The sequence below is a fragment of the Natator depressus genome, chromosome 3 (genome assembly GCF_965152275.1).
Source record: "Natator depressus isolate rNatDep1 chromosome 3, rNatDep2.hap1, whole genome shotgun sequence".
NCBI lineage: Eukaryota > Metazoa > Chordata > Testudines > Cheloniidae > Natator > Natator depressus.
This window is the reverse complement of record NC_134236.1, coordinates 72,692,398-72,764,486: the sequence shown is the minus strand read 5'-3', so window position 1 is coordinate 72,764,486 and position 72,089 is coordinate 72,692,398. Positions and strand designations below refer to the sequence as shown.

Genomic DNA, 72,089 nt, shown 5'->3' with positions numbered 1-72,089 from the left:
CCTGGGTTTTGGTTGCATTCAAGCAACATTCGGTCTTTATCTTTCCATGTTAGCCTCAGGAGAGTGATATCATTCATGGTCACCTGGTTGAAATAGGGGAATTTTTGTAAGGGAACAGTAAAAGGATCCTGTTCATGCTGGGCTGTTTGCTCTTGGCTAAAAGGGATCATCCCATAGCCACGGGGCGGGGGGACGGGTGAAGGGATCATCCCAAATAGCCACGCGGAGGGGTTAGGGGAGGTGTGTGCTGCACATCCACCCGAAAACCGCAGCCCTTCCTTTTAAATGGCAAACCCAACCGGCATTGCTTGCTATGGGAAAGGAGCATGCTGCATTTTGAAAACATTCCCACATGTTATGAAGGCATTAGAAGCCAAACCATGGCTTACCATGGCTTCCTGGAAACCGAATTCTGTTGCCCAGCCGTGTGTGATGTGTCACCATACCGGCAGGTGCTCAATATAAAAGGCAAACTGTGACCTTGTACAGTAACTCCTCACTTAAAGTCATCCCGGTTAACGTTGTTTTGTTGTTACATTGCTGATCAATTAGGGAACATGCTTGTTTAAAGTTGTGCAATGCTCCCTTATAACATCGTTTGGCAGCTGCCTGCTTTGTCCACTACTTGCAGGAAGAGCAGCCCATTGCAGCTAACTGGTGGGGCTTGGAACCAGTGTGGACTGGCAGCCTCCCATCAGCTCCCCACTCACCTAAGTTCCCTGTGCAGCAGCCGCCTAGCAGGCCACCAGTTGCCAGCACTTCAGCTGTCCCTCCCCCCACTGCCATGTGCTGCTCTTGCCCTCTGTCTTGGAGCTTCTCCCCGAGCTTCCTGCTTGCTGGGGGGGAGAAAGAGGGGGGCTAATGTCAGGGTGTCCCCCTCTCCCTTGCTCCTGCACCCCACTTACCCCATTTCCATAGAGCAGGGGACACAGGACAGGGCTCAGGACGGAGGGAGCTTCTTGGCAGCATTTGTGGTCTCAGCTTGCTAATTAACTTAACAAGGCACTGTACTTAAGAGTGGGTCAGCATACTTAAAGGGGAAATGCACATCTCTCTCTCTCTCACACACACACACCATGTGTGTCTCTGTCTGCCATGCTGTCTCCCCTTCCTCCATTCCTGCTGCCTTGTAGAGTGTGAGGCTTCATTAACAATGAGTTAACCTCTTGAGGGCTCAGCCAATTGTTAATTCATCATTTAGCAGTAAGGCATTCTCTGGGAAATATCCCACCCTCTGACTTCACCATCTCAACCAACCTTCAAAATCATCATTGCTGTGTACAGTATTAAATTGTTTGTTTAAAGCTTTTAGTGTGTGTGTGTGTGTGTGTGTGTGTGTATATATATTCTTTTGTCTGGCAAAAAAAAATTCCCTGGAAACAATCCCCCCCATTTACATTAATTCTTATGGGGAAATTGGATTCGCTTAACATCGTTTCACTTAAAACGATTTGCATTTTGCATTTTGCAGGAACATAACTACAACATTAAGTGAGGAGTTACTGTACAAAAAGCACATGTGCTGTCTGCTGTAAATTGCTTGATTCACTGTGAAAGAGTCTCCCTTTTGTTCTCAGAAATGTATCTTCTTAAATTCTACTCTCCCTTTTTATCCCCCCGCAAGTGCAAATGTTTCTATGCTCCCCCTATCATCTCCGTCCCTGAGGTTATCGCAGATTAGAAGGCGAAAAAAATGTACTCGCGATTACGTTTTCCGAGCTCATGCAGTCCTCCCACACTGATAGGGCACAGCTGAATGCATGGAGGCATTCAGTGGCAGAGTCCAGGAAAGCATTAAGTGAGCATGATGAGAAGAGGCAGTATGCAATGCTGAGGCTAATGGGGAAGCAAACGGACATGCTCAGGCATCTGGTGGAGCTGCAGGAAAGCAGACAAGAGCACAGACTGCCACTGCATCCACTGTACAACCACCTGCCCTCCTCCCCAAGTTCCATAGCCTCCTCACCCAGACACCCAAGAATGTAGGATGGGGGGAGGCTCCAGGCACCCAGCCACTCCACTTGAGAGGATAGCCCAAGCAACAGAAGGCTGTCATTCAAACAGTTTTGATTTGTAGTGTGACTACAATAAGCAATGTGTCCTTGTCCTTCTCTCCTCCCCTCCTCCCCCACCCCACCCAGGCTACCTTATCAGTTATCTCCCTTTTTTTAAATTCATAAAAAAAGAATGCATGGTTTCAAAACAATAGTGACTTTATTTCCTTTGCCAGCAGTGATCGAAGGGAGGAGGGTGGTTGACTTACAGGGAATTAAAATCAACAAAGGGGGCAGGTTTGCATCAAGGAGAAACACACACAACTGTCACACCGTAGCGCGGCCAGTCATGAAACTGGTTTTCAAAGCCTCTCTGATGCGCAGCGCACATACCTGTGCTCTTCTAATCGCCCTGATGTCTGGCTGTTCAAAATTGGCAGCCAGGTGATTTGCCTCAACCTCCCATCCCACCATAAACATCTCCCCCTTACTCTCACAGATATTATGGAGCACACAACAAGCAGTAATAACCATGGGAATATTGGTTGTGCTGAGGTCTAACCTAGTCAGCAAACAGCACCAGAGAGCTTTTAAACATCCAAAGGCACATTCTACCACCATTCTGCACTTGCTCAGCCTATAGTGAACTGCTCCTTACTACTCTCCAGGCTGCCTGTGTACGGCTTTATGAGCCATGGGAGAAAGGGGTAGGCTGGGTCTCAAAGGATAACTATTGGCATTTCAAAATCCCCATCAGTAATTTTCTGGTCTGGGAAGTAAGTCCCTTCTTGCAGCTGCTCAAACAGCCCAAGTTCCTAAAGATGCGAGCGTCATGCACCTTTCCCGGCCATCCCACGTTGATGTCGGTGAAACGTCCCTTGTGATCCACCAGTGCTTGCAGCATCATTGATAAGTACCCTTTGTGGTTTATGTACTGGTTGGCAAGGTGCTTCAGTGCCAAGATAGGGATATGCGTTCTGTCTATCGCCCCGCCACAGTTAGGGAAACCCTTTGCAGCAAAGCCATCCACTATGACCTGCACATTTCCCAGAGTCACTACCCTTGGTAACAGAACATTAGTGATTGCACTAGCTACTTGAATCACAGCAGTCCCCACAATAGATTTGCCCCCTCCAAATTTATTCCCAACTGACCAGCAGCAGTCAGGCGTTGCAAGCTTCCACAGGGCTATCACCACTCGCTTCTCAACTGTCAGGGCAGCTCTCATCTTGGTATTCCTGAGCTTCAGGGCGGGCAAAAGCAAGTCACAGAGTTCTAGGAAAGTGGCCTTACACATGCGAAAGTTTCGCAGCCGCTGGGAATCATCCCATACCTGCAAGACTATACAGTCCCACCAGTCTGTGCTTGTTTGCCGGGCCCAGAAGCATCATTCCACTGTATTAACCAGCCCCACTGCCACCATGATGTCCCAATTGCCACATCCCGTGCTTTCAGGAATGTTTGTGTCCCTGTCCTCCTCACAATCGTCCTCGTGCTGCGTCTCTTAGCCAGGTTCTGCACATACTGCAGTGTAATGTGTGAGGTGTTTACAATGCTCGCAACAGCAGCGGTGAGCTGAGCAGGCTCCATGCTTGCTGTGCTATGGCGTCAGCATGGGTAACCCAGGAAAAAAGGTGTGAAATGATTGTCTGCAGTTGCTTTCATGGAGGAAGGGAGGGGAGACTGACGACATGTACCCAAAACCACCCACGACAACGTTTTTGCCCCATCAGGCATTGGGAGCTTAATCCAGTATTCCAATGGGCAGCGGAGACTGCGGGAACTGTGGGATAGCTTTCCACAGTGCACAGCTCCGTAAGTCGATGCTAGCCACGGTAGTGAGGACGCACTCACTGACTTAATGCACTTAGTGGGGACATACACAATCGACTGTTTAAAATCGATTTCTAAAAATCAACTTCGATAAAATCGACCTAATTTCGTAGCGTAGACATACCCTGACAAGGACATGTTCCTCACATTGGCACCTAATTAGTGGAACAACCCTGCTTGTGCCACATATGATACAGCTAAATGCACATTAGCTGGAATGGTATACATGCTATGTATGTATTGCTGTGGAACATCTTTGTATGTGTGCATCTGAGGGCAAGCACTTTATTGGAAATCATAGAAGTATTTAATGGTCTTTCCCTCATCTGGAGGCCTAGAAATGGTTCGTCAGAATTGCTGCTACTACAACTAACAGCTAATGGAGATTCTATTTTAGCTCAATTGGTAGAATCACTGCTTTTGGATCAAAGGGTCTTCAGTTAAACTTCCAATGGAGACAGATTCCTCTCACAGCATGGCACTCATGATAACATATTCATGAGCATTTTAAAAAGACAAAGCATCTCTGACAACTAAAGAGATTGTTTCTAAGTGTTTGTCACCAGACAATTCATGTCAATCACAAATCCTTGGGAAAATATCTTTCACTACCAAGGATGCTCAATACCCTTACAAATACAGGTACACGAAACATAACAGAGATACCATCCATGCAGCTGGGAATCGTAAGCAAAGCAAACACAGATAGGCGTTTCTGAAATATGGGAAAGACCAAATGTGAGAAGGGCTAAACACTGAATATAGTAAAACTATTTGTTAAATATCACCCACTGGAACAGGGATCTTTGAATAATTACAATGGGAGTTTTAGAAGTTTAGAGCCACATTTGAATCAATACAAACTATAATATAATCTATTGCTTTCTCATCTGATGCATCTATGATACATTGGCAAGGTGTGCATTAATTCCCCCATCTAGCAGTTGGTCCACTAGAGCAGTGGTTCTCAAAGCCGGTCCGCCGCTTGTTCAGGGAAAGTCCCTGGCGCGCCAGACTGGTTTGTTTACCTGCCATGTCCGCAGGTTCGGCCGATCGCGGCTCCCACTGGTCGCGATTCACCGCTCCAGGCCAATGGGGTCTGTGGAAAGGGCGGTCAGCACGTCCGTTGGCCCGCACCGCTTCCCACGGCCCCATTGGCCTGGAGTGGCGAACCACAGCCAGTGGGAGCTGCGATCGGCTGAACCTGTGGACGCAGCAGGTAAACAAACTGCTCCGGTGCACCAGGGGCTTTCCCTGAACAAGCAGCGGACTGGCCTCGAGAACCACTGCACTAGAGGAAAATAGCCTACTACTGCTGTCACTTGATGGAGTTATTACTTTAACGCAAGGCCTAGATGTCTGTGCTGCCATGATGAAGATCCAGAATTCAAACCTACTGATGAGTAATGTAATAGGGATGGGGGAAAATGGCCACTGCACATGTACTCATGGTTATGAAGTTGTTTATGCAACTGAAGAAGACTATAGAAGTTAAATTCTGCTCTCAGAATGTATATGTGTAACTGTAGCTATATAGTTGTATGTCCATGTCTAACTATAAACATTTATATGTATAATTATATAAAATTAGAAGAGCCACTGGAATGATTAAAGGATTAGAAAACATGCTATGATAAAAGAAGGGGGCAGGGGTAGCTTCCTTTTATGGTCACCCAGCCAGCCAATAGCTATAAAATCCCTCTTAGTAGCTGTTCTCTAATTGCTCTACCTGTAGAGGGTTAAAGGGTCTCACTGCTATGCATAGGTAAAAGGAAGTGAGTGGGCACCTGGCCAAAAAAGCTAATGGAAAGGCTAGAACTTTTTAAAAATTGAAACAAGACTCCCCTTTTGTCTGACTGTTGTTCTCCTGGGGAGAAGCAGACAGGACAGCAGTGATGCTGTAAGAAGCTTGGGCCAGGTATACAAAAATCATCAGTATCATACCTAGAAACTACTCATTTAAAACCCCAGATATGTTAGTAGATCAGGAAATATCTAGGAAGACACAATTAGGTTTATTCCTTTTATTTCATTATGGCTTGTCGATTCCTCTGTGCTAAACCCAGGTGCTTTTGTTTTGCTTGTAACCTTTAAGCTGGACCTCAAGAAAGCTATTCTTGATGCTTAATCCTTATAGTTGCTCTTTTAAAATCCAGCAATAGCCTGAGTTCCCAGATGTATTTTCTTTCTTTTTTTTATTAATTGTTCTTTTTTTAGAACAGAATTGGATTTTTTTGTTTTAAGAGGTTTGTGCACATGTTGTTTAATTAGCTGGCGGCAACAGCTGATTTCCTTTGTTTTTCTTCCTTCTCAGCTCTTCCCTGGAGGGGATGTGAAAGGGCTTGAGGGTACCCCACAGGAAGGAATTCCCAAGTGCATCTTCCTGGGCTCTCAAAGGGGTTCTGCACTTGGGTGGTGGCAGCGTCTACCAATCCGAAGTCAGAGAAAAGCTGTAACCTTGGAAGTTTAATACAAGCCTGGAGTGGCCAGGATTAATTTTTAGAATCCTTGTGGGCCCGCACCTTCTGCATTTGAAGTGCCAGAGTGGGAATTAGACTTGACACATGCCTTATAGTGAAAGGTTTGAGGAGCTCAATATATTTAGCTTATCTAAGAGAAGGTGAAGGAATGCTTGATTAGTCTGTAAGTACCTACATGGGAACAAATATTTAATAATGGGCTCTTCAATCTAGCAAAGAAAGGTATAACACGATCCAATGGCTGGAAGTTGAAGCTAGACGAATTCAGATTCGAAATAAGGTAAACATATTTAACAGTGAGAGTAATTAACCATTAGAACACCTTATCAAGGGTTGTGGTGGATTCTCCATCATTGACCATTTTTAAATCAAGATTAGATGTTCTTCTAAAAGATATGTTCTCGGAATTATTTTAGGGAAGTTTTATGGGCTGTATTATACAGACCAGATGCAGCACTACTGTGTTATACAGACTACTACAGCACATCAAACTAGATGAGCATGATGATCCCTAAGGTTTGTCCCTACTTACAATAAAGAGAGTTTTATTTTTCATAGAATAATTATTTCTTTAATCGAACAGAATCAATCTCTGTATCTTAATGCTCAAAATATAGCTGCTGATTCCACATCCTAGTTGACTTATTGAAATAAATTAACCAGTTTCCACCCATTCCTGGCCACATACTTATCAGTTGCATCAAAACACCCATATTATTTGCAGGTACTCTCCACAACACTGGGACCAGTCTCTGCTCTGCCACATATGGGGCAGTGTGTGGAGATACCAATTTCAGTTCCAAGGAAGAATGAAGGCTTTGCTGGCAGTGCAACCACTGCAGATAAGGGAATAGTTCTTCACATGGGATTCCCTTTCCTCTCTGCATCCATGGCCAAAGAGAGAGAATGCCAAACTAAAACAATATCACATAACTACAGGTAAATCCGTTTGTACTCCTGCATGACCTTTTAGAATTTGTACTTAATCAAATGCATTAGAAAAAAACGAGATATTTATGAAAATTCGTTAAAATTATTTTATTATTTCAACTACTGAACTATGCCACACTAAAAATAGGTTTCTTTTAAGTAAATTCCTACATTAAATAGGTGACTGATTGCAATAACATAATGGCATCCCTCACAAATCTCCTTTCGAGAACCCCATCCAGAGAACTCCTAGTTTAGTTGGTGATTTGTGAGTTATGATGCAGAAAGTGTACTGCAGTTAAATTCAACTGAACAGTAAACTTGGAGAAACAGGCATAAAGTATTCTTGTGTAATTTTTGCCCCATAGCTATGTTCAATTTGAGCCACCATAAGAAAGTTTCTGTGATTCAGCCCCAAAGCACAAAAATACCAATTAATTATGATGATTAAATATGTCTTCATTAGCAGCCTATAAATAAGTCATGCATAGCACTGTGCAGCTGGTATTCTCCTTCACTGAAATAAAAATTCCTTTAGTAGGGTATGAAAACAGTTTAATTATAAATGTTCTCATAACTTGGCATTTGTGCTATATTATGAAATTTTGAATATCTATATCTAGAGAGAGAGAGAGAGAGAGAGAGATTTGCTTATACATTTGCCAAGATATTTAATATAACTATTTCTACCAGGTAGCAAAGCAGCAGATTTCCTAGATCAAGGCTGAAACAATATGTCAAAACTTTTATTTCTTATTGCTATAAATGTTTGCTTGGAATAGACATTGTTGTAAGTATGATATGTTTATAACTATTGTACAAAGATTCTCATCTCAGTGTCTGATTCTTGTAAATAAGATATTATAGTTATATTGTAATATTCTTAGAATAACCACCTTTGGAAAGCCTTATCTGGAAAGACCTTAGAACAAAGCATGTGACACAAAATGGATGGTTGGCTGTCATATAGTAAAGAACACAGTCACCAAGAATCCTTGGTATTTTGAATGATAGTTCATCCATCTCTATCCATTTATTGCCAGTATTTGTAATGTGCCCCTCACCACAGTATCTGGGCATCATTAATCCCCATGACATCTCTAAATATAATCCTTAATTATTTTTAAAAAATTAAGTGAAACCTACAGGAGACCATCCTTATATAACAAGCACCTGTCTAAACAAATTACATTTAGGGATATTCAGAGTCAATGATTACTTTTCTTCTCCACTTCTTTTAAAAGATCACCTCTGTTAAGCAATCATTTTTGTCATTCACTTGCATTGTTGATTAAGACTGATTTTGTTGTATATAACCAGATGTCGACCAATCTGTCCATTAAAAAATCCCTAACAGGATCATCTCTTACTTCATGACAAAAGTGATATTTCCTGTTTGGCCAAAATGTGGTGCTCAGACATTGACATCTTTCCTCTCCAACAGACTATCTGAAAAATATCTTATATTGTTAGCCCTGGTCATATTGGCCAAACCTACATTCTCCTCCTATTCAACCTCCACTTACCCTTCTTTAAAAACCTTCTCCCTCTACTATCCTTCACAATGAAATTGACCAAGCTTACTTTTCCATTAGACTTTCCTCCTCTAATCTCATAATAATTTAAAGCATCTGTCACTGATCTCTTTGACTACCTTATCATTTACTTCCTTTCTACTCTGAATGTTAAACTTTGGGAGAATTTAAGAACTTATGATAAAGTTCTCGATCTTTTAAAATATAAGACTGGCCATACTGGGTCAGACCATTGGTCCCTCTAGCCCAGTATCCTGTCTTTTAACAGTGGCCAAGGCCAGGTGCTTCAGAGGGAACGAACAGAACAGGTAATCAACAAGTGATTCATTACCCTATTCCCAGCTTCTGGCAAACAGAGGGTAGGGACACTTCAGAGCATGGTTTTGCATCCCTGTCTATCCAGGCTAACAGCCATTGATGGACCTATCCTCCATGAACTTATCCAGTTTTTTTAGAACGTTGTTATAGTCTTGGTCTTCACAACATCCTCTGGCAAAGAGTTCTACAGGATGACTGTGCACTGTGTGAAGAAATACTTCCTTTTGTTGTTTTAAACCTGCTGCCTATTAATATGGTTTATTTCTAAATGATTGTTCTGAAGATTGAGATCTTTTGATGTCCAATCAAGAACTAGAAGTATACTGTGAAAGAGTTCCTCCTCTACCTTGGTGGGTCTTACGCTTATTGGTGGATTTGCTCACCTTGGAGCTTCACGGCAGCCCTCAGCTTGGCAGTTTTTGTGACCCCACAGTCCAGGTCAACTCCTCCTGTGTCTGACCAGGAGTTGGGAGGTTTGGGGGGAATCCAGGCCCGCCCTTTACTCTGGGTTCCAGCCCAGGGCCCTGTGGAATGCAGCTGTCTAGAGTGCCTCCTGGAACAGCTGTGCGACAGCTACAACTCCCTGGGCTACTTCCCCATGACCTCCTGGACCCAATATCTTCTTTATCCTCACTAGAGGACGTTCCTCCTGGTGTCTGATAATGCCTGTACTTCTCAGTCCTCCAACAGTATGCGTTCTCTCTCAGCTCCGAGCACCTCTTGCTCCCAGCTCCTTACACACACACCACAATCTGAAATGAGCTCCTTTTTAAACCCAGGTGCCCTGATTAGCCTGCCTTAATTGATTCTAGCAGCTTCTTGATTGGCTGCAGGTGTTCTAATCAGCCTGTCTGTCTTATTTGTCTCCAGAAGTTTACCTGTTACCTTACCCAGGGAAAAGGGACCTACTTAGCCTGCTCTCCTGCTGCTGCCCTCTGGCCTGGGCTTTCCTTGCTTTTTGCCCCTGCTTTCGGCTTCCCCACCGACCGGGCCAGACACTCTCCCCCCTTTCTTTTCTTTTTGTTGTTTTTTTTTTTCTTTCTCTGCTGTTGCTAGAGTTCTGGCTGGCTGCCAGCTGGCTGTTAGACCCCCCCCCCACCCCTCTCGCCCGCTCACCCTCAGACGCTGCTGCCGCTCCAGCTGAAAACCCCCCCGAGAGAGGGGGGGCCTGCCAGCCCGCTTCCCCGGAGGGGGGGAGTGGAAAGACCCAGCCCCCAGACCCAGCCGCTGCTGTTTGTCTGTGGACCCATCTCCGGTTGAGAGGGATCTTATCACTTGCTCCAGCATTTCTGGAATGCAAAAAAGAAAACCCGAAACAGACAGAGAAAAAGCCATCCACCGGAGGAACACTGCCTGGGGAATCTACAAATCGCCGTGGAGGGGGCCTAAGACTGAGTAACTTTCGAACTGAGCTCTCGTGTGGGGGGAGGCCTTGACTGTGTCTTAACTGTGTTTGTAGGGACCGAGGGGGTGTGGCACAGAGCTGCCCCCCGATCCATCTGTGTCCTCCCAACCGCCACACTATGATCTTTACCCCCCCCACTCCACCATCTTTGCTGGCTGTCTAACATCTGCCTCTGGACTCAGCTGCTCGCCCTGATTCCACCGCGTGGGCCAGAAGCACCACCCAACCAAACAGGACTCTCTGGACAAGCATACGGTGGTTCCTTTTCGCCCCCTCCCCCCTGAATTGTCCACCCCACAGCTTGTCCCTTTCTACCTGACCCCAACTCCTGTTAATCACCTGCCACCGCCCCCGCTGGGGCATCGGCAATGGAGGGCACCAGGGTGACCTCCGCCGCTGCCATGCCCATCACCTCCCCAGACTCTAGGGAAGCCCCCCCAGCCGGCGGGAAAGGCCAGGGCAAGAAGAAGGGGAAGGGCCCCACTAAAATCACTGGGCCCTCCATGGCAGGGGCCACCCCCACTGCTGCAGCCCCGCCACTGACCACAGCGTCCTCCCCCCTCCACCAGCTCTGCGGATATCCCTCCCTCAGCCCCCAGGATGTATGCCTGGGCAGTGGCAGTCCCCCCACCTGACGCCTCGTCATCTCTCCCGCCCACCACCTCTGCCACCATCAATAGAAGCCGGGGCCCCTTTCCCACGATGACAAGGAAGCACGGTGTCCGATGCCTCCTGGTGCCCGCCTCGCTCCATGTGGAGACCTATGTGTGGGCATTGGCGAGGGTGGTGGGGCCCTTGGCCATTGTGGCGGCCTCCAAAATGTACAGGAAGGTTGTTTTCTTCTTAGCATTGGAGGCTGCTGCCCAGGAAGCGGTGGAGAGGGGCCTGGCGGGGGGGGTGGGTGTTTGTCCCCCTAGAGCCACTAGAGGACCTGGACGTTCACCTGGTCCTGACCTCTGTCCCTTGTTTTCTCCCCAGTGCTGCCCTGCTACCCGCCCTTTCCACCCTGGGGAAACTTGTTTCTGTTATCAGCCCTCTCTCGTTGGGTTGCAAGGACCCACTCTCCGTCACATTTTTTCCTTCCGCCGGCAAGTGCAACTTTTACCGCCATCGGCGGCATGTGACGGAGAAGCGCTCGAAGGGTCCTTCCTAGTCCCCCACCAGGGGGCCCGTTACCAGGTGTACTTTTCCACGGGGGAAGCCCGGTGCTACCTCTGCCGGGTGTCGGGGATGTCCGGAGGGACTGCCCCTTAGCCTGGCAAGGAGGGGCATCTGGGATCCCCGAGACCGGGCAGGACATCGGCCCCGTCATTGCCAACACCCCTGGCTGCCCGGTACCGAACCCGCCCCCCCTCCTCTTCGGACCAATGCTACTCCCACTCAGGCCCAAGGGGCACCTCCCCTACAATGCCCAGATGAGCGGGAGAGCCCTGCCCTCGCTTCTGACAATCTAGCGGGGCCTATGGAGGAGAGTGTGGCAGAGATACCACCAGGCATGGGAGAGAACCTGCCCCAGGGTTCCTCCCTTATGCTGCCCCACCGTTCCCCCCGCAAGTCCCTGAGCCATCGCCTTTATCCCCTGACACGACCCCTGCTAACCAGCCCCCAGATGATGCCGTGGAGGGCTGGGCCCTAGTCCGGGGAAGTGAGGCAAGTGGAAGGCTCAAGCTCTGCCTCATCTACCCGAGGCGGAGGCCCCCTGGAAGACCAGGAAGGGGGGCAGTGATGCCGAGCCTTCCGCTTTGCCCACGAGTGCGTCCCATCCACCGGTGTCAGCCGGGAAAGACGTGGCAGCACCGGAAGGTAGTGTCTCCCCTCCACGGGAGACCCTCCCTTCCGAGATACTTGAGGAAGCCCCTTCTGTCCTGACGCTACCCGAAGCCCCCGTGAACCCCGAGGCAACCGTTGTGGCGGGTGCCGGCGGGGAGAACCCCGGGGTGGCGGAAAGTGTCCTCTCCTCCATGTTCGAGGAGATCAAGGCCTTAGATCTGACCCCGGTCGCCCAGGGGGAGGACAACCTTTTGCCAGCAAATCTCAATCTGGGTGACCTCACTCCACCCCTCTTTTCCCCATGCTCCCTCCCCTTAACTGCTGCTTCCACTCCCACCTCCGAGGAGCCCCTGGACTCCTCCACCAAGCCAGCAGCTGATGGCACCCCGCTAACGACCACCGAGCCTGCTCAGGTGACAGCCAGCGCCACGTGGTGTAGAGCAATCGACTTCCTTCCTGGGCGGGGGTCCTACAGAAGATAATCCACCTCCTGATGCTGTGGCCGCTAAATCCACCACAGAGCGTGCGCCCAGTGTCACCGAGAGCTCCCTCCCCACCCCCTTAACCCTTGAGCCTGATTGGGAGGCGCCACCATCCAGCTGCTTGCCTCCTGAAACCCAGAACCTTGCCTCTGCTCCTGCCCCTGCCCCTGCCCCTATCCAATTTACGTCCTGCAATGTCATTGCCGCCCCTGGGGCTGTCTCCTTCCCTTTCCAACTGATGACCCCCAGGGAGTGGCCTTTGTGTTCTCCTGTCCCGACTCATTAGGAGCTGCTATTTTCCCTCCACCGCCCCCTATCACCCCAGAGCTTGAGGCGGGCCTAGAAGCTCCAGCCCATCAGGCACCCCGTTGGGGGTCCGCACCCTGCTTGTCCATTTTAGTGGACCACAGGGCTGCACCAATGGCCCCGCCGGGGAACAACTGGGAAACCGTAACCCCACCCCGGCATGAGCTGCGAGGAGAGCTGCGGAATTTTTTAGAGGATGTCCGTGGCTCCCGCAACAAGGTACACCTTGCTCTCCAGCGATGGGGGGACTTTTCTCAAATCCTCCGGGCCACAAGGGCTCTCATGGGGGAAGGTAAAGGGATGGGGAAGCAGGATGCCGTGGCCTACTGGCGGGTCCGTGTCTTCCATGAACAATTACTCACCTACGGGATGGGTCACGGACTGCTGCGCGCCCGCTGGGAGATGCGAGCGTCCCTGCCAGTGAGGACCCACCTGACCCTCCCCATGACACCTCTCGCCATCGCAACGTTGAGCACCCGGGGTTGTAGGATGGCTCTCCGCAGGTCCCAGGTGCTCTCCTTCCTTTGGGAGGGAGAATACTCTGTGGTTTTCCTGCAGGAGACCCATACAGACCCGACCGCCGAAGACAGTTGGCGGCTGGAGTGGGGGGACGGGTCTACTTTAGCCATGCCACGGTTCGACAGGCTGGAGTAGCGACCCTGTTCTCCCCCGACCTATGGCCTGAGGTGCTAGGGGTCGCCGAGGCCGTCCTGGGTCGCCTGCTGCATCTCCGGGTCCGTATGGAGGGGCTCGTGGTTAACCTCGTTAACGTCTATGCCCCAACATCGGGCCTGGAGCGGCTGCAATTCTACCAGCAGGCGTCCGCCTTCCTCGGCACCTTAGATTCTCACGAGTGCCTGGTCTTGGGAGGGGACTTTAATACCACCCTCGAGGAACAGGACCGCTTGGGGACCGAGTAGAGCCCAGCCACCGCAGACACCCTTCAGGAGATAGTCGAACATCACTCCCTATTGGACATCTGGAGCGACCACAACCCGGATAACACTTCCACGTTCACCTTTCTCCGAGTGGAATCCCATCGGTCAAGCCACTCCCGGTTGGACCGCATTTATTTATTACGCTTCCATCTCTCACGAGTCCATTCCTCCAGCATTCGGCTGGCCCCATTTTGTGACCATCATCTAGCCACCGTGACAGCCTCCCTCTGTGCGGAGAGGCCGGGGCCGGCCTACTGGCATTTTAACAACAGCCTGTTGGAGGATGAGGGCTTCGTGTTGTCCTTCCGGGAATTCTGGCTGGCCTGGCGAGGGCAGCGGCATGCCTTTCCCTCGGCACGGTGATGGTGGGACCTGGGGAAGATGCGCGCCAGGCTTTTCTGCTGCGACTATACCCGGGGCACCATACGACGGAGAAATGAGGCGATAGAGCAGTTGGAACGGGGGGTCTTAGAGCTGGAGAGGTATCTGGCCGCCAGCCCCGAGGACCCGCTCCTCTGCGGAGTGTGCCGGGGGAAGCGGGAGGAGCTCCGGGCCCTCGAGAACCATCGGGCACGGGGCGCCTTTGCTCGATCCCGCATCCGCCTCCTTCGGGAGATGGATCGCGGCTCCCACTTCTTCTATGTCCTAGAGAAAATGAGGGGGGCCAAGAAACACGTCACCTGCCTCCTGGCAGAAGACGGCACCCCCCTCACGGAACCGGCGGAGATGTGCAGGAGGGCCTGAGCCTTCTACGCAAGTCTTTTCGCCCCGGATCCGACCGACCCTGGTGCTTGCAGAGTGCTCTGGGAGGAGCTCCCTACGGTCAGCGCGAGTGACCGAGACCAGCTAGAGTTGCCTCTCTCTCTGGCCGAGTTCTCGGAAGCCCTCTGTCGTATGCCCACTAATAAGTCTCCAAGCATGGACGCGCTGACCGTGAAGTTCTACTGCGTGTTTTGGGACATCCTCGGCCCAGACCTAGTCACCGTCTGGGCCGAGTCTCTGCAGAGTGGGGTCCTCCCTCTTTCGTGCAGTCGAGCTGTGCTCACCTTACTGCCGAAGAAGGGGGACCTCCATGATTTATGAAATTGGCGTCCCGTCTCGCTCCTCAGCACGGACTACAAAATCGTAGCAAAAGCAATCTCGCTGCGGCTAGGGTCTGTGCTGGCGGACGTGATCCACCCGGACCAGACCTACACCATCCCGGACTGCAGTATCTTTGATAACCTATTTATGGTTTGGGACCTTTTGGAACTCGGGCGTAGAGACGGTCTGTCATTCGCCCTCCTGTCCCTAGATCAGGAGAAGGCATTCGATAGGGTGGACCACGGGTACCTCCTGAGCACTCTGCGGGCGTTTGGCTTCGGACCCCAGTTTGTGGGTTTTCTCTGGGTGCTGTACGCTTCCGCAGAGTGTCTGGTTAAGCTCAACTGGACCCTGACCGAACCGGTCAGCTTCGGGCGAGGAGTACGACAGGGGTGCCCCCTCTCGGGCCAACTGTACACTCTGGCGATCGAACCCTTCCTCTGTCTCCTCTGCAGGAGGTTGACAGGGTTGGTGCTGCGGGAACCGGAGCTGCGGCTGGTCCTGTTGGCGTACACCAATGACGTGCTCCTCGTGGTCCAGGACCTGGGCGACTTGGCGCGGGTGGAGGCTTGCCAGGCCATCTATTTGGCAGCCTCCTCTACCTGGGTCAACTGGGTCAAGAGCTCTGGCTTGGCGGTAGGAGACTGGCGGCAGGCGAGCTCCTCCCACCCACGCTTTAGACTGCCCGGTGGATTGCGGGTCCACTGCTCTACCACGGCGTTTACCTTTCTGCCACGCATCCCTCTCCTCCGGAGAACTGGGAAAACTTATAGGGCGGGGTGATAGAGCGGCTCTGGAAATGGACGGGACTACTCCGATGTCTCTCCCTCAGAGGGAGAGAGCTGGTGCTTAATCAACTAGTCCTGTCCATGCTCTGGTACCGGCTCAACACCCTGGTCCTGGCCCCGGGTTTCCTGACCAACCTCCAGACATCGATTCTGGGGTTCTTTTGGTCAGGAATGCACTGGGCCCCTGTAGGGGTTCTTCATCTACCCCTGAAGGAAGGAGGACTGGGCCTGAAGTGTCTGCACACTCAGGTCCGCGTCTTCTGCCTCCAGGCCCTACAGAGGCTCCTTTATGGTGCAGGCAGTTCGGCGTAGAGCATACTGGCACACGCCATCCTGAGCCGCATCCGAGGGCTCCAATATGACTGGCAGCTCTTTTATCTCTGTCCGGGAGGTTTTCCGTGAGACCTCTCCGGGCTGCCGGTCTTCTACTAGGACCTCCTCCGGACTTGGAAACTGTTTTTAACGGCCAGGTCCATGGCGGCCACTGAGGGGGCAGATCTCCTCGCAGAGCCCCTGCTACACAACCCCCAGCTCCGTATGCAGGTGGCGGAGTCCTGCTCGGTGTGCTAGAGCTCGATCCTGGCAGAAGTCACAAGAGTCGGAGACTTCCTGGACTACGACCGGGGAGACTGGCTGGATCCCCTGATGCTCGCTCGGTGCATGGGGCTCTCCAGACCTCGTACCCCCCAGCGCGTACTTCAGGAGGTGAAGGTCGCTTTGCCGCCCGCTGCTAGAGCTTACCTCGATTGGGTCCTGCTCGAGGGCACGCCCCGCCCACCCTCTACCCCAGGCCTGCTGGACCTTTTAATTGGACTCCTGCCCCGTAGACCCAATCGACCCCCTCACCCATTTACGGTGAGCCGGCTGCATGAACTGCAGCCAGTATGCTTCCAAACTGCACCAAGGAAACATCTATACACACTTGTGCTCCACACCCTTCATGCCCTCACCCTAGTGTCCTGCCCTGACACAAAGTGGCGAGACCTTCTGCCACCTTTGGAGGGTGAGCAGCCCTGGTGGGCCAGCCTATATTCCACCTTGGTTGTGAGGCCCATCGGGGACATTAGTTGGCAGCTCCTTCACGGAGCTGTGAGCACAGGCACGTACTTGGCGCGGTTCAACCCCATCCCAGATACCTGTCCCTTTTGCGGTGTGAGGGAAACCCTGGCACACATATATTTGGAGTGCGCCAGGCTGCAGCCCCTGTTCTGGCTCCTCACAAATCTTTTATTACGTTTTTGGTTGCATTTTTCCCCTCACCTTTTTATTTATGCACTCCCCATCCACGGCCTCACAAAGTCGCGGGATCTCCTAGTTTACCTCTTCCTAGCCCTGGCTAAAACGACCATTTATAAAACCAGAGAGAGGAGGTTGGCCGATGGAGTTTCCTGTGACTGTGGGGCTGTTTTCCGATCCTCAGTCCATTCACGTATCTGGGCGGAGTTCCTCTGGGCGGTGTCCACCGACTCCCTTGATGCTTTTGAGGAGCAGTGGGTGCTGTCCGAGGCTCTCTGCTCGGTGTCCCCGTCTGGCTCCCTTTGTTTTGACCCTTTGATTGGGGGAGAGAGTAAGGGACCCCAGCCATCGCTGCTGCGGACACCACCACCTTAGACGGGTCCTTTCACACGTGGGTGCACGTGCCCTCCCCCCCAGGTTGTCCACCCCACAGCCTGCCCCTCTTGTTGCGTGCTTTCAGAGGAGGGAATTGTTGGTGACACTCGGGCGGGGCACCAGGTAACTCGAGGGGGTGGCAGACCTTTAGAGTCGATGAAGCCCCCTCGCTCTGGACCACCAGGTAACTCGGAAGGGTGGAAGACCACGAGAGTCAAGGAAGCCCCCCGCTCTGGGCCCAGGCAAGCTTGAATACTTCTCTCCCCTGAAGCTAATGAGAAAACAATTGTGATTGGTTGCTGTGTTACACATTGCATATGCTGTTGTTTTGTTTTGTAAGTGTGTTATGCAAATAAAATACCTTTTTTGCTTCAAAAAATTACTCTCCTGTAACCATCTGGCCCAACCCTGTCACAATACCTTCTTACTTCTCAGGATGAATGACACTTTCAAGGCCAACCAGCCTAAGAGGCATTCATCTCCATCTAAGTTATTAGCTTAGATGTTTGACTCACGTCAACATTATTGACAAGTTAGTGGAACAAGCTGGGGATCAACTGCCCCAGTGTTACAAACATCAGCCTTGGTCTTGGTGTACTCAGCTGCAGAATACAGTGCACTGGTGTGGGCAAAAGGTTGCCATACCCAACTTGTGGGCAGGTAGCTGAATCAGACCATGACAATCATAGGAATTTTAAAATCAACACCAATACCATGGCTTTTAGTATTAGCTACCCATTGAGATATGGCCACAGCACAAGAACTTAAACGTGCTGACGACTATGGAGAACTTCCCATCCAGCAGGCTATGGATAACATACTCCAGTAACACCAGAAATTTCAAAAACCAGTATGGACCACACATGACCAGCTCATGCCTCTGAATCTGGCCAGGGAATGTCAAAGTGTCTGGACCTCATCTGCCATTCCAAACACACATTATTTCTGACACAATAAGCAGTTCTCCAGGTTTCGACCTGCCATGCAGACTTTGGACCATATTGAACCTCATCCAAAGAAATCACGGAAAATGAGGCTACTTGATGTACAAGTGGAAAATCAAAGACTCCTCTTCGTGCAACTGTGGTGAAACCATCCAAACCATCGAACATATCATAACACTGTGCCTCAAATACAGAGTCAAAGCTGAATTGGATGATATCACAACATCACAAAGGAGGCCTTGAAATGGCTTATGCACCTACAACTGTATCTGTAGAATGTTACTCTGCAGATGCCATGTGCGAGAGAGATCTTCAGCTAAAATAGATCTTTGTCATCTTTGATACAAGAGATTTTTCAGCTGCTCTGTTCTGGGTAAAACTACATCACTAAGAGCGCTGCACTGCCACCACTAGCTCAAGTGGAGAGAGATTGAAATTAAACTTGTTTACAATAATAAAAAAATATAGTGGTGATAGTGAATCATAATGTTAGGGTGTATTTAGATATGGCTAGTTGTTTATAATTATAGAGGTTTAATAATTAATAAAGATAGGCTTACATGGTTACAGCTAGTGATAACAAGGTGGCGGTCGCAAGCAGTCACAGTCACATAAATTCAAAATGGAGGTCTGGGAGAGATTCTGCAAATAGCAAGCAGGAAGGCTGAGGTGAAATAAAGGTCACTCCAAAATCTGAAGGGAGAGGTCAGTTAAGCATAACACAGGTCTTCAAACAGGTCCAGCATCTAAGGTTCAGGCCTTCAATCAGCTCTTGCTTTGATTGACAGGTAAAGGCCTTGAAGCTAATTGGCTGATAATAATAGGGATTGAAGGAACCAATCAGGATAGGCTAAAATCTGTATATAAGGCAGAAAGCTAACAAGCTTGAGTCAGAGTGAGTGGAAGGTACCGGTGTGTGTGAGCAGCAGGAGAATCAAGAAGAGGAGAAGAGCTAAAAGAGCTAAAATCACTTAAGAGGCAAGCAGTAACAACGTAGCAATGGCAACACCGAAACAGAGACAGAGCAGAAGGACTTCTCAGAAGGAAAAGAAGACAGCAGAGAAAGTAAGCAGGATAACCCTTCTATAAAGGATAATTAAACTGCATGTATATGTATCCATGGGATAATAAAGCTGGATGTTTGTGTATGTTTGTTAAAATTTTAATGTTTAAAATCTTGCTGTCAGCATCCTGTATGTGACTGGCCATCGCATATAGAACGTAACCACTTGAAGCTATTTCCAGTTGTGTATTAAAGTACTCAATATTATGATACCATACATCTGTGCTAATAACATTTGTGTTATCTTATGATATGTGTTTTATGTACTGTGAAAATGTTTGTTCTTCTAAATATATGCTTTAGATTTACTGTATTAGGGTGTGTTGTGTTAAATAAAGGTTACTTTTGTTTTCAGAGAATTACTGCCTGAGTGTCAATCCTTTGAGTGAAATGTTGCATCCATGTCCTTCTAATGGTCAATAGAGCTAGTCTGTTTTAAGGAGTCCTCAAAAAGGTCGGAGAGAAACCCTCTGGTAAAACCCTGGCAAATCCTGTAGCACAGGCCTCCCCCTTTTACCTATTAATTTTGCTATTTTGGTAGATTCAGTTATTGGGGTAGACAGGCCATTGCGGAATGCCTGAAGTCTAATTTTGGAGTGTCATGTGGTAGGTACACTCCATCCCAGGTCAGGTATGGTGAGAAGAAGGGGGAAAAACTACTGCTATATTAGTTTTTTTCCTTCTTCTCACCATATGTGACCTGGTTAGGTCCTGTGTTTGTGACCCTGACTATAAAACGTGGTAGTATGGCCTAGTGACCATAGTCAATAAAGCAGCTCTTCCACTCAGGGCAGCATGGCCTACTGGTTAGAGTCAATAAAACAGCCCTTCCCCTCAGGACAGCGTGTCCTAATGGCCAGAGTCAATGAGGGTGGCCCTTCTACTCAGGGCAGCGGGGCCCAATGACCGGAGTCAATAAGCAGCCCTTCCACCAAGGCAGCATGGCCTAATGACCCAAGTCAACAAAGTAAGCCACCTTTGTGGGATTGCATGGCCAATTGGGGAAGTTGGGCACCACTTAGGGGTGTGTGGCGCCTATGGTAGCAGGACTCAGGCCCTCCCTGTTCCTCCAAGTTCCAGCCAAGAGCCCTGGTGGTAGTGGGGGTGCTCACCACTGAGTCAGTGGGGATCCTCCTGAAACAGGCTGACTGGTTCCCCGGTTCACTAACCCAGAGAAAAGTCTAAGTCCCTCGGTGATGCTCCATGGTTTCCCCGGGTCCTCATGTGGTATAGCTCCTTCTGGCATGGTCTCTTCTCCAGGCTTATTAGGCAGCCTGTAATCGGCACCTGTAGCACCTAGCTGGAGAGAGCCCGCAGTCTGCATCCTCCTCCTTCAGCAGCCTGCCAAGAGTGAGCTGGGCTGCTTCCTTTTATACTCTGCCTCCAGGCTCAGCATGCGCAGCAGAGTGGGAGGGTAGGGGCTTCCTCAGTCTGCAAAGCACAATTAACCCTTTTGAGGCTAGTGTGGGATAGGTACACCCCATCACACGGGAGTAACATCTATAGGGACCAATACCAAGAAATTCCAAACAGAACCTCCTCTTCATTGCAACTTAAAATCTACACAAAAATGAATTTCTAAGTTCTCCAGCTAGACAGCATAACCTATTTATGAACACCAATTATTATAGTTGATTTTATTCACTCAGCACTTTAATTCTATTTTTTCTTTATACCCCATCCCTCCCAAAAGATTAGTATTCCATCAGACAACTTCCTTTATTATGTTGCATGGATGACCACCTGGTTAATAAACCTACAGACAAATGGATTTCACAGGCCCCCACAGTATTTAAATTAGCCAACTGTTACTAGTAATAATTCTGAAACCTTCCTTAACTAACACTGACTTTCAACCAGATACTGAAAGAACTTTGCTCCCAGTAGGGCTTGAATCATGCTGAACACTCCAAAACACTGCACCAGTACCTTTTTGAGGAGACAGAAGGGCATTCCGGTACTATCACTTATGACTGAGTTCTGCAAGCGCATTCTGGAACTTATATTTATTTATTTTTAGGACTCCTTCTCTGGCTCTCAGAACTCCCACTGAATTCAATGGTGGCTATAGAATCAAAAAATGTAGTATCAGGTTGTTTGATTGAATGAACAGTTTTGACATTCCATTTCTAAATGAACTGCTGCGATCAACCATGAAATGTCTGTCCCAATGAAGACATTAATAAAGTTATAAGCTAGTTAAAACTGTCTTGCAACCTTAATGATAGTATTAGTTTCTATTTGCTACAATGGACCAAATTCTCTACTGGTGTCAAATGGCACAGCTCCATTAATGTCAATGGAGTTGCATCAATTTACACCAGCAGAAACTGTGGCCCTATAAGTATAATATTTAGTTTTCCTTTGTATCCAGAGATCCCAGTTTATCTTTATTATATAGAATATGAGTTAGATGGAAAAAAGAAGATAATGACACTGTCAGCGTCACACAGAACAAATATATTGTATTTATACTATACTATATGTCTCTCCTCCAATTTCTCCAATCAATTTTCATTAGAACTTCCTTGGCTGATTTTTTTCTCCTATTTTCTACAATAAATGTAGAGTTCATGAGAATGTATCATTGTTTATTACCAGTATCATGTCAGAGATGCATAGGATTTAGAATGCCTCCCAACACTTTGTAATGCTCTGTGACCATACATTAGTGTAAAGACACAACCATCATTGATAAAGTAGAATCGAAGTCATGACCCTGTGGTCCAGTAACACTGGCCTTTACTGCTTGAGCTAAAAGAGTACTATTAGTATGTAGTATTGGGAATTATATAACTTCTATTATAGGTCAAACACTAGGGGATGAGGCAAATCCCATAGCACATCTCATTCCATCTACCAGTAGGAAGTAGCATATAAGCATACCTACACTAAGTGTCTTTTAAACCTTTCCATTTACCACATTTAGGTTTATTTATGGTATTTATGGCTTTCCCTCTATTTATAGGGAGGAATTTTTGCAAATATTGTGGTAAATCTTTAAGCACTTAAATGTGGTCAATTCCATTTGAAGGGTGTTCTTACAAGTAGCAGTCACATGCTTTTGTTTGGTTACTATATATGGCTAATCAAAGTTTAGGATGGATAACCTAGTCAATAAATCATCAGAAAATGATTGGGTGGAGCTGGAACTAGCCTAGATGAACGGGCAGCACCTTCTGACATTTTAGTTTTTTAACTCTAATATTTCTTACTCTCAGCATCATGAATCATCCCTGGTTAAGATTACATAGTTCCCAGAAAAGATGTGTGAAAAATAGTACATGTAAAACAGCTAAATTTACCTCAATGCTGCTGCGGCCACAACAAAAATGAAAGATGTGCATTTCGCACAGTGCCATGTCATGACTTATGCGGAGCAAAATTGCAAGATTAGTGAATAATAGGAGAAGGAGGAGAATTTCCAAGTTCAAATTCAGCTTGTGTATGCTCAATTAGTCTTGAGTCCATTGCACCTCAATGTCCATTATTAATTTTACTAATGTTAAGCAATATTGATGTATGCAGTTTTCTTATAGGTGTATTGGATAATACAGAGAGACAAGGTCGGTGAGGTAATATCTTTTATTGTACCAACTTCTGTTAGTGAGAGAGACAAGCTTTCAAGCTTACATAGAGCTCTTCTGTGTAAGCTCAAAAGTGTGTCTCTCTCACAAACAGAAGTTGGCCCAATAAAAGATATTACCTCACCCACTGTGACTAATCAATATTGACATACATGCATCCTGAAGAAAAAAATAAACCCTTTAGTCTTGAAAACTTATCCACATGATAAATAGAACTGACAACAACAGGATAAATTTTATAACGATAGGTGTGTGCTAAGTTTTTAAGAGCAAAATCAATAGGCAACTACTCTCCAAACTTCAAATAATATCACTGAAAGTCATCTGTGTGCTTTTAAATTTTGCTGTAGTATGGACTTACAAAGGATATCTCTTTAGTTCAAAGTGAAAAAAAGTTACTGTGTAAAAGTGACTGGTTGTTATGCAACAGACCTGATCCCTCTGTATTCAGAGTCAACACAACTATGGGAAACTGAAGTGGATTACTCATTTGATTTACATATTATTGATAGGACCAAATTCTGCCTTCAGTTGCCCCAGTGTTATTCCACTGAAGACAACACTCAAATGTACATGAGGGTTCAAAGAGACCTGTAGAATCTTTATTACAGTTGATTACTGACAGGATGAACAATGCTGATCTGGAAGTCAGTGAAACATAATAAACCGGGAATCCCATGGTGTTATTTTTACCAGAATTCCGCAAACCTGTCCCTTTAATGGGTATATATTTTAAGAAGGCTTTGTGGTTATACAAAATATATTTTTGGTATACTAGCTTTACAGAAAAAAATGTCTCAATTTACACATCTATATTTTATCAGGTAAGTTAGCTATTGCATTTTACTCTTTAAACATCTGGGAGTTACCTCTTATTCCCTTAACAGGTATTAATTTTGGCCCCAATTCAGGAAAGCACTGAATCATGTGCCTAAGTCTCAATAAAGTCACTTTACCAAATCATGTGATTACAGTTAAGTGACTTTAATGAGACTTAGGCACAGGGTTCATTACTTTCCTGAATTAGAATCTTCAGGCACAGTTCTGTAATCCATAGACTTCCATAGGACTACTTGTGTGAGTAAGTATTATTCAACTAGTCAACATGAGGGTCACAGAATCTGGCCTTGTAATAACATTCATCATACTCCATTTCAATGTGTAATAAAACAAACATGCTTGCATGTACAGTGGGGAAGGGGTGACACAGGATGGGAAATGAATAAAAATTAATCCTCTATCCCAGGGGTGGCCAACCTGAGCCTGAGAAGGAGCCAGAATTTACCAATGTACATTGCCAAAGAGCCACAGTAATTCATCAGCAACCCCTGTCAGCTCCCCCCAGCGCCCCCCTGCCCCCGCTCCCAGTGCCTCCCACCCACTGGCAGCCCTCCCCACACCTCCTGATCAGCTGTTTTGTGTCATGCAGGAGGCTCTGGGGGGCGGGAGGAGGAGCGAGGGCATGGCAGGCTCAGGGGAGGGGGCAAAAAGGGGTGGAATGGGGGTAGGGCCTGTGGCAGAGCCAGCCCTGGCATTGGTGCCCATACAAGGAGCCGCATATTAACTTCGGAGGAGCCGCAAGTTGGCCACCCCTGCTCTATCCCATATCTTACCATTCAAAGTCCCCAAAGTTACACAACCAAAGACAAGTTCCAACATGGGAATACTATTTCTTCAACACACCTGTATATCTATATCAATAAAGCATGGTATCAAGAGGTGGATTATGTTGTGGTCAAATGGATTGACCATGATAGCCCCGGTATTCCCATTTGCTGCATAAGGGTGTCAAGGTTCCTTCCCCACTCTGAACTCTAGGGTACAGATGTGGGGACCTGCATGAAAGACCCCCTAAGCTTATTCTTACCAGCTTAGGTTAAAAGCTGCCACCACCAAAGTGTTACACAAAGAACAGGGGAAGTACCCACTTGGAAACATCTCCCCCCCAAAATATCCCCCCAAGCACTACATCCCCTTTCCTGGGGAAGGCTTCATAAAAATCCTCATCAATTTGCATACGTGAACACAGACCCAAACCCTTGGATCTTAAGAACAATGAAAAAAGCAATCAGGTTCTTAAAAGAAGAATTTTAATTGAGGAAAAAGTAAAAGAATCACCTCTGTAAAATCAGGATGGTAAATACCTTACAAGGTAATCATATTCAAAACACAGAGAATCCCTCTAGGCAAAACCTTAAGTTACAAAAAGACGCAAAAACAGGAATATACATTCCATTCAGCACAACTTATTTTATCAGCCATTTAAACAAAACAGAATCTAACGCATATCTAACTAGATTGCTTACTAACTCTTTACAGGAGTTCTGACCTGCATTCCTGCTCTAGTCCCAGCAAAAGCATCACACAGACAGAGAGGACCCTTTGTTTCCCCCTCCCTCCAGCTTTGAAAGTATCTTGTCTCCTCATTGGTCATTTTGGTCAGGTGCTATTGAGGTTATCTTAGCTTCTTAACCCTTTACAGGTGAAAGAGTTTTTCCTCTGGCCAGGAGGGATTTAAAGGTGTTTACCCTTCCCTTTATATTTATGACAAAGGATCACATTTAAGAAATTGGTTCATTGATTCCCTTCTTTCCCTGTGTCATCTCCATGCCCTCCCAGCTGACAGCAATTTGAAGTCTTCACAGCTATATTTAGCCTTAATCCAGTTTTAGTTCCATTCTCCCCCTCACTTCCTTCATCTTTCTACCTCTCCAGTAGCGTTACTGCTAGTGCCTGGTTTTACACAGCAGCAAAAACAAAGAAAGAAGATGATGCTGTGGACAGCCTGCCATTGCTGGAAAGGAGAATAGAGGAGAGTTCTAATCCATCTAGAAGACAGAACTGAAAACTAGTATTTTTAATAGTCAATGTAAATATCCTTACTTAAAAATTTTGTCACTGGCACCACTACATTCATCACCTACCTGCTTTCGAGTGGCCAAAGCAGTGAGTGTGCCTGTTGGTCCCCTAGTAATCTCAAGCCCCAATACTGCATTGAGAAGGAGCAGATTCACCTGCACGATGTCCCACTGTCATCAGTGGGCTGCACCTCAGCACACACAGCTCATTACCACATCGGGGGGGCTTTGTTTATTTTATTCCATTTCGGTGGCTTGAGTCCCTTTACTCATTTATTCCACTTAAAAATGCAATACCCCTAAAATAACAGTGGGACTTTGGCTCCTTAGCACCTAAAGAACTTTTGAAAATGAGACTTAGTTATTGTAATGCTGAGCCTAGCAATGCCTAATTACCATTGGGCTTTTGCTTCTTATACATCTGTGTTTGGTCTTTTTACTTTGTTAAATAAGTTCCTAGCAGTCCACTGGGTGTGGCCTATCCTCTAGCAGACAGACACTCCTAGCTGTAGTGGTCATGTCCTTTATTTTATTGCTATTATTGCTCCTTTCCCTTATGTTCTCTTCCACAAACAAGGCAACATTATGTATTGTATGTATAGTAATATATATTTTATGGGTAGGAGAGTTGAACATGACCTAGTTTGTATTCTTCTTCGGGTCTTTTTTCAGAAAGGTTCTGATGTATTCCTATTAAGGACAATAAGAGCAAATGTTGGAGGTTTCCCTATCCACAGTATCAAGGAAAAACTGGTATAGCTGAGCCTTACTGCACATACAGATACTGAAAACAATAATTCTCAAAGTCCCCTTCCTCCCTACCCTTTCCTCTCTCCATTTTTAAATTTAATTATTCCCAAACCACTTTATGTCCATTACTACAGATGTTAGCTGGGGTTACTTTTTCATATACTGCTGCACTATTAGGTAGCCAATAGTGAGCTGTGTAGCTGAATTTTACACACATTTTAGCTAAATTAAAGATCCAAGCACTAATTCTAGCAGCTGTGGCTATCATGTGAATTTGACATTTCCCTGAAGATTTTTGGTTCCCAGCTAACGACTACACTGCATTTATCCATAATGCCTAAGTGGTTTTCATCTGAGGTATTTAAATGATTAATATGATACAAAATTATAATTGCACATTTATAGTACCTTTCACCCAAGCACCTCAAAATACTTTACAAATGTTATTGAAGTAACCTTCACAAAACTACCATGAAGTAAATAGTATTACTCCTGTTTTACACAAGGGGAAACTGAGGAACAGCAATTCAGTCACTAGCATGAAATCCCACAGGATGTTTGTGACAGTCCTAGCAATAGACTCCCCCATCACCCTGACTCCCCCACCCCTGCTTCAATCCAACAGAAGAAACTCTCTCCCAAGCTAAAGGGAAACTTGATACAAGTTACAGGTATAAGAGAAATATTTTCACTTTAGCATACTTAGAACCCTACAACCTGGACACTGCTGATGTGAAGTATGTTACAATGCAAATTGGTCAGCTAGATTCTACTGCCAGGCTATATTATGTTTTGGGGGTTTTTTGTTTGTTTTTTTACAAATAGAACAATTATGAACAGAACATGAAAAATAGAGGAAGTTCTTATAAATTACATATAGTTGGGACAGATCTGGTAAACTCAGGCCAAACCCAATCTCAGACACTAAGGTTTAGATGTTCTGTCAAATGAATGCAAGCAAAAGGGTTTCTTATAGCCAGAGTTCAAAACACTGAATCTTTATCTAACCACTACGAGAATGAGCCACTGAGACTCTCCCTTTTTGTAATATCTGGACCGGAATGGTCTCTAATGGAGCAATTAGCTCCAGCTGAGCCTAGTCCTGTTCCTTCATGATTGGGTTCCCTATCTATCTCTGCAATGAGAGCAGACAGCTGTTGAAGATACTTAGCTCAGAGAGAGTTTTAACCCCCTCCTTGCCAACTACATGGCAGGCTCTATACACTGTCACATTAGTTGATGATACATATTGAGGATAACAACATTTTCAGCCAATTCTGGCTTATTCTAAGTATGGGCTGAAATTTTCCTGTGAAGGAAACGAGTGGGAAGACCTCCCCATTGTGTGTGGATCTGAGCACAAGCAGGGAAGTGGATCTAACAAGGAGCATGGGTGCAGATATCTGTGTTTTTGCACAAGACGTGTGGCAGCAAGAATACATTTTTCATAAATTGCCAGGATGTCTTAAAAAAATGTGTCCCTCAGAAAGTGTCCACGTCCAAGCTGCTCTACTAGGTTGCTGTGTGCTTTGTTACTATTACAGTAGGGGGTCGAGCATACATAGATACATACAGATGCTCCCCTACTGGCCTGCTTTCTCCGCGTGTGGTGGCTGTTGTATATCAGTTGCTCCACCTGAGGAATGGAATATCTTTCACCTGATATGGCCTTCATCTCAACAAATTTTCAGTCATAATTTTGAAACAGCAGAATCAATATTTGTGATGAAGAAAAGTAAAACTTCCCCTCCATATTTCTTTCCTCTGGAGCTAATGTAGAGAAGGTTTGAAAGCTTCATAAATCCTTCACTTAGGCATATGCAGAGGCCACATTTCTGCTTTGCAACAGAGATGTCATCAGTTCTGCAGTATTGTCAAGTCAAGAGCTGCACAACTATTTATATCTTCACGTTATAAGGAATAATATAGACCCATGTATTCTAAGCCTTACAGCCAAACACACCCCCAGTATAAGTGGGGGCAACTCTCCTGAATTTAGGTTACCACCATGTCGTTCTAAACTGAGAGCTCCAGCACTGAATCCATTGCAGCACAGTGCTCACTTACCAAGAATGTGAATTTAGCCCATAGTGGTTCTCAGCCTGTTGGTGACAGTCTAAATCATCCGAATATTCAGTCACCAAAACACACTGATTTCTACGCTTACACTGCATGGTCAAGGCTACATTTACACACAGAGACACGTGAACACACACACACACACACACACACACTTCAGTCACTTAAAAATCTACAGGACAGATCACAAGATTGGAAGTTAGGAGCCTAGGTATTCTGAAGATCTGGACCTTTGCCTCTCTCCTTGTTACACCATTTGTGATGTGAGGATAATACTACTTACCCGTGCTTTGAACATGTAAGTTATCAGTATTATTACTTGTTCTACTGATATTCCCCATTAGAGTAAAGGAGATATTTCTCTAACTGGTAAAAACTTTCAAATCAGTAGAAACATTACAAGTTCAAACATTTTGTGTGCCTTTATGACTATCACATTCTTTTAATTTCTTTATTGTATTAATATACATAGGGTGACCAGACAGCAAGTGTGAAAAATCGGGGCGGGGGGTAATAGTCTTCTGTATAAGAAAAAGCCTCAAATATTGGGACTATCCCTATAAAATCAGGACATCTGGTCACCCTAAATATACAGGAATATATGTTTAAGCAAGAAGAATTAGTGCAAAAACTTGATAAAGGAAGCTTTGAGCAATAATCATGGTAATCTGGAGATTAAAAGACACTGTGTCTTTTAAAAGACATTGGGCCTTGGTGTATTTCTGAAGTCAACTAAATTACATCAGAGATAATTTTGGCATGTGTATTAACAATGTATGAACAAGACTCTTCCTATTGAGACAGTTTCCTATGGTTGGTTCCTGGGGGATATCTTTAAGGCAGTGGTTTTATATGTATTCAAACAGATCAATATCTTGAATGCCGAAAGTTGAGACAAAGATTCTATCTCAAATTGAGGTGCAAAGGAACTCCTTTGTCAATTAAATTGGCAGTTTGTGACAGGCAGAGAAATGTCTGATGCTAAATGGATCACATTTCACAAATCCTTTCCACTTAACCTAATATATTGTGCTTCACAAAATAACAGGAGATCCTGTGTAACCCGAGAGAGCCTGTTGTCAAACCAATTGTTGACTTCTGCTTCTTTAGTCAATGTGACTAAGGAAGTTTAATTGGATATCGTATTACAGTGCTGGAAAAAACACAATGAAATATATATTGTTTGTCGATTCTATTTCACAGTAACTTATTAGGCTAACCTGCGTATTTGCTAACACAAGAGAGCACAAAAAAAGTCTGGTCACATTCTGGGGAAACAACCAACCAAAGCCCAATCATGAATTAATTTCCTACACAGATTTTGAAATATGTATGAAAAAAAAGTTGTGAAACTGAGTTTCAAATTTAATGGTAAAAAGAAGTGACCATTTTAATGTTTCATCAGCTAAATCTACACTGTAACCCCTTGGAGTTAACATTGAAATAGATACTGACGAGCTATAATTTAAGTTACAGGTTTATCATCTTCCATTTAATGCTCTGAGATGGTTTCATATTATTCAAGATGGGCAGTTCTTTTGCTATTTTATTTATTGTTCTTACTGGTGGATTTTTTAATATTGTTTTTGTTTTACACAAAGCTTCTTTACTAGTCAATAGAATTTATATTAGTGATTGCCATTATATTAGATTTTTCTCTTGGCGAGCATTATGTAACGCCAATAAATACCAGTAGGAGATATGTTAAAACAGTAGAAACTAATTTCACTTCAAGATTAATTGATAAATAAAATGTGACTGTGTGCTGGCTACACTTAGCATGGCAGCAAAAGGTGTCACACTGTCACAGCAAACTCACTATTAAATATAAAAATTATGTTAATGCAATATAAAATTTTGACTTTAAGCTTGCAGAAGTGAGGCAACTCAAGTTAGGTTCCCCCAGCAACTGAAACTCTGCCACCATGTTTAACTTCATTACTAATGGTCTTTCATTATATGCTCACATAAAGCTGGCTAATGTGCCACTCTATTTGACAAATAAAGAAAAGTCATTTAATGGCTAGGAACTGCATCTTTTTGTAACTCTAGCTCCGTAGATGCAGCATTTTTGTGGCTACCTGTGCTTTCCAATGAATGTCAATATTTTTACTGTAGAGAGGATATGAGCAGACACTGTCCACTGCTTTAAGCAGAAAAATGGAATCCAGGAGACCCGGGGTGAGATTCTCTGCTGCGTCATGTTAAGGCGCAGAACAAAACTTGTAGCTCAGTCAGAGAGGGTGCTAAAGTGGCTTTAAACTACACTTGCAGCCTCCCATCTGTATGCTGCTCTACAGCCCCTGGCTTAATTTAGACAATCCTTGAGCCCAGTCTAAATTAGGAAAGCTTCTCCAGGCTTCCCTATGGATTTCAGCACTGCCTGGAATTTCTGCATCACTGCATACTGAGGCTCCATTCCCCAGCCCTGCCTTTGAGACACACCCTATGTCAGGGCATGAGAAAGAGGTCTTGGGAGACTGCCTTACAGCTGTCACTAGGGCCTACACCAGAGGGATTCTTCCCCAGGTGAATCTAGGATTCTTAGGACTCTATTATGCCACTCAAGACCTTTGACTTAGGCTATGTCTACACAGGCAACTGAATGACAAACTTTTGTCTTTCAGAAGTGTTAAAAAAAACCACACACCCCTGAAAGACAAAAGTTTTGCCAATGACAAGCGCTGGTGTGAACAGTGCTTTGTTGGTAGAAGCGCTCTCCTGCCAACAAAGCTAACCCTGCTCATTGGGGGTGGAAGTTTTTTGTTGGCAGGAGAGCTGACAAATAGCAGCTACACTTCATGCCTTTTAGCAACACAACTGTGTAGACATAGCCTCAGTGAAAATGAGCCAGACCAGTGTGAGTGAGGATCTCACATGTGGGTGCTATTCTTGACTGTGCCACTGACTGACTTGCTGTATGACCTTGGTTGAGTCATGCGTTTCTCTTGGCACCTGTTTTCCCATCTCTAAGGTTGGGCTAATAATACTTACCTTCAAAAAGAGCTCTGCAATCTAAAGATTAAAAAATTGTAATACTGCAAAAGTTATGAAGCTGACTTTTGTATTTGTGATTTAAGCTTAACCACAGACATACATGTGTAGCATTCTTTAGTAATGCACACATTATTTAAGCATGTAAGGAATAAGATTATTGTGTAACATATATGCAAAAAAGGAAGAATGTAAAGTTTACCTTATCTTGATTTTCCTGACTTGTGTATGAAAATAACTTCAAACTTTGTAGTCACATGTTTTGTATAGAATCAAGTGTTTAGTTTTATAAAGAGTAAAATATTGAAAATAAAAAAAGTGGATGAGTGCAGAAAGATGTGCAAGATGAAATAGTACTAGCAGTTGTGTACAAAATATTAACAAGCTCTGCAGGCTTCTTTTCCCCTTGAAGTTCTTGCAATCAAGCACTGAACAGGGCCAGCCTTGCTTTGCTTATGAAAACTGACATGATCACAGCCCATGGCAATTTAGTAATTTTTTGTTGTTACATTCAGTGAAGCTGCAGGAAGAAAACTAGCAAGAATCCATCTTTTACCACAAATACAAAATACTGTAATATGACCACTAAGTCACCAAGTTAGTTATCAAATGTATAAAAGCTTATCAACAGCCACACACCTAAACCTATCTCTGTCTCTCTCTACATAGATATTGATGCATATGTGGATATACACATGAATACCATGGGTGAGAGTCTGTACTATGCTTCACGCTCAGGATGAGGGGGGCTATTTGGGTTACCACAAAATACCACAAATATAGCAGGTGTGATGGAATGTGATCTTGGAATGCTCAGGGGTCTGGAGTGGACTCTAACATAACTTAGATAGCCCAAATCCATCTAAGTTATGGCAGCCTGTGACAGAGTTAGGACTCACCACCGCTGGCGCCTCCCGCTTGTTACTCTGGGAATTAGCTCTGTCCAGTCATGGAGCACCTTTTTCGCATGGTGCCTTGCCCCTCATCTGCTCTGCTGCTTTGGGGACCCTCGTTGCTCTCCGCTCGGCAGCATCCTCTTCAGGACACTGCCCTCCGGCAGTGCCCACTGCTCCTGTCTCACCCCCTTCCGGAGATTTGGTGTTATCAGCAGTCCACGATCTGCACCTGTTGTGGTGGCCGGCTGCAGCCTCTCAGTCTAGCCCCTTATCGCAGGGACCAGCCACAGCCCGGATCAGGCCATGCTCCTCTTCAGCCCGGTGTAGCACAAGGGGAAGGGGGGGACCCAGGCCCACCCACTACTCTGGATCCTGGCCCAGGGACCCTCTAGCAGCAGCCTCTCTGCCCTCCTTCTCTCCCCTTGCCCTGCTATTGTCCCTGGGCCACTTCCCCTTCGGCCCTATGCACCTGCCTGGCCTAGGCCGGCAGCCTGGGGTTTTCTTTGGCCAGAGCTCCCCAGCTCCTTCTGCCCTTCCCCAGCACTGGTCTGTCCAAGGTGCTACCTTCCAGCTCAGGAGTCCGAGTCCTCGTCCTCGTCCTCGTCCTCGTCCTCGTCCTCCTCCTCTTGACTCCCAAGGAGAGACTGCCCAATCCCTTCCTGGGCAGCCTTTATATATGGCTAAGTCTGGCTCTGATTGGCTGTCTCTAACTCAGCCTCTGATTGGCTCCCTAACAGGCCTTCTCTGATTGGCCACACACTTGTACCACCTCCCTGGCCTGCTGAAGCCCCATCTAGGATAGGAGTTGGGCAGCCACCCCACTACACAGCCCAAAATCTCTGTATGCTGTGTCTCTGCCACGGACACACACTTCTACACCTAGTCATACCCCTTCCAGGGGGTTCCTTATTCCACAGTGCTTGCACCAGGGAAAACATTTCCCAACTGGAACTTGGGCTCTTAGGGTCCTTGTATGCATCTCCAGTCCTTTTTCTCAGTGTAAAGTGACTGGAATAAGGATGTACAAGATGAAATAGCAGTGGTATGCAATATAGAGAGACAGACAAGTCTGTCAAAAATAACTAGCTGTTTTGAGTGCCTAAGTTAGAGTGCCCTACCTGAGATAACTATATATAAAATAAATATAACATTAAGGACAGCCATTGTTACCTTTGGGTCAGATTGTGCCAAGATGTTCTGTGGGTATTGAAGAAAGGGTGAAGTAGGTACTCTTCCCTACAACCCTACATAGCAGCTGAGTAGAATTGCCTTCTCTGAGATCCACAGACAGCTCCACCTTAGTGGCCCTGAGGTTACAACAGTGGTTCTCAAACTAGGGGCGTCGCTTGTTCAGGGCCTTTGGAGCAGTGAACGGTGGCCAGTGGGAGCCGCAATCGGCTGAACCTGTGGACGCGGCAGGTAAACAAACGGGCCTGGCCCTCCAGGGGCTTTCCCTGAACAAGCAGGTCCCCTAGTTTGAGAACCACTAGGTTACAATATACTTCAGAGGTAGCATAAAGACATGGAGGAGAAGGTGGGGCCATGGCCCCACCCAGAGAGCCAACTGGGTGTACAGAGTATAGTAGGCTGTGCCCCCAAAGGACTTGTACCAGCAGGAACACCCACCCTGTGTACTAGGAGTTTTGGGAGGAATAATTCCTCCTGGAGTTCCCCAGTAACCACAAAATACCTTAGAGGCATAATTTAACTCCATGGAGAAAAACCAAGCCTGGATTACAAAGTAGTCTCACATGATTGCCCATGCAGGAGTTCAGCAGACTCCCATGTGTTTATCTTTGAAAATTAGACAAGATTAGAGAGAAACGAGGTCATCTGCTTGCAACCAACCAACCACTGCTCCTTCAGCTGCCATGTGCTAGCAACACAGATAGTCCCAGTACAGTATAGCATTCTCAACATTGCAGTTTCTACATTACACATCCACTATATGTGTTCTCTACTTCATGCTCCTGAGGCAACCTCTTACCTCTGTGGAGAGAAAAGATTGTGGTGTGGTTCAGGCACAACATTAGAATACTGGAGCCCTAGGTTATATTCATATCTTGTCCAAAGGAGCACAAGAAATAGTGGCAAAGTCCATTAAATCTCTCTTTATCACTGCATATGTATCCATAAAATGGAGCTGTTGTGAGGCTAAGTTAATTGAGATCTTAAATTGGAAGATCCGAGAATCCTAAGTGCAAGATATCACACTTCTTACACTTATCACGCTTTGTATCAAATTCCCATCTGTCTGACTCTCTGAATAATTCCTTCCAGCCAAGCACTGGACATTTTCCCATTTTAACCTTATACTATCCAAAAGCTCCATGAAGCCACATTCATATTAAACCCAAGACATATATATGATTATTAAATTACATATACTTTGCACTGCATCAGGGACATAGATTAAGATGTCTGAAGTTGTCCTGGCTTCCTAGCAAAACCATCATGGTACCTAATATTTAACCTGTCAACGCACTGCAACATAGTTATTCTTACTGTATCTGCCTTGAATGAAGGATACAACCAATAGTAGGTCTAGGAGGTTAAAATTCAGGCTTTCTCTGGCACTTTAATATGAATTTCTATATTTTATAATATTTGTGTCTTTTTAGTTGTAAACTTAACTTCGAATTCCTGGGTTTCAGACAGTTATGATGTTTGTTAATTACATCCATTATCATAGAATCATAAAAACAACAAGGAGACCGGTGGCACCTTAAAGACTAACAGATTTATTTGGGCATAAGCTTTCGTGGGTAAAAACCCACTTCTTCAGGTGTATCTGAAGAAGTGGATTTTTTACCCATGAAAGCTTATGCCCAAATAAATCTGTTAGGCTTTAAGGTGCCACCAGACTCCTTGTTGTTTCTGTGGATACAGACTAACACGACTACCCCCTGATACATAGTATCATAGAAGATTAGGGTTGGAAGAGACCTCACGAGATCATCTAGTCCAACGCCCTGCTCAAAGCAGGACCAACACCAACTAAATCATCCCAGCCAGGGCTTTGTCAAGCTGGGCCTTAAAAACCTCTAAGGATGGAGATTCCACCACCTCCCTAGGTAACCCATTCCAGTGCTTCACCACCCTCCGAGTGTGTTTCCTAATATCTAACCTAGATCTCCCCCACGGCAACTTGAGACCATTTCTCCTTGTTCTGTCATCTGCCACCACTGAGAACAGCCGAGCTCCATCCTCTTTGGAACCCCCCTTCAGGTAGTTGAAGGCTGCTATCAAATCCCCCCTCACTCTTCACTTCTGCATACTAAATAAGCCCAGTTCCCTTATCCTCTCTTTGTAAGTCATGTGCCCCAGCCCCTTAATCATTTCTGTTGTCCTCCTCTGGACTGTCTCCAATTTTTCCACATCCTTTCTGTAGTGGGAGGCCCAAAACTGGACGCAATACTCCAGTTGTGGCCTCACCAGTGCCAAATAGAGGGGAATAATCACTTCCCTCGATCTGCTGGCAATGCTCCAACTAATGCAGCCTAATATGCTGTTAGCCTTCTTGGCAACAAGGGCACTGTTGACTCCTATCCAGCTTCTTGTCCCCTGTAATCCCCAGGTCCTTTTATGCAGAACTGCTGCTTAGCCAGTCAGTCCCCAGCCTGTAGCAGTGCATGGGATTCATTCATCCTAAGTGCAGGACTATGCACTTGTCCTTGTTGAACCTCATCAGAATACCTTTGGCCCAATCCTCCAATATGTCTAGGTCATTCTGGATCCTATCCCTATCCTCTAGTGTATCTACCTCTCCCCCCAGCTTAGTGTCATCCGCGAACTTGCTGAGGGTGCAATCCATCCCATCATCCAGATCATTCATGAAGATGTTGAACAAAACCAGTCCCAGGACCAATCCCTGGGGTGCTCCAATTCATACCAGCTGCCAACTACATCTCAAGCTGCTGATCACTACCCACTGAGCCCAGCGATCTAGCCAGCTTTCTATCCACCCTATAGTCCATTCATCCAGTCCATACTTTTTTTACTTGCTGGCAAGAAAACTGTGGGATACTGTATCAAACTCTTTGCTAAAGTGAAGATATATCATGTCCACTGCTTTCCCCATACCCACCGCGCCAGTTATCTCATAATAGAAGGCAATCAGGTTGGTCAGGCATGACTTACCCTTGGTGAATCCATGTTGACTGTTTCTGATCACCTTCCTCTCCTCCAAGTGCTTCAGAATGGATTCTTTGAGGACCTGCTTCATGATTTTTCCAGGGACTGAGGTGAACCTGGCTGGTCTGTAGTTTCCCAGATTCTCCTTCTTCCCTTTTTTTAAAAACGGGCGCTATATTGGCAAACTTTAGAATAATAACTTTATTATGCTAAATTTCTTCCTTCTATAAGCTACTGATACTTATTTATGCAAGTAATTCCAGTTTCATGAAGTATTTATTCTGAAAATTAATAATTATATTATACCTACTATAATTTGCTTCACAATTGAAACCATTTAAAAATTATATAGGCACAAAAGGCTCAAACTGTTAAATTAATCATTTAGCTGTATTCCTGCACAACTGAAAACTTGCCAGACTGATTTTAAAGTTCAATTTATTGGCTGAGACCTTCAAGTAAGAATCAAGAATCATGGATGAATGGACTATAGGGTGGATAGAAAGCTGGCTAGATTGCTGGGCTCAATGGGTTGTGATCAACAGCTCGATATCTAGTTGGCAGCTGGTATCAACTGGAGCACCCCAGGGGTTGGTCCTGGGACCAGTTTTGTTCAACATCTTCATGAATGATCTGGATGATGGGATGGATTGCACCCTCAGCAAGTTCGCAGATGACACTAAGCTGCGGGGAGAGGTAGATACACTAGAGGGTAGGGATAGGATCCAGAGTGACCTAGACAAATTGGAGGTTTGGGCCAAAAGTATTCTGATGAGGTTCAACAAAGAATAGTCTTATTCCTATTCTTACAATTGTGTGAACAACATGACACACTGTTGCACTTGAAAGAGCGGTCCCTAGACATTTTAGGTTCTGATAGGTTTTGTTAAACTGTTTCCCAATATCTTTTCCTAATATGAACTGAAATATTTTCATCTTTTAAAAAATATTTTAAGTGAATACTTCAACATTCCCCTTTCAGCACAGGTATCCCAAACACAACTAGTACATCACTATTAGATTGGGGAGGGGAGGCAAGAGTTCACTATTAAATTGTATATTCTTTGGATCAGGGGCTGTAATTTTGTTCTGTTTTAGCACAATGGTTCATTACTAAAGCTCATTGATACAACCACAGCACTAATAATAATTTAAACAAAGGTCAAACTGATTAGATTCATGTTCAGTCAGATTGAAAACAGTAAGAAACAGCACAAATTGAGGAAAGTAAGATCTATTTATTCATTGCGGTCTGAATGATCTAAGATGTTATTGGTTTCACAGATAAGGAATTGCTTTAAATCTCAGGAACCAAGGTCTGATCCATGAGTCTTTTGACGTTCAAGCACTTGAGACCATTGATGTTCAGTTGACAGTCACACCGATAAAATGAAATTCTGAGGAATGAGCACTCATCAGCAGCCACTATGTAGCTGATGGAAATGACTGAGAAATGAATGTGTTCTGGAAAAAATCAAATGGAATTTAAAAAATTGTTTCATTCAAAATTTTTCTGCAAATTTCAGTCATTGATCACAAAAAAAAAAATCTTTCCTCAAACACAGTTTTTGTTCACCACCTTTCTCCTCCTTTTCCACAAGAAATATAAGGATTTGTTTGATTTTTTAAAAAACCAGCAAGTCCTGATAAAAACAAAAAAAAATTACTACTACATTTTCATTTTGGTCACAAAAGCAATTTTTGGGGGGAAAAATATTTTGATGAAAGTGTTTTGACCAGCTCAAACAGCTTCTCTACAGCCTCCAAGCCTTCCCCCATCTCCAACAGATGGAGACAAAGCCCAGTGAAGTCAGTGGAAATCTTTGGAATCATAGAAAGGTTTTCATTGCCTTCAGTGGGCGTTGGGTCAGGCACTAAAGGCCCAGCATACTGAATGAGGCTGTGCTGCTGTGGAAAAAGTAGAATATGATTATATAATTAAAATGTCAATCATAATGCAGATGTACAAGGGGGCTAAATTCAAGTTACAAAGGTAACCTTAACTCTGGCATTTCCTGACTTTTGAGTGCTTGATTTTGCACCTTTAATAATGCTCTTTTAAGATAGTATTTTGTGTATAATACGCTATGGCAATGGGGTACTGGAGAGTGAAGTGACAACTGGAGAGAAGAAAGGTTCTGAGTAGGACGAGGCAGAAAACAAGAATTCCATTGTGTGAAAATTGGAGGTCTTCACATTTGTTTCCATTCTGATACGGAACAAAACCAAGACCTTTTGAATTTGAGAGAGCTAGACACCCCAAAATCACCAATTTCCCAGTGGTTAGAACACTCAACTGGTATGCGAGAGACCCAGATTCAAGTTGCTGCTTTTCCTAATTTGAAGCAGAAACTTGAACTTGGTCTCCCACAAATCAGAGGAATGCCCTAACCAATGGGGCATTGGCGATTCTAGGGTGCTTATCTCTCTCTCTCTCTCTCTCTCTCTCTCTCTCTCTCTCTCTCTCTCTGGTTTTAACGGAAGTTCCATCCTGGACCAAACTTTCCTGACAAAAGTTTAGTGGAAACCAATATGTTTCCACCAAAGGATTTCATTTAGACGAATGGACATTTTTCGTCAAAAGTCCCCAACCAGCTTGAATGCTGAGTGACCCTCATCTTGCAGCCATAACAAACAGCTTCAAAGTGGATTTATCAGACAGTAACAATGTACCCATTGGGTCCAAAGATTTCCCTGCCAGTGCTTAGGAGCAGTGATGAGCAGCCAAAATCTTAACAACCGGTTCCCTATAAAAAGTTCTGATTTAAGGGATGTGCCCCAGTATGTATTTTTTGTACCAGTAGGGTTACCATACATCTGTATTTTCCTGGGAGGAATTTTTAAAATTTAAATTTTAAAATGTTTAAAAATCCCGGATGGCGATTTAAGAACCAAAAAGCCTGACCTGTCCGGGAAAATACGGATGTATGTTAACCCTGCCTACAGTTCTTTTTTAAAAAGATGGGCCTGAACCAGAAATGAGCTCCGTTTCACATGTGTGGGTCCCCACCACTCCCTGGGGGTGTGCTAAGGTGACCAGATGTCCCGATTTTATAGGGACAGTCCCAATTTTGGGGTCTTTTTCTTATATAGGCTCCTATTACCCCCCACCCCCTGTCCTGATTTTTCACACTTGCTGTCTGGTCACCATAGGGTGTTCACATGTGTGGGTCCCAGCTGCTCCCTGCCCCCCTATCGAAGCAGGTGTGCAGGGTTACTGCCCTGGGAACTGCAGGGCACCAGTGGACGTGGGGCCAGCTGCAGACAGGGGCGTGGGGCAGGGCTAGCTGGAGGCAGGGGGTGCAGGGCTGGCTGCAGGCAGGGCAGGGGGTGCGGAGCTGGCTGGAGGCAGGAGGGTGCGGGGTTGGCTGGAGGCAAAGGGGTGTGGGGCTGGCTGGAGACAGGGCAGGGGCTGACTGGAGGTAGGGACTGGCTGCAGGCAGGGCAGGGGAGTGCAAGGGTGGCTGTGGGCAGGACAGGGGTGCAGCAGGGACTGGTGCAGGCAGGGCAGGGAGTGCAGCAGAGGCTGGCTGTGGGCAGAGGGTGCGGGGGTGGCTGGAGACAGGGGCTCACTGCGGGCAGGGCACGGAGTGCGGCAGGGGCTGGTGTGGGCAGGGCAGAGGGTGCGGGCTGGCTGGAGACAGGGGCTGGCTGTGGGCAGGGCAGGGGGTGCGGCAGGAGCTGGCTGCGGGCAGGGCAGGGGGTGCGTGCGGCAGGGGTTGGCTGGATACAGGGCAGGGGGTGCGGCAGGGGCTGGCTGCAGGCAGGGGGTGCAGGGCTGGCTGGAGACGGCAGGGGGTGCGTGCAGCAGGGGCTGGCTGCGGGCAAGGCAGGGGGTGTGGAGCTGGCTGCAGGCAGGGGGTGCAGGGGGTGGCTGGAGACAGGGGCTGGCTGCGGACAGGGCAGGGGGTGCGGCAGGGGCTGGCTGCAGGTAGGGGGTGCAGGGGTGGCTGGAGACAGGGGCTGGCTGCGGACAGGGCAGGGGGTGCGGCAGGGGCTGGCTGCGGGCAGGGGGTGCAGGGGTGGCTGGAGGCAGGGCAGGGGGTGCTGGAGACGGGGGCTGGCTGCAGGCAGGGATGTGGGGGTGGCTGGAGACAGGGGCTGGCTGCGAGCAGGGCAGGGGGTGCAGCAGGGGCTGGCTGCAGGTAGCGGGTGCGGGGGTGGCTGGAGGCAGGGCAGGGGGTGGCTGGAGACGGGGGCTGGCTGCAGGCAGGAGGTGCAGGGGTAGCTGGAGGCAGGGCAGGGGGTGGCTGGAGACGGGGGCTGGCTGCAGGCAGGAGGTGCAGGGGTAGCTGGAGGCAGGGCAGGGGGTGGCTGGAGGCAGGGGCTGGCTGCGGGCAGGGTGGTGGGTGCTCACAGGGAGAGCAGCAGGACGCAGCCCAGGCCCAGCAGAGCAGCAGGGGACCCACCAGGCAGCATTGGGAGCCCCAGGGCCAGGGGTCGGGGGAGCAGCAGCAGCAACAGGGCTCGTGCCCAGGGCCAGGCGGCAGCCCACATGGCTCCTGCAGCGCAGTGCCCCCGACGGCCAGAGGAGGAATTACATCACTTCCCAGCCGGAGCCCATCAAAGCCTCAGCACCCCCTGAAGGGAAGCGGGTTAACAACCGGTTCTAAAACTGCTTCAAAATTTAACAACCGGTTCGCGCGAACCGGTGCGAACCAGCTCCAGCTCACCTCTGCTTAGGAGGGACAGCACAAACCCTCAAGAATGCCTATCCATGAGGGCAGCTTTATTCCTACTTCCAGTCCCTTTCCCCTGAAGCTGCTACAGTGGTATTACTCAGCCACAGAGCCATGAGGGCTCTGCATTTGTGAGAGAGGAGTGGGATATACAGGAAGCCAGCTGGTGTCAGCATGGGCATTCCCACCATTAAGTAGTTCTCCAGGATCATACTTGGAACCTCTGTCGAGCTCTGCTACACCCTATGCTGATTATGGTCAGTACCCATCAGGCTGATATAGAACTCCACATATTACATGGGATTAAATGGCTTTCATGCCCCTTGTTTCCATGTAGACAAGATCAGGATTTGTTGCAGGCCGTATCCTTTTAATAGCAATAGGAAGATATATTTGTGAACATCTTCAAGAGGAAGCCAAAGAAAATAAACAATGAATCTCCACAGAAGCTTTTTATATGGCAGAGATACAGGATACATCAATTATATTCTATAATTTGGACAAATGGGAAATAATTTCTTCAAGAAATCCCTGCATGCATAAACTAACAAATTTACATACCAAAGTATTATGGCAAGCATTGCAAAATCTCTAGAAGATATATTACTTTCTGTGTGCAACATCATTATCAAAACTGATCTGATCAAAACTGATCTGTACCACAATCCCAGAGAGGCACAGTGCTATTTGAACTGGACAGCCTGTTGACCCAGACACTAGGTTTTTAGGTTTCACTCAATACACCAGAGGCATGTGTTAGGATATAGATATTCAGGACTGTCTGTAAAGGCCTATACTCTTAGAATTTAGGTGTATTCTTATCACTTAGCTAGATATAGAGGTATAAAAGAAAGAATCAAAATCACTGTCTGCCGGTGTAAGGTCCTTCTCTTACTGTGACAGTCTGAGGCCCTGTGCTTAGGCTAAGATCTTTGGCTAAGCTGCAAAGGCAGCCATAAGCTGGGAAGCGAACGGTCACATCCTCACATTCCAAACTAGTCACATTGAAATAAGGTGCGATTGGGCTTTTAGGAATACAATCCTGTCCTGAAAATGCCTATCACCTCCAGAGAAAGGGAAGTGCCTAGAAGATGTAAAAGGAAACTTAGTTTGATAGCATCCTTATCAATAGCTGGGATGTGAAATCCTCCTTTCTGTGTTTGTTCTATCATTGTGGTCCCCATTTCCCTATTGTTTGTCTGCATAATCTCTGTCTGGTTCTGTGATTGTTCCTGTCTGCTGTATAATTAATTTTGCTGGGTGCAAACTAATTAAAGTGGTGGGATATAACTGGTTAAATAATCATGTTACAATATGTTAGGATTGGTTAGTTAAATTTCAGGAAAATGATTGGTTAAGGTATAGCAAAGCAGAACTCAAGTTTTATTATATAGTCTGCAGTCAATCAGGAAGTGAGTGGGTGTGGGAGGGGAAATGGGAACAGGGAATGGGGGTTGGGAATTGGAATCATGTTTTGCTAAGGGAGGGAATGGGAACAGGGACACAGGTAAGGCTCTGTGGTGTCAGAGCTAGGAAGGGGGACACTAAGGAAGGAAACTGGAATCATGCTTGCTGGAAGTTCACCCCAATAAACATCGAATTGTTTGCACCTTTGGACTTCGCATATTGTTGCTCTCTGTTCATGCGAGAAGGACCAGGGAAGTAAGTGGGTGAAGGAATAAGCCCCCTAACAGCATGGAAATAACACCTCTAAAGAAATATAGAGATGAATCACTTTATTGCCTTCTCATTGTACACAGACAAATTAAAAAATAATCTATTAAATCAATCAGATTTTCTTTGTCATTCATTTTTATCTGGTGTAATCCAATTTTTCCTCAGATTTACCCAAGAAAGCTACCCATTACAAAATACGTAGAAAGGAATTAATAAAAGTGTCCCTAATACTCCCTTGACATGTTTTTGATAACCTCCTTGTCTCATTGAGTTGCTAAGAGTTATTTATATATTTATAAACTAGCCAGTCATTTCTTCTGACCTTTTCTATTATAATGCAACAACACTTCAATAGTGAGTTTATTTGTTGTGATTTATTTTGATGTATACTATCTTCACTGCACAAGAAAAGCAATCTCATTTGCAGACACACTGCACTGCTTCTGTCATGTGTGTCACTCACTGTCGGACCGTTTACAACATACAACATGAATGTAAAGCAGCAATCATCTGCATGCATTCAGAAACATCTGTGAACATTACAAAAAAGTTGAAGCAATGTGAGTCTGCATAGTTCAGTGCTTCAGGCTACTTCCTTCTTAATCTCTGACTATTCACAAGAGACACTGTATCAAAATCTGAAGATCTGGTTGAACGATTAAAAGCAACCTAGATATGCAGACTTCATATTCTATCTCCCAGAAGTTTTAACCTCCAAGAGAATACACTTATTCAACATCATGCAGTTTTCGAAACTCTCACTGATTGTTTTTAATATTTTATTTTTAGACATAATGTTCCAGGGAACAGTCTTTATTTCGTCTTCCTCAAACTCTTTTAAATGTTAATAACCCAAAGTATTTTCCATGCATTTTTTTACCCATTATATGACAAGAGTGAAAGTCAAAGCTTAGCTCAAGATTCTTTTACAATGATCTTCCAAACAGTTATGCATGTGATTAATTTCACTCATGCAAATATTCCCATTGGCTTCTATCTGACTGCTTTCATGAGGAAGAGCTCAACCTGAGTAAAGATTGCATAGTGTATACATCTGTAGGCATCTGTAGGAACTCTTTCAGACTGTCAGTGGCAAATGCTCCAGAGGACAAACAATCATGCAATAAATCATTAAATACTAGGGGCAATTTTTCATAAACAATATCCAAATTTGCACACTCACCGAAACTTGCTTAATTGGGGTATTTAGGATTTAGTGTGCAACAAAAATCTGACTTGTATATGCACACAAACCTCCACAGACAACTTGGAAAGGGATACTGTCCTTTCCTTCCCAGGACATGTAACCCACTGGTGAGTGTGCATTACAAGTTCTCCTCCCTGCCATTCTACAGAGGATATGAATTGTTAACAGCCCCCCTATACCCCAACTACAGAGCCTTGGTACTTTAGCTCAAGCTATAGGTGCCTCAGCTTTTTAGCTCTGGAAGCCCTTGGTTCATTCTTTAGTGTGGCAATCAAGAGGGTGACCATTCCACATACAATGTATGTAAAAGTTTCACCATTCTTTAGAATGCTGCAGTCTATACCTCTATGTGACCTACCAGCTTCACAGGATTGAAGAAGGGTTGCGGGTGGGGGAAGGGGGAATGACAGACCTTTCTCCTTTTCAGATCCCTGTGTTCTCTTGATGCAGAGACAGTAATTAACATTGCCCCTTGTACAGGCTGTAGAAGGAGCAGGGAGGTGCCATGGGATTTAACCTCCTTCCCTGTTGTATGAGGACGGAGAACAATCTGGATAAAAGGTTGATGCCATGCAAATCTGTATGTTATAGGACCCCAGAAATGTGACAATTTAGGGCATGCAGATATACAGTCCCAGTGGGCCCCCCTTTTGAACATTTGGCCCTGCATGTGTAAACCATGATACCTATAGCAACATAATCTACAATAAACAGATGGTGTGCCATGGGATCCACACCATCCTTGTTTGCTACTGAAATATGGAGCACAATTAAAATGAAATAAAATAAATATATCTTTATAAACAGACAATTAAATGCAGCTACAGGAACCACTATTTAAAGAGAAGAAACAAATGCAGAGCATAATTCTCATTTGATGACTAAGAATCTGAAATATCTTTCTCCAGAAGCATTACAAGAGACTTTTATTGCTGAATGCTGCATATAGTCTGCTAGATAAGGAGCTATTGTAAACGTTATCACAAACTCACCGTCTTGCTAAAACTCAATGGATAGAAAGAAAGTAACCAGAAATGCTTCTAACCTCAAACAGCTTCCCACAGAAGATCAACAACCACAAATTTATATGGCTCACATAATATCGGGGATCACTGAAACATGTAAAAGAATATTTGGAGAGCACAATATAAAATCTATCAAAAAGAGAGGGCAAGAGCTGAGAAACTGCCTTAGCAAATCCAAAATCCAATCTTCCAAGCCTGGCATCTGTGGTCATGTGACTATTTGTAACGTTGCTTGCCAGGGATTTGAAATGGCAAACAAATTCTATCCAGCCAGGAGACTTAAAACAAAGTGTGCTTAAAAGAAAATCAGTCAGAATATAGTTCATTAAAAAAAAAAGTAAAACTAGACAAAATGTAACCTTAAGTTGCATCATCTGACCTAAAATCAAACTCTAGCTGTTTAAATGTTGGTGAAACCAGAACACCTGACAGTGAAAGTTAATGTTTAGAATAAATCTGTGCATTACGATCTCATTCTAAATGTGATTACTTTGGGATAATTTTGGGGTGTGTGATCTGAGGTTTAAACACCAGAGAGATTGACGATGGGAGAGAGGCGAGGGAGAAAAAGATTCAGCTCTACAAGTCAGTTTTCCTCCTGTGGAGCGATTAAATGCAGTGTTTATCACTGACCAGTCAATGCTAGCAAGGGAACTATTTTGAGACGAAGGAAAACAACAGCACTTTAAAAAAAAAAAAGATTTTACTATTCTTTTTCAAAAGATAAAAATGGACAGATATATAATTTTAAAAAAAGGAAATTTATATTTTCAGGTGAACAAACACATATATTATACATTACAGAGACCATCCTTTGTACTCAAAAAATATTGTGCTGTAAAGCAGAGCTTATATATACACACACATAGTTTTGCATTCTTTCTCTCTAGCTTTCTCTCATATATTTATCTCTTTAATATATAGAAAGCTGTCTACATAAAGCTCTCTCTTTGTTTGTATTTACATATACAAATGTAAGCATGTGTGCATGAAGGAACACACTGGCTAAAAGTGCCAGTCCCAATGGTTTAAATGTGAGAAGTCAGACCCATCCATGGGATTGGCCCAAAAATTCATGATTTTTTTTCGAGATTATATTTTTTTCTCTCTTGATTTCTTTTAAACTTTTCCCAGCCACTGCACACCCCACCCTCATGGTAATGAGTAACAGTTAGTGTTGTCAACACTCCTAAATTCATTGGATAAAGTGATTTTGGCCTCTGCTGCAGGAGATCTCACCCCCAGATAGCCTCCTATCCAGCAATTAACCCCTTAATCCCCAAATCAATTCTGTCCCCTTAGTACCCACATCAGTTCTGCTCCCACATATCGCCCATCTCCCAGCCCGCTAATCAGTTCTATTACTACATCTCCACAGCTTCATCTTTTGCCCCTCCTGCAGCTCTAGGGGTTTTTTTGTCCTCCTTCCAGGCCTGAGGGGCAGCTGCAGTAGAGTCTCCCTCGCCCTCTAACTGTGGTTTTAATGGCTGTGCCTTTAACTGCTGAGCTTCCCAGACAGAGTTTGGGTAAGGCACTGTGAAGCTCTTGTTATACACAGCATGTTGGAACCAGACACAAAATAAACCAGATCCCTTACAAGCACTTTGAACACTGAGCAATTGCTAAACACCACATTTCCCAGGCTGAGTGTTGTAGGGAAGGAGAGGGGACAAACAGATGAACAGTCTCATTGCTCACAGCAGGGGAGGCAGGAGCAGAACCGCATTGAGTGGCTGAGCGCTTTCTGCTCCTCTCTGCCCTCCTGTGAGAATGGTGTCCACTCCTGAGCGGAGGAGGGAGTGCCCCGATTGGCTGCTGTACCACAGGAGGGAGGCAAGTGGGACAGGCAGCCAATCAAAGGGGGATTCCTCCAGGCAGAGTAGAAATTTGGAAGGGGGTGGAGTTTTCTGCCATATCACAAAACCAGCTGTAGCTGAAATCCCTTGACTTGCAAAAAATAAAAAATCACTGGAGTTGGTAACAATGCACTGTTGTCCCCCTCTTTAGTGGCTGGTCCAAATTAAGATAAGAGCTTACTACTGCTACAAGCTAAAAGAAGAATTCCATTAGTTTTGAACAAGCAGAGCCCCTGGGTGACATACTGCTCTGCTCCTCAGATACATAGCATAGAGTTTACAGCCCAGTGAAGGGGTTACTTAAGAAACCTTTCTGCCCTCAAAAGGCAGAGCTCTCTAGCATAAAATAATCATCCCTGGTAGACTGTCTAAATTACAGCAATCCCCCAGGATGCCCTGTAGGCCCCAGTGATGATTGGATTCTCTGTAGTGGTGCGCTCCCTCCCACCCCCCATGCCACCTGTATGCCAGGGGGTCCTTGGAGGGCAGTTTTATGGTTGTTTCCATAGTACCCACAACATGGGAATCCTCTCCTAAGAAGATACAGGGTGTTTAGCACCCCTTTATGCTTTAATGTGGCCTAAAAGAGCCAGACCCAGGGTGAACATCTCATCTCCTTTGCTTTGCAACTAGGAATCCCAGATTAAGCAACTGGTAATGGGAGGTGGTTTTATCTATAATATGCATATACACATATGGTAAGGAGCCACATGTTGCAACAGTATTGTATGCTAATCCTTTCCAGTTTGACACAGACACAGCCTATTTGATGATTCAGCCCTGACAATTCCGTTTGTACAAGAGCCCTTTTTAAGCATTTTGGAGGTTTGTTTATTTCTTTTATTAATTACGATACAAAGCAGATGGATGAAAAAGAAAGTATAACAGCATTTTTAATCCTGTTTCTTTCCTTGGAGATATTTCATTTACTTTCTTTATCAGTAGAAGTGGTTTCAAAATTGCAAGGGCTGTTTGATGGGTGGTGCGGGGGTGGGGAGGGTGTTATTTCTGCTGTCCTAATTTTTTCCGTCCTTCAAAAGTGATGTTCAGTCTAATTAAGCCATCCCCAGACACAGAAGCTTCGTAACATATGTTTGCCAGGTGGGTTCTCCCAAACTCTCATAGCTCTACTTCCAAATGATTGCAAACAATGAACACTCCGACAGAAACAAAGAATGATCAGAATCAGAGATTTGACAGGCAAGAATTAGATTTAAGAATACAACTTCCACGCTTGGAAAATAATCATTAGCAATCAGTGACAAAATAAAGGCTCTTTCAAGCTACAGCAGTTACCATGGGGAAGAGAAGAAAAGTGTATGAAAGAAAATTCCCTTTCTCCCACACCTAAATCACTTAAGCAATTTAAAACAATGTTACTTCTAAGCTCTATCTGAAATTTCCTGAGGGTACTCTGTACCTTAAATGGCTGTGCTCAGCATCTCACAGGATCAGGGCTCTTAGAGTGGTATCTCCCCTTCACAAGATATTTAGAGTGACTAGGCAACCTTTGTTGGCCCTGCCTTACATGGTGGTCACATCCTGTGTTGTGGGTGCCCAGCAGACATGAGGAGATGCAGGAAGATAAACAACTGACCCGCTGTGTCAGATTAAGTGGCTATCATATAAAGGACACTGAGGATATGATACTTCTGAAGGGCTACATTATGCTGAGCATAATCTCTCACTGAATTTCTCTGTGCTTCAGGAGGGTGTAACCTCCTTCCCTTAGTTGGCCAGGGCAGGTCTCTGAGCAAGTGCAGATAGAGACAGCCTCCTTTTCTTCTTCCTGCTTCACTACCTGCATCCCTTTCGGGTATGGGGAACCCCAGGAGGCTCTTGGAGGAAGCAAACTCTTACACTGCAGCAATGTGCAAGGCAGGGACTGCAAGTGTGAGTAGCCTTTGCATGGCTGTGCAACCAGTGAGTTCCTTGTGCCCCACTCCCCATCCAGCCTGACCCTCCCCAGCACGTACTCCTGTGTGTCCCCATAAGGGCTAGTGACAGTCTGGGAACTCAGAATGTTTAGGTTACCACTGGCAATATGGGAATGTGTGTTTATCACAACAAGAAGAGAACTTCTCTCCTGTAAAAGACCTCCAGGAATACTTAAATATGTGCAGGCAGAGCACATTATTGGTGCAGGGTTCTGCTGACCACTGGCCATTCCCTAATTGATAGCATCTCAGGAGGAAGTTATGAGTAATATATAACCACAGTAATTAACAACCTATATGATTGAGGACAATGAATGGTAATGACGGCTACATGAGAAAATTAAATGGGATGGGGGAAAATCCATCATCCCAGAGCAGTACAGTATGATACTGCACTGTTTTGTGGACTATCCTTTATCCTTGGGCTATATTGTGGTTTTAAAGCCAAAGTCCAGTAGGGGAGATAAGGCGGCAAACTGAATTTCCAGGGTTATCACATCCATTGAGCTACCACATGTGCTACAAAAAAGGGTAAAGGTTATACTTCCCTAGTCATTTCAGACCAATACACTGGTATTGTGGGTGGCCCCTGCATAGAGACCTGATCCATCTCTCCATGATGGAAAGGGACCCTTTGACTCTAGTCGGTTTGGGATCAGGGTCCAACACTCCAATCCAGAAAGGCACTAAAGTGTGTGCTGAACTTTAACCATGTCTTTAAGATCCACTGAACTTTAAAGGGAGTTTCATAAGTTTCTGTAAAGGCAGAAAAGACCTTGTAACTTTAAAATAATCCAAACTAGGACAAGGACAGCAAAGGTTACCTAAACCCTGAGCTATAATAAAGAGATTATTCTGCTCTGATGCTGAATTCATTATCGGCATGGTTTTCAAAACAGCTCAGCTCCCATTTAAGCACTAACTAAGAGTCTGATTTTCAAAAAAGCTAAGTGCATTGAGTGCGGCAATCTGACCATACACACCTACTCCCTTTTAAAGTCTTGCAAGCAAATTGACATTCTTGTACACTGTGAGGATTCATGGTGGTAGAAGAATTGCCTGGTATCTCAGGCATTTGTGCCTCATCTGACAATTCCTTTATAAAAAATAGTTTTAGATTTTCTTTGGTTCTCTCCTCAGTTAAACATAACTGATGGAACGGCATTTTGAGGCAGAACAAAAATATTAATCTATCTAACCTTCTTCAGCTGTTAACAGATTATTCACATTCAGCCCAGTCTTCTGAAATTCTGATTATACAAAGAACTTAATCTCACAGCTAGTCAAAGTAGCGTTTTCAGGGAATCTCTCTTACCTACCTGGTGTTGTACATTTGTTTTCCATATGCATGCCCAGCTAATGTGCTTAATCTCTTGGCATTTGTGACATTTTGCCTTTTTATAATTCCACAGAGAGATTCTATTTACCACAGTGAAAGCATTCTAGCTGCGTTGAGTTTATCTTGTTAACTAGGGCATTGCATATTTCATACTCATTTCCCTGTTCCTCCGCAGGCTCACAGCTGACAGTAATGTCCAAGGGCATTTGCTCATAGGCATACCCACAACCATTGAAGGGGATATGGGGACCCTGGACTTCAGGAAAGCAGACTTTGACTCCCTCAGGGAGCAGATGGGTAAGATCCCCTGGGGGACTAACATGAAGGGGAAAGGAGTCCAGGAGAGCTGGCTGTATTTCAAGGAATCCCTGTTGAGGTTACAGGGACAAACCATCCCGATGAATCGAAAGAATAGTAAATATGGCAGGCGACCAGCTTGGCTTAATGGTGAAATCCTAGCGGATCTTAAACATAAAAAAGAAGCTTACAAGAAGTGGAAGGTTGGACATATGACCAGGGAAGAGTATAAAAATATTGCTCGGGCATGTAGGAATGAAATCAGGAGGGCCAAATCGCACCTGGAGCTGCAGATAGCAAGAGATGTCAAGAGTAACAAGAAGGGTTTCTTCAGGTATGTTGGCAACAAGAAGAAAGCCAAGGAAAGTGTGGGCCCCTTACTGAATGAGGGAGGCAATCTAGTGACAGAGGATGTGGAAAAAGCTAATGTGCTCAATGCTTTTTTTGCCTCTGTCTTCACTAACAAGGACAGCTCCCAGACTGCTGCGCTGGGCATCGCAACATGGGGAGTAGATGGCCAGCCCTCTGTGGAGAAAGAGGTGGTTAGGGACTATTTAGAAAAGCTGGACGTGCACAAGTCCATGGGGCCGGACGAGTTGCATCCGAGAGTGCTAAAGGAATTGGCGGATGTGATTGCAGAGCCATTGGCCATTATCTTTGAAAACTCGTGGCGAACGGGGGAAGTCCCAGATGACTGGAAAAAGGCTAATGTAGTGCCAATCTTTCAAAAAGGGAAGAAGGAGGATCCTGGGAACTACAGGCCGGTCAGCCTCACCTCAGTCCCCGGAAAAATCATGGAGCAGATCCTCAAGGAATCAATCCTGAAGCACTTAGACGAGAGTAAAGTGATCAGGAACAGTCAGCATGGATTCACCAAGGGAAGGTCATGCCTGACTAATCTAATCGCCTTCTATGATGAGATTACTGATTCTGTGGATGAAGGGAAAGCAGTGGATGTATTGTTTCTTGACTTTAGCAAAGCTTTTGACACTGTCTCCCACAGTATTCTTGTCAGCAAGTTAAAGAAGTATGGGCTGGATGAATGTACTATAAGGTGGGTAGAAAGTTGGCTAGATTGTCGGGCTCAACGGGTAGTGATCAATGGCTCCACGTCTAGTTGGCAGCCGGTGTCAAGTGGAGTGCCCCAGGGGTCGGTCCTGGGGCCGGTTTTGTTCAATATCTTCATAAATGATCTGGAGGATGGTGTGGATTGCACTCTTAGCAAATTTGCGGATGACACTAAACTGGGAGGAGTGGTAGATACGTTGGAGGGCAGAGATAGGATACAGAGGGACCTGGACAAATTGGAGGATTGGGCCAAAAGAAATCTGATGAGGTTCAATAAGGATAAATGCAGGGTCCTGCACTTAGGACGGAAGAACCCAATGCACAGCTACAGACTAGGGACCGAATGGCTAGGCAGCAGTTCTGCGGAAAAGGACCTAGGGGTTACAGTGGACGAGAAGCTGGATATGAGTCAGCAGTGTGCCCTTGTTGCCAAGAAGGCCAATGGCATTTTGGGATGTATAAGTAGGGGCATAGCGAGCAGATCGAGGGACGTGATCGTTCCCCTCTATTCGACATTGGTGAGGCCTCATCTGGAGTACTGTGTCCAGTTTTGGGCCCCACACTACAAGAAGGATGTGGATAAATTGGAGAGAGTCCAGCGAAGGGCAACAAAAATGATTAGGGGTCTGGAACACATGACTTATGAGGAGAGGCTGAGGGAACTGGGATTGTTTAGTCTGCAGAAGAGAAGAATGAGGGGGGATTTGATAGCTGCTTTCAACTACCTGAGAGGTGGTTCCAAAGAGGATGGTTCTAGACTATTCTCAGTGGTAGAAGATGACAGGACAAGGAGTACTGGTCTCAAGTTGCAGTGGGGGAGGTTTAGGTTGGATATTAGGAAAAACTTTTTCACTAGGAGGGTGGTGAAACACTGGAATGCGTTACCTAGGGAGGTTGTAGAATCTCCTTCCTTAGAAGTTTTTAAGGTCAGGCTTGACAAAGCCCTGGCTGGGATGATTTAATTGGGGATTGGTCCTGCTTTGAGCAGGGGGTTGGACTAGATGACCTCCTGAGGTCCCTTCCAACCCTGATATTCTATGATTCTATGATTCTATGATTCTATGACCAATGCTCTCCAGCTTTTTATTATCCTGGGGATGTCCACCTGAATATACATGCAAGACTAAAATATTCTCATTCCTGAGCATACCCCTCCATCTTTTTGTTTCTGTGGGCACATCACTACAAAGAGGTCAGGAGGCACTTTCCCCTGGGGACCCTGAATCTCTGCATTCTAAACATATCTTGAATGTAGAAGGGAAGTGTGAAACAACTGGTAAAATGCACTGCTATCCCAACAGATACTAGGATTTAAAATAGATTATGCTCATTTCATAATCCGTGCATGGCTTTTGTTATACACTTGACAGACCAGACGTCTGCCTGACAAATAATTTCACTTATTTTTCTACACCTTTTTCCTTCCCCAGTAATAGCCTACTATTAACAAATACTTTTCTTTGGACTTCAAGAGTCACAACTATAGGGAGAAGAGACAGACCTTCCCCACCCACATTTTACTCTAGTGGTATGTCCCCTGTCACCTACAACTTTTTGCTGGGTATCTACTACAATTCCTGGCTATGCAGCTCTGCTGCTGCTGTGGCTGCCAGCCACACAGAAGGGCCAAGCAACTGAGCCAAATGAAACCAGATATTGTAGAGCTGCCAGCCAGGAGTAACTGGCCTAGAAGAATCACTGCAGCTGGTGGCCCCAGCCTTGTGGTTTGGGACAGTGAGATGGCTGGCAGCAGCCTGAAGTTAATTCCCACTAGTACAACAGGGAGGAGAGCAGCAGACAGAAGCCATCACCAAAACAAAGAGACAGGTGATGGGTGAGTGGGTTCCCGAGGGACAAAATGGAAGAAAAGTCAGATGAGGGAAAGAGCGTTCCTGGGAATGAGGAAGTCATTTTGGGTGGAGAGGGGGAAAGAAGGAAGGAGAAAGCAGCCTAGTGTGGCAATTCCTATGTTCCTGTGTGAATGCCTTTGACGAAGAATGTTTTATCTCTGGATCACACAAGATTTGTCTAGGGCTTATCAGCTACATTTTCCTGGAACTCCATGGTTGTCTTGGGAGGGAGGGAGGGAGCTGGATGGAGGGAGAGGTAGTCTCTCTGATGCGGCTTCATTCTGACTCATCACTAGCCCCTAGCCTCTACTTCATTCATAGTATTGGTGGTTAATACTGGTGGTGTTCACAGTATTCAAAACCAAATTATTCTTTACAGTTCTCAATTGAGATTCAGAACAAAAATAGCCCCCTACTATATGAGCTCTGAATGCCCACTGAACTGTTGCATAGAAGAATCCCAATGTGCATTTCATTTTTCCCTACACAAACTTTAGTTCCTTCAGGAAGGCTGAGAAGCCTAAAAAGAATCAAAGAACCAACATCCTGTGAAGAAGTTTCAGACTGAGATTTGCAAAACTGCTTAGGGATTTGAAATATTCCTTTGAAAACAAATGGGTGTCCAAGCCTCCTAGACAATTTTCAAATGATCAGCCTAAATATTTCAAAGACAACTTTCATCTGGATTCCCAGGGATGAATCTGTGACCAAGGTTTGCATGCCTCCTCTCATTCATCTCTCCTTGTGCTCACACTGCCCTTCACTCTCGTCCACGGAAGAAATGGGTGCCACGTGGCTTTTTGTTCTTCAGACACAGTCTCTTTCCTAACTCCTTACTCAGTCTCTTCTGAAGTCAGAGTTCAAGTTCTTCTTACTGAGGCTACATAACACTAGCACCCCCTACCCTCTATCAGTCTATTCTTCTGTGATAAGTTTCTCCTAAAGATAACCAAAGTTCACTGGCATAGCGTAGAAAAATAAAGAGAAAAACATAAGATGTAGATGATTAAACAAAATGACATTGATTTACCATGTCAGTGTGGAACACACTGTTAAGTAGTCCCCACAGCATTATTAGTCTTCTGGGTTTTTTGGTTTCTCCCTGTCTGGCTTTAAAATGGATTTAATGACCCTAAAATAACATTTCTAAATGAGCCTTCATTTCACCTAATAATTCCCAGGGAAACTTGCTAGCTAAGCAAAATTTTGCGAGCTGTTTATCCTAAAAACCCAACAATACAAGCTGAAGTACAGAATATAGAAATTGCCTAAGATTAAGAGCTCACACAGTGACTAGGCGAGCAGTAAACTGAGACTACTGCCTACCATAATAAGCTTGCTTGTTTACTGTTACCTCATCCTCCTACTCCCCACACCCAACCCACTGGCCCATGAGTCCATTTCATCCACCAGTTGCATCTTGTCACAAACCCAGATTTGGGTAGGGACTGACTTCTTGTTACTTTTTTTTGTACAGCAGCAATACAATGGAGCTCTGATCATTGATTGGAGGCCCTAAACACTACTGGAATACAAATACAAAATAAAATAAGAAACTTCTACATCACATCTGGGTCAGAAATAACAATCCATTGTAAAGGAAAGTTGCTGTTGTGGTTAATGTACTGGACAGGGACTCAGGAGATCTGGTTCAATTCCTGGCTCTGTTAAAAATTCCTTGTGTGATCTTGGACATGTCATTTGGACCCAGATCCTAAAAGGTATTTAGGTGCCTAAACACCTTTGAAGATCTGGGTCTTAAACCCTCAGTGAACATGCATGACATGCTGCACTTAGAATAGTATAAGGAAAATGATAGCAGGGAAATCGAGCGGATAGAAAAAATCAATGCTACTATCTATTTAGCTAGAAAAATGCTTTTTACAAAAACTGATAGAATAAGTTATAAGCTGTATTGTTTTATCTAGCAGTATAAAGAGGAGAACAGGGGCATCCAAGAGAGAGAGATTTGGGGGACAGAGGGATCTATGATTTTAGATGCTCCAAACCCTCATCCTTCCAGGGGGGTGCCTGGTCTCATCCTCCTCCTTCACCAATATAATTCCTTTGGATGATATACTGTCCTTGGTTTCTCCACTCTTATCTGCACATTATGCCTCCAGGGAGCAAAGCCCATTCAAGTTAATGGAAAGTCTTCTATTTACTTCAATGGGGTTTGGAGTGGGCTGTCTCTGACAGGAAGGCAGGTATGAAGGAAAGTTAATATAGCACAGAGCTGCATTAGATTCCACCTAAATATTTGCAGAGTGCTGTAGAGAGCATGCACAGAGAATGATGGCTCCACAACCTTCTCCCCAGCCTTGCAGCCCCAGTAATGTGGAGTTTTAGCCGAGGGTTTAACAGGGAGCTACTCTCTCCCTTCTACATTTTAAGCCCCATTTGGATTCCTTTGCCCCCCTCTACCACTTACAACAGAAGAGAGCACAGATTCTTTAATTAAAAGTTTGATAGCATTATTCATAAAAGTCAGCTCTGAATCTAATGGTTCTAATAATAGATATGAGTGGTGGAACAGATTGCTTCCTACTTTTGCTGGTGTCAATCTGGCTTTACTTAGGAAAAAAGAAAAAATAAACAGTTGATCTCTTTAAACGTTTGTGAAAATTAAACACTAATCTCATATTCCTTAGTGGTGTTTTATATACACATCTTAAAAGTTAGCAAAGTGTTGTCCCAACAGAAGTGTATTATCACAGGGAGGGAGGGACGGCCATATCTGTATTCCGCCATCTAAGAGAAACAAGGTGGGTGAGGTAATATCTTTTATTGGACCAACTTCTGTTGGTGAGAGAGACAAGCTTTCGAGCCACACAGACAGAGGTCTTCTTCAGCCAACTAAGTAATATATTACTGATGCTTTATGAAGGTCATTCGAAAATCTGAGGAAAAGTGTACATGAAGCAGTTGGATTCAGCAAAAGAGGCAAAGTAAAAAAAAAAACTGCTGTATATAGAGTATCTTCACCAGAAGTGTAAAAAAAACCATCATGACAGAGGAGCCAGGCATCTTTATTTATTTTGTTTTATTTTCATTTTTTGGCAATATTTTCCCAAACAGTCTACAATGATTAGTGCCTCTAAGGAAGTTGCTGTGCTTTGACTAATTGCACATGTCCTTCTGTAAAGTATTTGACTTAGTTCTGCATGACATTCTGACTGAAGAAAACAAAAATACTAGCTCTCTAAAACACCAATAAAAATTATATGAGGGCTTGAAAAATTGCTGTATTTTGGGAGACCAAAAGAGCTCAATTTGTTTAGCTTATCAAAAAGAAGTTCAAATTGTGACTTGACCGTGGTATATTTGTACATTCGTGGGAAGAAAATACTGGGTACGGAAAGGAGTCTTGAAATGGCCGAAAAGGAACCAATACTTGGAAGTTAAAACCAGACAAATTCAAATTAGAAATTAGACATGTTTTTTTTAAACAGGGAGGGTGATTAACCATTGGAACAAACTACCAAGAGAAGTAGTGGATTTTTTATCATTTGATGTTTTGAAATCAAGACTGGCCTTTTTAGAAAATATACTTCAGTCAAACACAAGTTTTTGGGCTCAGTTCAGGAGTAACTAGGTGAAATTCTATGGCCTGTGTCACATAGGAAGTCAGACTAGCTGATCTAATGATCCCTTCCAGCCTTAAAAATCTATGACTATTCAGAAAGCTTTCAAAACCTGGTTGAATGCCCAGTTTACTAAATAATATTCTTATTTAGGGAGTTTTCATTACCTATTTTGTCTGGAATCATCCATGACCTCAGATTGAGATACCAAATTATTGATCCAAATTATGATGAGCTACAGCCAACATGCAGGAATCTTTAATTGGACGAGGTTGGACCCAGGGGTGGAACAAAGGGAGACCTAAACCCTACAGAAGACTCTAACCATGCAGAAAAGGGGGAGAATTCTCTCACATCAACAATGACACCTGAAGCGGGGAGGGATAGCTCAGTGGTTTGAGCATTGGCCTGCTCAACCTGGGGTTGTGAGTTCAATCCTTGAGGGGGCCATTTGGGATTTGGGGTAAAAATTGGGTATTGGTCCTGCTTTAAGCAGGGGGTTGGACTAGATGACCTCCTGAGGTCCCTTCCAACCCTGGTATTCTAATGAAAGTTGTATATTGCTCTCTTCCCTGGACCAGTGATTCAGAGAAGGAGAAGAGAAAGGCTCCAAGCCTGAAGTCTATAACCAAGTGGGAAGGAGACTGACAGTCTCCCTGCATATGAAATGAGCTCAAGCTGTTTGCAACATCAGAATTGTTTCTCAGCTAAGACTAGTCAGGTGAATTAGAGACTATGAAGATCATAGAATCATAGAATATCAGGGTTGGAAGGGACCTCAGGAGGTCATCCAGTCCAACCCCCTGCTCAAAGCAGGACCAATCCCCAACTAAATCATCCCAGCCAGGGCTTTGTCAAGCCTGACCTTAAAAACTTTTAAGGAAGGAGATTCCACCACCTCCCTAGGTAACGCATTCCAGTGTTTCACCACCTGACAATCTAGCCAGCTTTCTAGCCACCTTATAGTCCAAGACGTTAGGGTGCTTTTGTATAGAATTCAGAGAAGTATGAATTCTTCAATAGTCCATTAGAAAGTGTGTGTGTGTAACTAACAGTTACCCCAGGTAGATGCTAAAAAACCGTATTTGAGTAAAAAGTTTGGGTAAAAAGCATGTTATTCCAAAGCTGCTAAGTGCCTGATTTAAGAATCACTCCTGTATTTGTAAAAAGAACAGGAATACTTGTGGTACCTTAGAGACTAACAAATCTGTGTCAGGTTTCAGAGTAGCAGCCAAGTTAGTCTGTATCCGCAAAAAGAACAGGAGTACTTGTGGCACTTTAGAGACTAACAAATTTATTAGAGCATAAGCTTTCGTGGGCTACAGCCCACTTCATCGGATGCATAGAATGGAACATATAGTAAGAAGATATATACATACAGAGTATATACATACAGAGAAGGTGGAAGTTGCCATACAAACTGTAAAAGGCTAATTAATTAAGATGAGCTATTATCAGCAGGAGAAAAAAACTTTTGTAGTGATAATCAAGATGGCCCATTTAGACAGTTGACAAGAAGGTGTGAGGATACTTAACTTAGGGAAATAGATTCAATATGTTCAGAAAGATGCAAACATTGTACTAATGTGGGAAGAGGAATAAGCTAAGTAAATGGAGTCTAGCATAGGTTGCATGTTCAGAGAAACTTAAGGTAGCATACCAAAGAGGGAAACTATAAAGAAATCATTCTAAGGGCTATACTTTCTTAAAATAAATGTGAGAGTAAGTGCTTGCTTTTAGCAGACTCTTAGCCCAATTGATTAGATTAAAAGAAAGGCTTTCTTCATTAGCTTTCCTGTGATGTACTGGAGTAATAATAATTCTTGGGTTAACCTTATAAATTGATGTAATTATTCACTGTACTAATTGGCAAGCCAAATAAACTGAACCATTGATGTATTGATGAAAGCTGCAATTTAAATTCAATTTGATCATTGCATTGTATTTCATTTGATTAGTTTAGGGAAGATAAGAAGTTAGTGACATATTTGCTTAGCTTCATCTTTGTTTGTTTATTCTTTAAATAAACCCATAACAGCACAGTCAACTGGTTCCAAAATTTCAATGCAGGAAAACAACCTATTTACACTGAGTAGCTCTTGGATCTGTACTTTAATTATTTGATTACAATCCTAGTTCCACTACAATACCATGTTAGTCCTTTTCTATTTTTTCAAATAGGAGTGTTTTAAAAAGAAAAATATGTCCCATGTCACAACACTACTACAGAATTTGAAGACAATCACACAAAACAAATCCTGCCAATTTCTAGGTAACTCTTCACATAGTTGCTAATTTAAAAATTAAAAACAAAACAATATTATAAACCATGTAAAGTATTGAAAAATATTATTCTTTTCTCAAGACTAAAAGAAGCAAAAGAAAAAAAGACACTGAGCTGGCTAAAATAAAATAAACAAAATAAACTCTACATCATCTATTGAAACGAGGAAAGCAAATATAAGAAGGAGCCCTCAACTTATCAAGCCCTGCCACCAGCCATGAAATGCTCACCCAAAATCAAATGTATCCCATCTCAGTTTAACTGCTATGATAGGGAATCAGATGAGAGTCATTCTCTCAAATAGCCAGGCCCCAGACCTTTCAGGGCTTTAAAGGTTTCCACCAAGACCTTGAACTGAATCCATAAAGGAGAAAGAAAGCTCGTGCAAAGACTTGAACTGATGTGAAATATGTTCACACTGATTTACTGCACTTAGGATGCTTCAGGAAGTGGATTCTGTACCAGCTGAAGTGTGTAGCCCAGTGAGCTAGCTTGCCTTTATTATATTTATTGATTTGCATTATATTCAGCAGTAAAGCAAGGAACCTACAGACCTGTATCCTGTAAGACATTGGCTTTATTAAGTTAGCATAAGGCTTGAAGCCTATGAACTGTGCACAAATAAATGGCCCAACAGAAACCCCCAAATATTCGGGAGCTGAAAATAGAGTGTTTAAGGGGAAGTTCTGACCACAGATACATGATCCAACCACAGAAGTGTCATGACAATGAAATGATGTACATGAGCTACATCCTCAGATACCGAACCACTAAAGGGCCATGGCAATGAACTGATGTATATAATAATAAGTTGAGATCATTGATAAACTAACCTATAGAAAAAAGACACTCCAACATTAGTAAGGTAAGGAAATTCAAATAAGGAAAAGGAGAAAAATCCCCTACTGAATATGCATCAAACATAGTAGCGTCGGCATAACATATTGTAAAAGTGGCATCCCGGCCTGGGGGCGGGGGGAAGAAGGAGATGTAGTCCTTGGGAGGTGCCAGAATGATGGCCAGTGGTAATGATGTGGAAGGTGATGGTGATGAGGAAGATGATGGCTAACATTTCAGGTTGTTCTCCACAAGCGATGCTTTGAGCATATGGATGTACAGATGTACATTTTTTGTAGTAGCTCTATCTACCTTACTGAGTTGAAGTGTTTGTGACTTGCTAAATGTATGGATAAACTATTTTTAATTATAGAAGAGTCCCTATAGAGTGAGTGTTTCAACTGTGCACATCACGGTTCCCAACTACTTAATAATTTAAGTAATACTGGGCCTGATCTTGTGAAAAGAATTTGCCAACTATCAACATAATAACTGGGGATTCTTAAGGAATCAATATAATGAATACATAATCTAAAGATCAGGCTACCAATGGATTTCAAGGGCATCCCTAAATAGCACGTTGCAGAAAACTAGTGCCAAAGTGCCAAAGGCATGGATGATTGATGTGTGATCTCCAATAGAAAGGTATGGTACCATCCTCGTGGCTAGCAATAGATGAAAGGCACTGTTACTGAGAATACAGAAGGCATGACAGATTCTACACCCTGTCCACCTTTTTGGCAGAAGGTTGGCGTACACCCTCAATGGATTGACAAACACTACCTCTGCCCATTCCTCTAAATGCTTTCCATTGACAACAGGCAAGACTTCTACCTTCTTCAGTTGAGTCACTGGCAGTGTGTTAGATTTTTGTCTCATTTAGGCACGGGAAAAGTAATGAGACTTGTAGAATCTGAATTTGATGAAAAGAGACATAGCACTCAATATCATCTATAATTGATAGCACTGCAGCCCAAAACATCTCAAACCCCACCCCACCCCAGATGGGTTACAAATGGAACTCTGCTTTTGTGAACCCTTGGGAAGGAAGAGCAGTTTCTCATTTTGTCACTCTAGGATTTCTCAAAGAGGAAGGAACACATACAGTGGAGGGTCATTTCATTCACTCTGGCAAGATCCTACAGGCAGGCTTCAGCAGTTCTCTGCTGGCTTTCATCAGTCAGGAAGGACATGGGTCTACCTGACTAATGATTGGTCATAACTTCCCAAACACACTCCAAACCTCAATTTGAAAACCTGCCAGAAGGACAGTGCATTTCTTCCCACTTTCTTGAACTCTACTCCCAAGAGAAGAATCCAATTGTCTCCAAACACATCCCGTCGCATTTGGGAAATAATAACAAAATCAGGTATATCTCATTGTGAGCCATTTTGTCAGTCTGATGTAGCATTCTCTGACAAGCATATTCTCAGGACAGGAACAGCAGATCAGGCCTAAGTTGCTTAGAAAGGGTGATGGTATGTGGGAAGACTTGTTTGTTGTCTTCTTGCACTAGGAAATCTTATTTATCTCTCACTTTCACAAGTTTTAGAATTAATGCATAGCAATTAAAGTTGCAAGAAGAGGGAAAAGACACACAGATTGAAGTTTATTTTAACATACAGTGACAAAGTAATACAATTCATGGGATTTTTTTAAATTCCTGTCACACTGGCTATGCTTTGAAAGGGTAACAGGTAGGGCTAGATTATAGCAGGCCTTCACAAGGATTCTTTGGGAGAGTGTACACAAGGAGCCCTTTGCACAACCTGGGCAAAGGCCTGGGACAGTTGCAATTCCTTTACCCAGAGCAGTGTGAAGCCTCTTCTTTCATTGCATTGCTGGGGGTATATGACACCCCAAAAGCAGCAGGGAGGATACTGTAACCTCCGAAGTCCCTCTGCACAATTTCCTCCTAAGCTCCTGTTGGGGTGGTACAGCTTTGCTAATGCACAATTTAGCTTCTAGACATGGACAAACCTAAAACTTATGTTGTTTGGTTTCAGTTCTCCTGTGCATGTAAAAATCTGTATGCTTATCAGCACTATTGGGGTGGAAATATTCCCAAAACACACTCTTATGGTATTTCTGGATACACTGATTCTGGTTGCATCTGGAATACCACAGAAAAGTCTTGCCTCTTATTTTGCTACTTCTGGTAGCAATCTTAAGACACTTAGAAATGGCAATGCAATGCAAACATGGCAGAGGCATATCATTCTAAGCCTGATCCAAAGATAGTTGTAGACAGGGAAATCAGAATTTCCATTCACTTCAATGGGCTTTGGATCAGGCTGTGACACTGCACCCCATATGCTTCACAGTGATATTATAATGATAAGTTTATGGCATATCTATGATGCATTTTGTACAAGATAAATCATGTGAAGTGTCATTGGAAAAAGTTATGCTGAATATGATTATCCTCTTTGTATGCATGTATCATTTTTCTATCTGAAGTCACGAATATTAACTATGTATCTATATTTAAAATGTAGTTACACCTGGGTGACACCCACTAGACAAGATGCTTTCAGTCTAAATAGTGGGTGGGGAAGGGCCTATTCAGGGCAATAGGACATTAGGAAAAAAACAATAGGCCTTGGGAGAAGATAATCTTCCACCCAATGAGCCTTCCTAGAATGCTACAAACAGCCTGTAAGTAATAGCTGCTATGACTCTACTAGGACATGTGATCAGACCACATGTCTCTGGACTCCACCTTGGGATGTCAGTATTTTTCTACAGACTGGTTGGGAACCGAGCTTTGGAACAGAGGGTTCCCGCCATATGCAAAAGTGATATAAGGGAGGGAGTGACATCAGCTGTAGTTCTTTACTCCTCACACAAGAGGGCTTCTGAAATCACCTGAGGAACAAAGACTGAACTGGGGGGAAGTGCTGGACCCAGGCTAAAGGGATTTCTAGCCTGTGTGTGAAAGACCTGGAGATTCCAAGCTATAAAGCAAGTGTAGCTTGCGCCTTAAGAATCTGCAGCCTGCTTGTATCATCTCTTAGGGTGAGAATCTGCTAATTCATATCCAATCTATTTAGAATATTAAGCTTAGTTTGCATTTTTTGTTTATTTGCTAGGTAATCTGCTTTGATCTGTTAGCTATCCCTTATAATCACTTAAAATCTATCATTTCTAGTTAATAAGCTTGTTTTTGCTTTATCTAAACCAGGGAGTTGGAGTGAAGTGTGTGGGAATCATACCTAAGGGGCAAAGGCTGTTGCATATTCCTGTCCACATTGAGGGAAGGGGAAAACTTTATGACCTCACTCTGTACAGTTCCCTGTACAGCGCAAGATGGTATGATTTTGGGTTTATACTCCAGAGGGGATGCATGCCTGGGGAGCTGGGAGTTGCCTTGGCTGTAGTCTTCCTATGCAGGGGCTGGTCAGAGAGGCTGCATGTAACTGCAGCTGGGTTTGTCCCTACCTGTATGTATGCTGATGAAAGTGCAGGCTGGAGGGCTTTGCAGCTTATCACAGCAGTACAGTGTGATAGGGAGCCCAGGCTGGTGGGCCAGGGGGCTCAGTGGTTCCCCAGTTCCAGGTGGCACCCTGGGGGGAACCCATCACACAGGCCCTACCTTTTTTTCAAAACCTGAAAAAGAGTTCTATTTGCATTCCTATTGGTGTATGTTTATGGGGAAGGGGGTGACCTCATTTCATCTGAACCACTTTGTTTAGCTCTCTAATAAGAGGAGTGATATACTGTATATGCTGCAAAATTTAGGCATATATGCAGGATAGGAAAATAGTTAAGTGGTATGTAACCTATTTTACTGTTTAGCACAACTTTCGATATAGTACTATTCATAAATTAATTAATAATACTGTGGTGTCCTGTGTTGCTTTCCACATTAGAGTGATGTCCGTGACATTAAACATACCTTAGGTGGTGAAGATTTGGGGGAGGTATTTTTATTCTTTATTGATCTAGCCACATGACAGTTTTAAATTTATAAAACTCATACTGGTGCCTTTTATTCTTGACAAGGTTAGTTTTATTGTTGGATCTATTTTTAAAATGGCATTGTTTCATATGATTCTAAGATCTTAATAACATGCTCCTAATTATAGTTTCCTAAAGCTGTAACTGTGGATGGAAAAGTAGCACTAAAAGTCACAGATTCTGAAAGAAGCCACTATTCCTTTCAGCTTTCGCATCATTAGAGAAATTTAGCAGAATTTGAACATATTGTGCATCTTGAGGAAATCTAGCTTTTATAAAAGCAGAAATTTAAAAAAATTGGGATGGAAGAATGTCCCACAAATCAGCCCAAGTAATAGAAATTAATTATCAACAATACAGAATTTAGAACATTCCCTTAATACCAATGGTCCTTTTATGAGCAAATTGCCTCTTTTTGGTATTTGTGTACTGACCAGGAAAAAGACACAATGAAAATGATCTTTTCATGTCCTTTTAAAATGATAAAAATAAAATAATCTCCAGGTGATCTTTTTTCATAAATCACTTCTAAGCTTAGTGGCTACCCTGGGTTGTGTTCTGACATCTTGACAATAAAGAAGTGTTTATGACACTCCTGGGGGGCGGGGGGTTGTTCTAAAGCCTTTCCCTACTGTTAAGCAGTAAATCAGTGACTGACAAGATTCCTAACCTGCCACCTCCTACCAGGGTGACATTAAATTTACACTATACGCTGTAATCTCCTTCCAGCTACCAGAATAAGGACAATAGAAAAGTCAATTTTAGACATCAATGCCAAGGTCTGGATAACTTCTACATAGCACTACTTTGATACAGAATTGGAAGACACCCCTTCCCCCACAAAAAATACTATTATACTTTGCTAAAAATCACCATACTCCATTCAAAGGGGAGTAAAAAAAAAGGTTTAAGTGGAAGTGGATATAAGTAACACACATACACACACCTCTCCCTCTCCCTCTGCTATCTCTCCCTGGGACCCCACAGAGGTCCCTCTGCAAGTGCTACATAGAAGTCTGCCACTCATGGGGTTTCAAGTCATCGGTGACTGGTTGAGGGACGGTACTGACTAAGGGTATGTCTACACTGGCAGAGTTACATCACCGCTCAGAGAACGCTGAAGGGAAACCGCTGTTGTGTGTTCACACTGTCAGCTGCCTGCGCAATAGCGTGTTCACACTTGTGGCACTTGCATCAGTATTTGGAGCGGTGCACTCTGGGCAGCCATCCCACAGAGCATCTCTTCCTCTTCTGCCGCTAAGAGTTGTGGGAAGGCAGAGTGGGTCGCGGGGCATCCTGGGTCCTGTCCCAATGCTCCATGAGGCATTGCTTCACATCCCAGCAATCCTTGTGCTTCTGTCTGCATTTGGCACCATCTTTCAACGGGTTGTGTACTGTGTGGTTTGCCTCTACGGTCTGCAGAATGGATCCCGCACTGTTGATCAATATGCTGCTCGCTTTCACTAACAAGTCACGAGTGGCAGTGGAGTTATTCGTTAAACTATGAAGGCAAGAGGAGTTCGACATTGATCTCGCCATGCATAGTAGCAACGACATGAGATTGCCCGTGGCATTCACGGAGGTGCTGACGACAGTGGAATGCCACTTTTGGGCTCAGGAAACAAGCACTGAGTGGTGGGATCACATCGTGATGCACATCTGGGATAATGAGCAGCGGCTGCAGAACTTTCGCATGAGGAAAGCCACATTCATGGCACTGTGTGATGAGCTCACCCCAGCCCTGCGGCGCAAGGACACGAGAATGAGAGCTTTCCTGTCGCTGGAGAAGAGCTTGGTGATTGCACTGTGGAAGCTGGCTACTCCAGACTGCTACCAATTAGTGCTAACCAGTTTGGAGTGGGAAAGTTGACCATTGGACTCCTGTTGATGGAAGTGTGCAGGGCCATTAATCGCATCCTACTCCAAAAGATCGTGACTCTGGGCAACGTACGTGACGTTGTGGATGGCTTTGTACAAATGGGCTTCTGTAGTGAGGTGCTGTGGTTCCCTGCCACCCCGGAGAGAGACGAGTCCTTCCGGACACCAGAGTGGGCGGAGCCAGGGAGCTCTGAGCCTGCCCCACAGAGGGTCAGGTGTTGCCCCAGAAGTATAAAGTCCCAACCTCAGGGCTCACTGAGGAAGCAGCCGCCGGGGAGGCCAGACGCCTCCAGCCTAGCTCGCGAGTGGGAAAGCCCACTGGCCTGTGGAAGACCTGAGGATTCCGCCAGCTACCCAGAGGAGTTGCCAAGCCTGCCCCGCGCCAGCTACCCTGAGGAGTTGCTGAGCCTGCCCCATGCCAGCTACCAGAAGGAGTTGCCGAGTCTACCCCTGGCCAGCTATTCTGAGGAACCCATGGTGCTGGATCCCGCTGAGAACACCACCCTGACCCAGGTATCACAAGAGGGGGAGTCCGGAAGTAGCCTGGGGGCAGCCGACCCTATTCTGGCTGCAGCACTGCCAGAACCCATGTCAGTGTGTTGTGGCCAGGATCCCCACTGACTCAGCAGTGGGTCGTCTGCCGCTGCTAGGGCCCCGGGCTGGGATGCAGTGAAGTGGGAGGGCCTGTGCCCACCCTGTCACCCAACTCACGGTTGGCAGTCTCCCCCTCTCCCAGGCAACTTGGGCCTACTGTTTCTATACTGTTGTTGCTCAGCCCCTGCCTGAAGGCCTGAGTGCCTGACTCACCATTGCCCCGTCCTGACCTAGGGTCTCGGTTTGTTATCATACTGTTATTGCTTAGCCCCTGCCCGAGGGCCTGAGCTCCTGACTCACCAGTGACCCTCCTGACCCAGGGCCTGGGCTCACTGTGTTTATTTGTACCTTCCCTAAGGCCATAGAGGAAGACTCCCGTGGCCGGACTAATTCCCCACAAGAGCTATTCCCAAAGGGAATGAGGCGGTGTGGTTCCCTGCCACCCCGGAGAGGGACAAGCCCTGGCTAGCCTCTCTACAGCTTCCCTAACTGCAGAGGGGTAATAGATGGCATGCATATTCCAATTCTGGCACCAGACCACCTAGCCACCGAGTACATTAATCAGAAGGCATATATCTCTATAGTTCTCCAGGCACTTGTGGATCACTGTGGGCTGGTCCAGAAAGGTGCATGACACACACATCTTTCAGAACACTGTCCTGTTCAGGAAGCTGCAAGCAAGGACTTTCTTCCCGGATTAGAAGATCACCGTAGGGGAAGTTGAAATGCCCATTGTGATCCTGGGAGACCCTGCCTACCCCTTAATGCCATGGCTTATGAAGCCATACATGGGGCAACTTGACAGCAGCAAGGAGCGGTTCAACAACAGGCTGAGCAAGTGCAAAATGACTGTTGAGTGTGCTTTTGGCCATTTAAAAGCCTGCTGGTGCTGCCTATATGGGAGGCTGGACTGGCCAATGACAATATTTCTATGCTTATAGCTGCATGCTGTACGCTCCATAATATTTGTGAAGGGAAGGGTGAAAGCTTCACTCAGGGCTGGGCTCAGCGCCTGGAGGCTGAATTTGATCAGCCAGAGACCAGGGCTATTAAAGGGGCGCAGCGTGGGACCATAAGGATCAGGGATGCCTTGAGGCAGCAATCTGAAGCTGAAAGCCACTAATATTTTTTGCTATGCTTGGGAGTGCAGTGCTTGTAATGCTAGGAGGTGATTGTGATTGGTGCAGACGATGCACTGTGAAGGTTTATTAAAAAACAACAACCAGAGGAGAGAGAGAAACAAAAAACACATCAGCACTGTGGGGGGTGGGAGAAGGGAGGGTCCCAGGAGGAGGTGGGGTCCCAGGATGGTTAAAGATTTGTGTATGTCTGGGTATCATATGCAACCTTGTCCTTTGGAGTACAGTGCAGCAGGTACTGTACTTCAGCAGGGCTAAACTGTAGGGGGACGGGTGTTGAGTGCAGTGGGTACTGGGAGTCTGCAGTGCTGGACTGTGATAGGCAGGAGTGGAATGCAGTGGGTACAGATTGGAGCCAGGAGGTTGATAAGAGTGTGTTGGCAGTGTCTGGTGGGCGCATGGGAAAGAGTTTTGTGACAGCAGCTGCAGGGGAGGGCAGGCGCAGAGCTACTTGGTTTGCAGTGCTAATATCGCCTGGAGTGTGTCCGCTTGACTCTCCATAACGTTTAAGAGCCACTCCGTGGCGTCATTCTGGCATGCCAGGTTCTCCTTTCAGTCCCTCTTCTCACTGTCCCACCACTCCTTCAATTCTTTTTTTTTTTTTTTTGACTGCGGAGTGCATCATGACATCATGCAGAAAGTCCTCTTTAGTTCTTTGTGGCTGCTTTCTAATTCTGCGCAGCCATTCAGCTGGCAATAACAGAAAGGGTGGCTGGGCTCCCAAGGTCATATCTGTGAAGCCAAAATGCAACATTTTACAGATGCAGTATTGTTTGCAACACACAAACCACTGATTCAGTGATTTTAAAAACAGCCAGTATTCACATACGCGTCACTAACTGGCTGACCCCAGGCAAGAATACATGAGCCACAAGACCCCCCAAATAGTGAGTAACTGCAGGGGCAGGGGAAATCAGTGTTCCAGGACCATTCTGTACACTGGGCACGTGGCTCTTGGGGAGAGCCAGCACTGTAGGGAGGGCTTATAACCATTACTGTCCCCACATTTTCCACAGGCTGTGTTCATTATGGAAGATATCTCACTGCTGAGGGTGAGCAGGGAATCAAGGGAGGGTCTTCTCCAAGACTGCGGCTTCTGCCCTTATGCGGCTTGCCTGTGCGCAGCAATGGTCCCCCCCCAGTGACAGCAGAGTAGCAAGGGAAAGTTACCCTTAATGGGGCAGGAAACAAAGTAGCTCTGCTGAGGAACCTGCGGCAGCAGATTGCCCAGTATCTCCATGAGAGTTCCGTGGAGATCTCTGAGGCAGATTCCTGTGAAGTGGGGGAGTCAATCAACAACCTGTTCCGCTGCTCAGACTAGGCATGTGGTGGTACGCGCATCATACAGACACAAGCCTACTTTCTGCAACCTGCCTGCCCTCAACAACTCATTTCAGTGATTCCCAAAATCGAAGCCACTTACCAGGGGCCTCCTCTCCTGTTTGTGCTTTGCCAACCTCCAATAGCGGTGACTGGCTAGCCTCCTCTGGGGTAGAGAAGAGCTCCTGGCTGCATGCATCTCTGACCTCCGAGTCATCCTCTCCCTCTGGCTCCCCCTCCACATCCTCGTCCAAGATTTCCTCCTCCTGACTCGGTGCACTCTCGACTGGCACACAAGCCACCGAAGTATCCACAGGGGCCTTCGCAAAGGAGGTGGGGTCGCCACCAAGTATCACATCCAGCTCTTTGTAGGACTGGCAGCTCGTGGGCGCAACACCAGAGCAGTGGTTTCCCTCCCAAGCCTTGTGGTAGGCGTTCTGCAGCTCCTTCACTTTGACCCTGCACTGCAATGTGTCCCAGTCATGGACCCTTTCTGTCATGCATTGTGAAATCTGTCCATAGGTATCATAATTCCTACATCTGGAGCGCAGATGGGACTGCACAGCCTCCTCTCCTCAAATGCTGATGAGGTCCAGCAGCTAGGCATTGCTCCAAGCGGGGAATCGCCTGGTGAGTGGAGCAGGCATGGCCACCTGGAAAGATGTACTGAAACCACTGCATGCATTACTGAGCAAACAGGAAGGGGACTTTCAAATTTCCAAAGGAATGTAGGGGTGGGGATGACTGTTGGTCACCTGAAGGCAGGGCAGTAGAGTTCAAACCGATGACCAGAGAGGTGAGAACAGGCATTGTGGGACACCTCCCGGAGGCCAGTTCCAGTGCTGTAATCGACCAGGGTATTTACACTGGCATCACAGCATTGTAGCCCCAGCGCAGGAAGCTGTACACCTCTCGTTGGGGTGGTTTTTTACAGCTCTGCAACTGCCCCGTTTCTGCGCACTAACTGGCTTGGGAGTGTGTACACCTCAGGAGTTACGGGGCAGAAAGCTGCTTCATTGTGCAGAAACTTGTCAGTGTAGACAGGGACTAACTCTCCATATTCCTGTGCCCTATCCAGGCCAGAGATTTCTGCAGAAACCACACTACCTCCTGCAGATTTCCCTCCGTAGCAGCTGCTGAAGAGACACAGTAGGACCTGGTCAATAACACACCTTTTCCCGGAGAAAAGTTGTCACGGGGAGGGGAGTCCAGCAGAACTACACAGAGAGGTAACCAACCAGCCATGCAGGACAGCTCCTGCCTCTGTGGATCTAGGGATGACATTCCATGTGTATCCACTGCTGGGGTAAGCAGCCCTCTGCTTATGGAGAGGTGTGTGGGGGTGGCGGTGGGGAAGGGAAATGGTCTGAAAAGACATTTTGGAGAATTAAATTTCCTCTCCCCCTCACTCTTACATAGGAAGATCTGCTTTACAGAAGCCTGAAAGGCCACAAGATCTGTCAGCAACCTGGCTGGGGAAATAATGACAACTCAAACAATTAGCTTTCTTCAACCTTTCACAAACAGTTTTCTGTAATGCTTTAAGAACAAGACCACATGCACGCAAAAGAGAAGGCACTGAAGAGCAAAATGATGTGTCCGCATCCTCAGTGCTGTTTGTACGGTGATCCCACAGGTCATCAGTGGGGATAGATCCCTATTCCCATACAAAGCAATGGGGCTTCACGCAGAAACTGGGATTCTTCCCATGCATCACAGTGCCATAGTAAATAGTCAATACATTTCACAATATTTTTAAAATGAATTATGGGATGAATTGGTTTTTTTAAAATTTTTTGTGCAGCTTAGTATCTATGCACCTTACCAATTTAGCAAAATAAAATGTGTATTGCTCAACTAAATACTACAGCAAAGAATAAAAGTATATTGTGGATTAGTTGTGCCCAGTTTATAATCTGCGTCCCCAGGAGCCAGTCCACACAGACGTAAAGAATCAGCCTTAAATCTAATCAGCTTAATTTATTTCAACAGAATTCAACAGCACTAGAGTTAAAGTGAGAACTGGGCTTTGACTGTCTTTTCGTGTCATGCTCAGAAGATTAGGACTGTTTTACAAGCAGGAGGAGCTTTGACACATCTCAGTCCTGTCCAGGCCAGAGATTTGCTGGGATGAAGATGAAAGAACCTTAGATCTGTTATGTTTTCAAGTGATTCCCTCTAAAGCCTGTATAATCTTTTTTTGTTTCCCACTTTTAAAAAAAATTAATCCCACATCCAAGGCACAATGACTGAATGACTGTAATGTTTAATTACACTGGGTACAAATCCAGTTTAATAGTCCAAACCTTTTAAAATTATTAGATTTATTTTTCCTCCTGGAAAAGTTTGTGATTCTAATTTGTTTCTAGTTTCAGGACATTATAACCTCACTCTTGTAGCCTGTATATACAAAAATTGCATATGTATCACCTATCAGGCGAGCTCTCTCAGTCTGATCCACTTCCTATTAAAGTCAATGGAAAGACTCTCATTGACTTCAGTGAAGTTGGATTGGGGCTTTTACAATGAAAACAAGTTTACCCATTTAGTGAAAGGAAGGACTTTCAGAGTTCTAAAGGTAATCAGCTTTCTGGACATAAGCTTTAGTACAGATGAGCAATCCACTGAGCCTTTAATTCTCCCATCAGAATCAGAGCAGACTGCTCCGGCTGTTGCCTGATTTTAGGGGATTAAATATTATTGTTCATATAATATGGCTCACCAATTGATCTGATCAGAAGGTAATGAGGTTCTTGTCCCAGAATCAGGCTACACAGAG

The 72,089-nt window shown here is 45.0% G+C and overlaps 1 long non-coding RNA gene across 1 annotated transcript; it reads left to right on the top strand.

The window, feature by feature from the left end:
• The first annotated feature begins 50,730 nt into the window (after positions 1 to 50,730).
• Positions 50,731 to 70,869, top strand: LOC141983910 (uncharacterized). Its single transcript, XR_012638569.1, has 3 exons — positions 50,731 to 50,795; positions 70,389 to 70,539; positions 70,730 to 70,869. It is a non-coding gene; the product is annotated as an uncharacterized LOC141983910 (long non-coding RNA).
• The last annotated feature ends 1,220 nt before the right edge of the window (positions 70,870 to 72,089 follow it).